Raw genomic sequence first — 72089 nt, 5'->3', positions numbered from 1 at the left:
CTCACAAGAATATTTGAATATTTAGCTATAATTTCATGTTGTTCTGATGGCAAAAACAAGTCTATATGACTTTATTTTTTTAGATCTAAGGGGAAACCCCTGAATACATTTACATATGTTCCAGTGGATGGCGATTCGTCTTGTCATGGTCTGTAACAATTCAAGGACAAAATACAAGCTGTTTAATTGTAAACAAACCACATATTCTGAAATAATGACTGTTGCCTGTAAAACAGACTTCAAAATTATCTTCATGTCACTCTGGACATCATACATCTGCTTTAAACTTGCTTGGTATTAGTTTAGGAGGAGACAGTTTCTTTTCCATAGAAGCACAATGCCACAATACGTACAAAAATGTGTGTCATTATTGTAAAAACAGGTTGACAGACTGATAGTTTACGGTAAGTATATCACATCTATGTACATGGCGTGCTATTGTGCCAGCAGCAAGGAACACATATAAAAGCATGTAAAAAGTGTAACTGAGATATAGAAAGAAGGTATATGTTATACATTTGAAGAAAAAACCATGGTACATATTTCTAATATATAAATATAGTATATATATGAATATAGTTCTAATATATAAAAGGAATGGGCTAACTTTCACATTTTATAAGAGAGGCTATGCAGTCAAAATAATGTCTATTTTAATACAAGATGATTATTCAACATAGTAGTCCATTCCTTTCTACATTAGAACTGTGTGGTATGTATTCTCAAATGTATTATTTATACCTTTTTTATATACCTCAATTATAATTTTTGTATGTATTCTTTGCTCCTGGCACAACAATTTGAAATGTACACAGATGTGAATCACTTACTATAAATCATCAACCTCTCAATCTGTGTGTACAATAATGACATACAACATGTTCATTTTTGGACATATCATTTGGTTATGCTTCTATGAAAAAGATGTTGATATCGGATAAACCAAAATCAAGTAAATTCTGTAACAAACTTCTTATAATCAACATAAATACATAGCAAAGATTAAAAAAATTGACGTGTCCCTAATTTTTGAGGCTTCTGATGATAACAAATTAATTTGTCGAAACCAGTAAAGCAAAATTACATTATATTTGCAGTTTATTATGGAAATTAAATCTGAAAAAGGAATATTATCTCATAGTTTATGGATATACTTTATAGTACCTGAAATAATACTGATTAGTAAATGGTGACTGTTGGTGAATAAATAATGTGCGAGACTTATGTATATAAATTGTCTTATTTTAGAATCCACGTGATTTGTTTTATGTTCAAAGAGCAATCCATTCATAGTATATGAGGTTCATTTCCTAAGAAAAATGTGACGGAATTTTAACTAAAAGTCAAATAAAATCACTTCTGGTGGGAAGCGACCTCCCTGGAGTCAAAATATTAAATTTAATACCTATATTTGACGTAATATGTGAGAATTACTGACACATTTTCATTGTTATTAGTCGGCAATAAACCGACAACCGGTCCCGGCGAGTTAGTTTTGCAAGCCCATTATTCGTTTAATAATGACAAACGACAGGACATGAGGAAGGTCAGATAGCTACAGTACCAGATGCCTTTCAATCCAGTCACATTATTAATGGGCCATGCCTCATCGTCAAATGGCTATCGTAGGCGCCTATTGTTCCAGTGGCGGAAGAGAATTTGACGGCTTCGGAGACCGGGACATAATATAGTATTCCTGAGTGCGCCACATGAAGATTAATAAAACGTCATCGAGATACTGGACAATAATGTTAACTCGTGCGAACTCGAATTCGGTATGTCCTGAAATTCGGCCTGTCCTGTGATCTTGAGGTAGCGTCTGTGATTACTAAACAATACGTCCTCGTTCCCGTGTTCGAACACAGCTATTGCTTAAATTTTGAACAAAAACCAGCAATGTATAACCCCCCAAATATGGAGCCCCTAATGACATTCCTTTTGACAGAAAAAAATATATACATTAATTATTCTGACCTTGACGATAGCTACTGCAACAAAATATTAACAATATTGAAAGTTTGACCAACAGAAATACTAGGGAAGTAACAACATCTATCCAACGGATAGAACTAATTGAAAGACTATCAGATGATCAATTAATCTACGAAGCATGAAACTCTAAATAAAGAATTCAAAATATATGCATTACGAAGGTTAAAACCCAGGCGAGATAAAGTGATCAGAGATAACATTTATCCAAGAAACGAGTTGTAGCCTCATCGAGTTGTAAGTTCGCTGTGGCTACAATGAAAAACTTCAATATAGATTTTAATTCGCTCTCTTGTAGACGTCGCGATAGAAGCACGCTTATTGACCAATAATAGATTGCTTCAGACCGATCTGGAATTTTAAAGTTTTTCGAGTATCTTCTTGACGTATAAGTCAAAGTTCTGAAGAAAGGTGATAGAACATTAACCGATCAGACAGACAACGAAGCAGATATTATACGCGAAGGAAAAGTAACTCGTGTGATACTTTATGAATTTTGGGACTTAGTCGTCGTGATCACTGATTGTCACGATCATTGAAGGACACAGTAATGTACCATGCGCCGACATTAACTCTACAAAGAGACTTGAGCAGGAATCATATTCACGCAATCATGAAGAATTCACAGGTACGGCGTCTTGTCGGAAGCTGCAGTCAATGTCAGAATTGCTGACGTAAATCTTAGCTTCAATTCATTGAATGACAGATCGGCGTGCTTTCCACTGCAGTCGTTAGATAATTCAGAAGTTCAGTAAACTGAGTTGTAACTTTAATACTTCGTATCGTCTACATATTTAATTGAAATTTATTGTGTAACTGTGAATAATTTTTTTCTTGCTAGAACGCCGGAGCTAAAGGTGATTGAGTGGCATTATTAACAGGGAACAGTAATTGAGCATTGTATTAAGATGCTTTCTGTACGTTATTTAGAAAATACATTACCTCTGAATTTACTACGTAGGAATTGTTGAATTGGCACCGTACCGACGCATTAACGACGCTATAATACTTCACAAATCAACGGGGCATAAAAACTACTGTTATCAAGTTTAGCATAAATTTACAGGCCCGTCGCGAACACGCGAAGGATATTTGATTTCATGTTTCAGATAAAGGGACTTGTTGAGGTACCGATTGGAGCAGTCGCTTTGTGTAGCAGTAAAAAAGACAGACATCCTTCGAACACCATTGCTTCAATTATAAACGAGGACCCTTTCTTGCCCATGGAGTGGGAAACGGCCCCTAAAGACGCAAGAATCAGCAATGATCAACGGCGAGAGAATGCAGAAAGCAAGGGAAGCACTGCATTAAAGACACATAACGTGTAGCCACACGACATGTGGCCCGTTACTGAAAAAAGGGTCATGATGATCCCTCCACGAGCAAAAGATTCCTGAGTAGCCCACCATTCGAATCTCAAGGAGGGGACTATCAACGGGGAGGTGAGCATGAGCAAAAGAATGAATAACGAACGAGAGGATAGTGGTCTACGGGTCGGAGCATGGAATGTCAGAAGCTTGAACGTGGTAGGGAAACTAGACAATCTGAAAAGGGAAATGCATAGGATCCGTGTAGATATCGTGGGGGTCAGTGAAGTGAAGTGGAAAGTAGGAAAGGTTTCTCATCAGATGAGTATTGGGTAATATCAACAACAGCAGAAAATGTTATAACAGTAGTAGGATTCGTTATGAGTACGAAGGTAGGGCAGAGAGTGTATTACTGTGAACAGTTCTTTGATAGGTTTGTTCTCATCTGAATCGACAGCAAACCGACAGCAACATTAACAACTATAGTTCAGATACATGTGCTGAGGTCGCAAGCTTAAGATGAAGAGATATAGAAAGTACTGCGGATTTTGAGCGAGTAACTGAGTACGAAAAGGGAGATTAACAACTAACAGTGGATTATGGTTGTAGGGGAAGGAATAGAAGAAAGTGTCACGAATCAAATGATATTGGTACCAGGAATGAGAGAGAAAAAGACTAACTGAGTTTTGTGATAAATCTCAGCTACTAACAGCGAATACTCTTTTTCAGGAAACGTAAAAGGGGGAGGTATACTTGGAAATGGCCGGGAGGTACAGGAAGATTTCAGTTATATTACATCATAGTTAGACAGAGAGATAACGAAATCAGATACGGAAGTACTGAGGAATGGAGAGATCCGCTTGAAGTTCTCTAAAGCTGTGGATGTTGCAATAAGGAATTAGCTCTCTAGGCAGCTCAGTTGAAGAGTAATGGACAATCTCTAAAAAGGTCAAATACTGAATTTGGAAAGAAACACAAAGGTACAAAGAACGTAACTGCGGAGAAACAATGGGTAACAGAAGAGGTACTTTACTTGATTGACGGAGGAATTAAGTGCAAACACGTTCAAGGAAATTCGAGAATACAGAAATACAAGTCGCTAAGAATAAATAAATAGCAAGTACATGGTGGATAAGAGAAATAGCTGTACGAAAAATGTGAAGAAATCGAAAAAGAGATGAGTGTCGGATGGACTGATTCAGCATATACAAAAACCAAAGCAACCTTTGCTGAAACTAAAAGCGGCCGTGGTAACAATAAGGGTGCAGCGGGAATTCCATTGTTAAAGACAGAGGAGAGGTGGAAAGAATACATTTAAAGCCTCTATAAAGGGGGAGATTTGTTTGATGTAGCAGAGCACCAGTATTTGAATCAAAATTTAAAAGAGCTTTCGAAGACATAAGATAAAATAAGACGGAAGGGATAGATAAATGTCCATCAGAATTTGTATTATCGTTGGGGAAAGTGACAACTACACAAATATTAACGTTGGTGTGCATAATGTATGGGAAGATTTCAGTTATATTACATCATAGTTAGACAGAGAGATAACGAAATCAGATACGGAAGTACTAAGGAATGGAGAGATCCGCTTGAAGTTCTCTAAGGCTGTGGAAGTTCCAATAAGGAATTAGCTCGGTAGGCAGCTCAGTTAAAGAGTAATGGACAATCTCTAATATCTCTATAGCATCTGACTTTCGGAAAAACATCCTCACAATTCCGAAGCCTGCAAGAACTGAGAAGTGCGAGAACTGTCACGCTGTAAGATTAACAGCTCTTGCATCCACACTGCTGACAAGAATGATATATAGCAGAATGGAAAAGAAAATTTAGCATGAGTTAGGTGACTTCCTGGTTGGCTTTAGGAAAGGTAAAAGCACCAGAGAGGCAGTTCTGACGTTATGATTGATAATGGAAGCAAGACTAAAGAAAAGTAAAGACTTGTTCAGAAGATCTGTCGACCTGGAAAAAGCGTTCGACATTTCAAATAGTGCAAGATTTTCGAAATTCTGGGGAAAGTAGGAGTAAGCTATAGGGCGGGTAATATGCAATATACAACACGCAACAGTGAACAGGGAATAATAAAAGTGGAAGGCAAAGAACGAAGATTTCGGTTTAAAGAGGGTGTAAGACAGGGATTTAGTGATTCACCCCTACTGTTCAGTCTGCTGATGAAGAAGTGATGGAAATAAAAGAAACATTCGGAAGCTGAATTGAAGTTCACGGTGAAAGAATATCAGTTATATTGTTCGCTGATGAAATTGCTATCCCGAGCGCAAGTGAAGAAATGGCTCATAGCACTATGACACTTAACATCTGAAGTCATCAGTTCCCTAGAACTTAAAACTTAGAACTACTTAAACCTAATTAACCTAAGGACATCACACACATCCATGCCCGAGGTAGGATTCCAACCTGCGACCGTAGCAGATGCTCAGCCACCGTGGCCGGCAATTACGTGATCTTTTGAATGGAATCAACAGAATACGGATTGAGAGTATATCGAGGAAAGACGAAAGGAATGAGAAGTAGCAGAAATTAGACAACATGAAACTTAATATTAGGATTAATCGAAAATCGGAACAGAAGAGAATCTAAGCATTTATGAAGTGGTGCTACCGACCAGTGTTGAAAATTAGAGGGATTGGTAAGGTAAGGAATGAGGAGAATCCGCGCAGAGTCGGAGAAGAATGGAATATGGGGAAAACACTGACAAGAAGAAGAGACAGGATGACAGTATAACGAATTTGTCATCTTCTTGCTCCAAAATCCTTAATTAAATGCAATGCAGTTGAAACACACTACTGCATTTCCCGCGGCCGTGGCCAAGGCTCACACTACTTAACAAACGTGCAACCATCAAGAACAGACTTCGTAACGATCATCGACTCTATCGATTTGCTTTTGATGATGGTAGTGTCAGTCGTGACTGGCGTCATGTAAGATATTTTCCAATGAATCAGTACTCCTCAGTGGATCAAGTTCCAGCAAAGACGCCCTTGTCGACTCCAAAATAAACCGTAAGTCTTCTCGGAGTGGCGGTTTTGGGATGCATGTGTTTGCGTGGATTGGAATGCTTCAAAGGATGGGTTTTCGACTGATGCTGCCCAATATACCTAATTATGACTTATATTATGGGCTTCTCAGTCCGATAAATATATCCCGATGGAGTAACTGTTCCCAGCGGGACGAGTCACCTACAGACATGTCAGTGATGGTGCAGGAGTAGTTAGCAGAACGGAACGAGATCTCTCTTCTCGGTAGGTCTTCCTCTGGAGAAGAGCGAAACTCCACTAATAAAGTATGGCCAGAGGCGAAACGGACTCTGAGACAAAACTGGTCTGACCTCGCACCTCTGATGATATCTGGAACGACACAATAGCATTCTGCGTGAAGGTGGCCAAAAGTTAGAGATTTATTACCCAGTTCAAAGAATACCTCCCTCGCAGACCGCAGGCAGTCATTAAAGATGAAGGCCTGGTACTGGACGTTAAGTGGTAAAGAAGCCACACGTTGTCACTCTATGAGGGGCGACAGTATCTTAATAAGAACCGTTAACTGTTCGTATTATTTATTTTGTCGTTTCTACTTGTTAAATAAGTCAAAGGAATAACGAAAAAGAAATTCAGTAACAAAGGCACTGTGCCCACTGATCATCACAGACTTCGTCCACATTTATGGTATATGCAGGATTTCACCAGAAAAGATAGTGACAGAAGTTAGGACTCCAGATGGCGAAGTGTTTAGCAAGAGAATAGCTTTTTTGGCGCTGTTCTGCCGAAGTATAATACACGTACTCACATGTCAGCGTAGTTGCCATGAGGCGGCTGGCGCAGTAGAGAGGCTACAGGGCGATAATCCGACGGTTGTGACGTCGAAACAATGTGCAGTAACTTTCCTTTATTTCAGTTTTTTCGTTACTCATACTGCAAATAAACCGAAATAAAGTTCATCATATTCTATTCATAAATATTTCCGAGAAAGTACTGTAATTACAATGCCCACGAGGAATATGCAAATAGCTTTCGAAGAAGGGTGGTAATTAAAGCGTACAGGACTGCGTAGTCCGTTAGTTCGGTCTGGCCTTCGAGCAGATAATGCCGCCCACGATGTCTATTTCTATCTTCAGGCGAAGAATTTCGCCGAAAAGCTTTAAAACTGGTCTTATCAAGAGAGAAGGAAAAAGAAATCACATGCATCAAAAGACAATCCATTGTATGTCACCAGCTACCATCGTCAAAATCTAGCGAAATGATGCGTTACGCGTGCCTTACTGACAAACTGTGCGATGAAAGAGAACCTTTATCGTATGTAAGCCTTATCTGTTTTTTTACAGGAACCTTAGAACAACTATATAATGGGAAATTGCGCTGATGACGTGTACGAGATGCTGAGAAAGTTATTGCTTACCCTGTTATACGACTGAAAACACCCCAGCATGTGTATACCACGAACAGTAAAATAAAAGAAGTACCTGCTTTTACATACAGATTCGTAATTCCAAGTTTTCCTTCGTTTCTACTTATCGTGTCTTATACGAAAATGTTATTAAATACAACGTACTGAGGAACATTTCGGTTTATTAGCAGTATGAGTAACGCAAAAATTGAAAATAAACCGAGTGTCCGTATAAGGACTCGATCGCACGACCCTCGGAATACCATTCTGTATTTCTTCCGCTGCGCCAAGCAGTGGTTGGAAACTACGTTAAAATAAATGCCTCAAGTCTCGCTTTAGCCCTATCAGAACTGCTATTTTTTTATCCTAAACGATGCCCATTTGGAGCTCTCAGTTCTGTCATTTCATTTTCGGCCAAGCCCTTGGATATAACCTACATGTAGTCGAAGCCGTTGATATCTAGTAGCACGGTCCCCTTGTAAACCAGATACGAAACAATCTTTGTCGCCAGACACGACATCGCCGGCTATGGCACTGAGCTACGAATGCATTTTGCTAAAACTGCCATTTAGATACTTCTTTCCTGTCTCCACTCAACATCACGATATACAGCATCCTCACTACGTATGCAGTGCTACGGAGGATGCAGTGCCGTTTTCTTGAGTGCTTTCAGAGCGTGCGTGATAAGTGTCAGAAATGTGTCAACCATTCTGCTGCTACACTCACATTTACAAGGTTGTTTACTTTACGAGCAGATTTACATACCCCGCAATGTGACTGGCTCCTGTGTAACCAGCCGGCCGCTGTGGCCGAGCGGTTCTAGGCGCTTCAGTCTGGAACCGCGCTACCGCTACTGTCGCAGGTTCGAATCCTGCCTCGGTCATGGATGTGTGTGATGTCCTTAGGTTAGTTACGTTTAAGTAGTTCTAAGCTCTATGGGAATGATTACCTCAGATGTTAAGTCCCATAGTACTCACAGCCATTTGAACCATTTTCCTGTGTAACTTGGCGGTTATTTGTGATTTCAGTTACGGCTAGTTTTAGTGCTGTCAAGTGTACTGCTACACATCGGCTCTATGGACTGCGCTTAATACTCGTCCTACTTTGAACTCTTCAAGCAGATGTCCTTGCTTTTAATTCCCATTCACTGGCACGTATTTCTAGTTTGTGTGGAGCTGGACGCGCAAATAATTTCTGACGGTGCTGTCGAAATTTTATATCATTTACTTGCATAGCTATAAGTTATGTGTAATATCAGTTCAGCGCTAGTCCTGTGACGCCTCCGTGGAACTCCAGTTGCCTTTTTCTACAGAGCACCTAATTTCCACCTGTCCTCGTAAGGAATGTTACGTAATGTATCTATTAACTTTGTCTCGTCCGGATTTAACACTCATTCTCCTCCATTTCTTTTTTTACGTCCGCCAACTGTCATAAAAAATGTACTGTAAACACGAGAGTGCCACTTTGCAACAATCACAATTTGTTTAACAAATTCAACGAAACTGCAAATCATCATGTGGGTTACCTGTGGCACAGTTAAGATGTTCTCCCGATACTGAAAATTTCGCGTGTATTCCTTCTCGCTGCACTGCCTGTTGCTCTCCTCTTGTACCGTTTAGAGGGGTAGCGAAAACGCGAACGTAAAACTAACGACGTGAATCTAAATGGAAAATTCGGAAATTATTACTAAGGCGCCGAATCCTTCCGGCTAACAAATGATCGGCTTGTATAATAGAGGGCACACACCGGCAGCTGGCAGACAATAGAGGGGATCAAATTTTAACCTGTAAGACGGCGACACGTCTACCACCCGATGAGAAGCGCCTTCGAGCGAGTGTCGCGGGCGTGATTAATGGTACGGAATCAGTAGCCGTAAAAAGCGGCGCGCCGTCATCGGACGTGACAACGTGCTGCTGCAGCGGCGGTGGGCGCCGGAAGCGACGAAGGCGGCGGCGGCGGCGGCGCCATCCATCACAATTTCCGGGCGACCGCGTCGCGACGCCGCCTGTCACCGGCACCGCCCGACGCCCGCCGCCCCACGGCCCTCGCTTCCGGAGAAACAGCGCCCAGCCGAGCAGTGCCGAACACCGTCCGCGGATCGCTCAAGATTCCATCCGGCGTGTCGCAGCCGGCCTGCTCCTGTGGCACTGGAAGCGCAACAGGGCCACATCGATTCGTCTTCTTTTGCAACAGCCGGCAGCATTGCTACCAGTATCTAGCAGTGCCCTATAAAACATTATGGAATTCTCTTGTATCAGATGATTTTCCCCGTCACTAGAAGTTACAGACAACTGTAGGACCAAATGCAAGTCATGAACATATGGCTACGCCAACGGCCATCTCGCACTGTTTAGAGTTCTATCCTATTAGGTTACACTCCTGTCCTACATATGTCATAAGTACACTACTGGCAATTAAAACTGCTACACCAAGAAGAAATGCAGATGATAAACGGATATTCATTGGACAAATATAGTATACTAGAACTGACATGTGATTACATTTTCACACAATTTGGATGCATAGATCAAGAACAACCACCTCTGGCCGTAATAACGGCATTGATACGCCTGGGCGTTGAGTCAAACAGCGCTTGAATGGCGTGTACAGGTACAGCTGCTAATGCAGCTTCAACACGATATCACAGTTCATCAAGAGTAGTGACTGGCGTCTTGTGACGAGCCAGTTGCTCGGCCACCGTTGACCAGACGTTTTCTGTTGGTGAGAGATCTGGAGAATGTGCTGGCCAGGGCAGAGCTCGAATGAAGGGTAGAGCCACGAGTCGTAATACATCTGAAATGTAGCGTCCACTGTTCAAAGTGCCGTCAATGCGAACAAGAGGTGACCGAGACGTGTAACCAGTGGCACCCCATACAATCACGCCGGGTGATACGCCAGTATGGCGATGAAGAATACACGCTTCCCATATGTTTTCCCCGCGATCTCGCCAAATACGGATGCCACCACTGTGATGCTGTAAACAGAACCTGGATTCATCCGAAAAAACGACGTTTTTCCATTCGTGCACCCAGGTTCGTCGTTGAGTACACCATCGTAGGCGCTCCTGTGTGTGATGCAGCGTCAAGTGTAACCACAGTCATGGTCTCCGAGCTGATAGTCCATGCTGCCGCAAACGTCGTCGAACTGTTCGTGTAGATGGTTGTTGTCCTGCAAACGTCCCCATCTGTTGACTCAGGGATCGAGACGTGGCTGCACGATCCATTACAGCCATGCGGATAAGATGCCTGTCACCTCGACTTCTAGTGATACGGGGCCGTTGGGATCTAGCACGGTGTTCCGTATTACCCACCTGAACCCACCGATTCCATATTCTGCTAACAGTCATTGGATGTCGACCAACGCGAGAAGCAATGAAGCAATACGATAAACCGCAATCGCGATACGCTACAATCCGACCTTTATCAGATTCGGAAACGTGATGGTACTCATTTCTCCACCTTGCACGAGGCATTACAACATCGTTTCACCAGGCGGCGCCGGTCAACTGCTGTTTATGTATGAGAGATCGGTTGGAAACTTTTCTCATGTCAGCGAGTTGTAGGTGTAGCCACCGGCGGCAAACTTGTGTGAATGCTCTGAAAAGCTAACCATTTGCATATCACAGCATCTTCTTCCTGTCGGTTAAATTTCGAATCTGTAGCACGTCATCTCCATGGTGTAGCTATTTTAATGGCCAGTAGTGTAATTTTTTTGAAGTTTTCTGTTCATTTGTTGCTTCTAGACGCATAAAGGACCACATCTCCTAAAATTTTTGAAGTACTTTTGATCAGAACACTTATATATTTAAACATTTTATAATCTTAGCGATCACCTTTCAGTTAATTTCTGTCCAGTATCTTCATATAGAGTGAACCTCTTCTAATGATTTTCTTCATTTCAAATTTTTTTCAAAGCAATGTCTTAATTTAATTTAGCTGTAGGTTCTTCGTGAAACACCGTGTATTGCACAAAACAGACGAAACATTTTTTTTCTACGAATAACAAAACTTTATTTCTGCAAGCCCTCGGTTTCGAACTGTAAGGCCATTATCCATTACACATCTGACTGTAACCAGGCGAAGCTGAACATATCAGTCGCTTCACGACTTAAACTGTAAATCTTACTATTTGACGTCCTCAGCTTTAGAGATAATCGATCTGCTGTATTAAAGCTGCAGATTCGGAAAAACCTTGATAGTCGTGACAGAAAATTTAACTTTATTGATTACTAGTTTCGGCTTATCTACAGGCCATCTTCAGATCATAACAAAATATATTGATTAGGGCACAGCTGCCGAACGGCGGGACACGTCGTCATAATTTGTGTGACCAGGATACTCTGTTGCACGCTCCTATGGAACAATGATGTAAATTAATCCAGAATAAGAGGTAGTCGTATGTAACACACACTGACAGACCCAGACCGTTTTCATATTGTGACAATGAGATCGTGCTTGCCACAATACCGGCACTCCCTGGTCTGCCTAGGCTTACGTCATGAGCGACACGAGCTATTTATGTTTATACATAGAGGTTACAAGACACTAAATTCTGGTGTGGGACAGGTATCTTATTCTATAGAGTCACTGCTTATCACGTTACTTTAGAATAACGTAATGTAGCAAGCACGAGCTCAGTGTCCATATGTGATAACTGACACAGGCACAGTGCGTTACATATGTCAGGCCACGCAAAGTGACCGCGCGATTAGAGGCGCCGTGCATCTACATCTGCGTGATCAATTTTTACATCTACGTGATTACTCTGCTATTCACAATAAAGTACCTGGCAGGGGGTTTCAATGAACCAACTTTAAGCTGTCTGTCTACCGTTCCACTCGCGAACGGCACATGGGAAAAACGAGCAGTTAAATTTTTCTGTGAGAGCCCTGATCTCTCTCATTTTATCGTGATAATCATTTCTCCCAGTAGGTGGGTGCCAACAGAGTGTTTCCGCAAGCAGAGGAGAAAACGGTTGATAGAAATGTCGTGAGAAGATCCCGTCGCAACGAAAGACACCTTTGTTTTAATGGTTGCCACTCCAAATCAGGTATCATGTCTGTGGCACTATCTCCCGTATTTCGCGATAGTGCAAAACGAGCTGCCCTTCTTTGAACATTTAGATGTCATCCGTCAGTCCCACCTGATGCGGATCCCACACCGCACAGCAGTACTTCAGAATAGGGCGGACAAGCGTGGTGTAAGCAGTCTCTTCAGTAGACCTGTTGCACCTCCTAAGTGTTCTGCCAATGAATCGCAGTGTTTGATTGGCTCAACGCACAACATTATCTATGCGATCGTTCCAATTTCGGTTATTTGTGAAACTTCCTGGCAGATTAAAACTGTGTGCCGGACCGAGACTCGACTTCGGGACCTTTGCCTTTCGCGGGCAAGTGCTCTACCAACTGAGCTACCCAAGCACGACTCACGCCCCGTCCTCACGTCCGAGGTACTTCCGCCAGTACCTCGTCTCCTACCTTCCAAACTTTACAGGAGCTCTCCTGCGAACCTTGCAGAAGTATCAGTCCTGAAAGAAAGGATATTGTGGAGACGTGGCTTAGCCACAGCCTGGGGGATGTTTCCAGAATGAGATTTTCACTCTGCAGCGGAGCGTGCGCAGATATGAAACTTCCTGGCAGATTAAAACTGTGTGCCGGACCGAGACTCGAACTCAGGACCTTTGCCTTTTGGTGGGGAAGCTTGCGTGCCACAACGATACAGATAGCCGTACCGTAGGTACAACCACAACGGAGGGGTATCTATTGAGAGGCCAGACCAACGTGTGGTTCCTGAAGAGGGCAGCAGCCTTCTCAGTAGTTTCAGGGGCAACAGTCTGGATGATTGACTGATCTGGCCTTGTAACACTAACCAAAATGGCCTTACTGTTCCAGTACTGCGAACGGCTGAAAGCAAGGGGAAACTACAGCCGTAATTTTTCCCGAGGGCATGCAGCTTTACTGTATGATTAAATGATGATGGCGTCCTGTTGGGTATAATATTCCGGAGGTAAAATAGTCCCCCATTCGGATCTCCGGGCGAGGACTACTCAAGAGGATGTTGTTATCAGGAGAAAGAAAACTTGCGTTCTACGGAACGGAGCGTGAAATGTCAAATCCCTTAATCGGACAGGTAGGTTAGAAAATTTAAAAAAGGGAAATGGATAGGTGAAAGTTAGATATAGTGGGAATTAGTGAAGTTCGGTGGCAGGAGGAACTAGACTTTTGGTCAGGTGAATACAGGGTTATAAATACAAAAATCAAGTAGGGGTAATGCAGGAGTAGGTTTAATAATGACTAAAAATGTAGGCGTACTGGTAAGGTACTACAAACAGCATAGTGAACGCATTATTGTGGGCAAGATAGACACAGAGCCCACGCTTACTACCGTAGTACAAATTTATATGCCAACTAGCTATGCAGATTACGAAGAAATTGAAGAAATGTATGATGAGATAAAAGAAATTATTCAGGTAGTCAAGGGAGACGAAAATGTAATAGTCATGAGTGACTGGAATTCGATAGTAAGAAAAGGGAGGGAAGGAAACGTAGTATGTGAATATGGATTGGGGTAAGAAACGAAAGAGGAAGCCGCCTGGTAGAATTTTGCACAGAGCATAACTTAATCATAGCTAACACTTGGTTCAAGAATCATAAAAGAAGGTTGTATACATGGAAGAACCATGGAGATACTAAAAGGTATCAGATAGATTATATAATGGTAAGACAGAGATTTAGGAAACAGGTTTTAAACTGTAAGACATGTCCAGTGGCAGATGTATACTCCGACCACAATCTGTTGGTTATGAACTGTAGATTAAAACTGAAAAAATTGCAAAAAGGTGGGAATTTAAGGAGATGGGACCTGGATAAACTGAAAGAATCAGAGGTTGTACAGAGTTTCAGGGAGAGCATAAGGGAACAATTGACAGGAATGGGGGAAAGAAATACAGTAGAAGAAGGATGGGTAGCTTTGGAGGATGAAATAGTGAGGAGGATCAAATAGGTAAAATGACGAGGGCTAGTAGAAACCCTTGGGTAACAGAAAAATCATTGAATTTAACTGATGAAAGGAGACAATATAAAAATGCAGTAAATGAAGTAGGCAAAAAGGAATACAAATATCTCAAAAATGATATCGACAGGAAGTGCAAAATGGCTAAGCAGGGATGGCTAGAGGACAAATGTAAGGATGTACAGGCTTATCTCACTAGGGGTAAGATAGATACTGCCTACAGGAAAATTAAAGAGACCTTTGGAGAAAGGAGAACCCATTCCATGAATATCAAGACCTTTGATGGAAACCCAGTTCTAAGCAAAGAAGGGAAAGCAGAAAGGTAGAAGGAGTATATAGAGGGTCTATACAAGGGCGATGTACTTGAGGATAATGGAAATGGAAGAGAATGTAGATGAAGATGAAATGGGAGATAAGATATTGCGGGAAGAGTTTGACAGAGCACTGAAAGACCTGCGTCGAAATAAGGCCCCCGGAGTAGACAACATTCCATTAGAACTACTGACAGCCTAGGGAGAGCCAGTCCTGACAAAACTCTACCATCTGGTGAGCAAGATGTATGAGACAGGCGAAATACCCTCAGACTTCAAGAGGAATATAATAATTCCAATCCCAAAGAAAGCAGGTGTTGACAGATGTGAAAATTAGCGAACTATCGGTTTAATAAGTCACAGCTGCAAAATACTAGCGCAAATTCTTTACAGACGAATGGAGAAACTGTTAGAAGCCGACCTCGGGGAAGATCAGTTTGGTTTCTGTAGAAATGTTGGAACACGTGAGGCAATACTGACCCTACGACTTATCTTAGAAGAAAGACTAAGGAAAGACAAACCTACATTCCTTTCATTTGTTGTCTTAGAGAAAGCTTTTGACAATGTTGATTGGAATACTCTCTTTCAAATTCTGAAGGTGGCAGGGGTAAAATACAGAGCGCGAAAGGCTATTTACACTTTGTACAGAAACCAGATGGTAGTTATAAGAGTCGAGGGGTATGAAAACCAAGCAGTGGTTGTGAAGGGAGTGAGACACGGTTGTAGCCTATCCCTGATGTTACTCAATCTGTATATAGAGCAAGCAATAAAGGAAACAAAAGAAAAGTTTGGAATAGGTATTAATATCCATGGAGAAGAAATAAAAACTTTGAGGTTCGCCGATGACATTGTAATTCTGTCAGAGACAGCAAAGGACTAGGAAGAGCACTTGAACAGAATGGACAGTGCCTTGGGAGGAGCGTACAAGATGTACATCAACAAAAGCAAAACGCGGATAATGGAATGTAGTCGAATTAAGTCGGGTGATGCTGAGGGAATAGATTAGGAAATGAGACACATAAAGTAGTAAAGGAGTTTTGCTATTTGGGGAGCGAAATAACTGATGATGGTCAAGTAGAGAGGATATAAAATGTAGACTGGCAATAGCAAGGAAAGCGTTTCTGAAGAAGAAAAATTTGTTGACATCGAGTATTGATTTAAGTGTCAGGAAGTAGTTTCTGAAGGTATTTGTATGGAGTGTAGCCATGTATGGAAGTGAAACGTGGACGATAAATAGCTTAGTCAAGAAGAGAATAGAAGCTTTCAAAATGTGGTGCTAAAGAAGAATGCTGAAGATTAGATGAGTAGATCACATAACTAATGGTGAGGTACTGAATAGAATTGGGGAGAAGAGGAGCTTGTGGCACAACTTGACTGGAAAAGGGATCGGTTGGTAGGATATGTTCTAAGACATCGAGAGATCACCAATTTAGTATTGGAGGGCAGCGTGGAGGTTAAAAATGGTAGAGGGAGACCAAGAGATGAATACACTAAGCTGATTCAGAAGGATGTAGACTGCAGTAGGTACTGGGAGTTGAAGAAGCTTGCACAGGATAGCGTAGCAAGGAGAGCTGCATCAAACCAGTCTCAGGACTGAAGACCACAACAACATATCTCTCACTTACTGTCGATACTGTCTCTCTGAAATCATTCCACATCTTTACCACGTCTACATAATCAGTTCAGAAGAAATGAAGACTGTCTCTTAGAAAGGCGTTAAGGGCATATTTATCAGTTTCTTAAGTAGATACACTTTTTATGTTTCTCTTTGATGGTTGTAGGTGTTACGGTATACAGCCTAACAGTAACTTGCCGTGTTGTCGCTTATCCCTGTATTCGACACTATACTCACTATTTGTCCGGGATTATTTGTTGATAAGATGTCAAGTATCTTTTCTCAAACATCTACGCTTCGAGTGGGCTCTTAGACTAATTGTTCAAACTAATTTTCGGAGAAAGCATTCAGTACAATTTCGGAAGACGTTTTATGCCTGCCGCCGGCTTTAAACGTATAATTTTTCTAGCATATCGAGAATAGATTGGAGTCCCCACCAACTACACTCCTGGAAATTGAAATAAGAACACCGTGAATTCATTGTCCCAGGAAGGGGAAACTTTATTGACACATTCCTGGGGTCAGATACATCACATGATCACACTGACAGAACCACAGGCACATAGACACAGGCAACAGAGCATGCACAATGTCGGCACTAGTACAGTGTATATCCAACTTTCGCAGCAATGCAGGCTGCTATTCTCCCATGGAGACGATCGTAGAGATGCTGGATGTAGTCCTGTGGAACTGCTTGCCATGCCATTTCCACCTGGCGCCTCAGTTGGACCAGCGTTCGTGCTGGACGTGCAGACCGCGTGAGACGACGCTTCATCCAGTCCCAAACATGCTCAATGGGGGACAGATCCGGAGATCTTGCTGGCCAGGGTAGTTGACTTACACCTTCTAGAGCACGTTGGGTGGCACGGGATACATGCGAACGTGCATTGTCCTGTTGGAACAGCAAGTTCCCTTGCCGGTCTAGGAATGGTAGAACGATGGGTTCGATGACGGTTTGGATGTACCGTGCACTATTCAGTGTCCCCTCGACGATCACCAGTGGTGTACGGCCAGTGTAGGAGATCGCTCCCCACACCATGATGCCTGGTGTTGGCCCTGTGTGCCTCGGTCGTATGCAGTCCTGATTGTGGCGCTCACCTGCACGGCGCCAAACACGCATACGACCATCATTGGCACCAAGGCAGAAGCGACTCTCATCGCTGAAGACGACACGTCTCCATTCGTCCCTCCATTCACGCCTGTCGCGACACCACTGGAGGCGGGCTGCACGATGTTGGGGCGTGAGCGGAAGACGGCCTAACGGTGTGCGGGACCGTAGCCCAGCTTCATGGAGACGGTTGCGAATGGTCCTCGCCGATACCCCAGGAGCAACAGTGTCCCTAATTTGCTGGGAAGTGGCGGTGCGGTCCCCTACGGCACTGCGTAGAATCCTACGGTCTTGGCGTGCATCCGTGCGTCGCTGCGGTCCGGTCCCAGGTCGACGGGCACGTGCACCTTCCGCCGACCACTGGCGACAACATCAATGTACTGTGGAGACCTCACGCCCCACGTGTTGAGCAATTCGGCGGTACGTCCACCCAGCCTCCCGCATGCCCACTATACGCCCTCGCTCAAAGTCCGTCAACTGCACATACGGTTCACGTCCACGCTGTCGCGGCATGCTACCAGTGTTAAAGACTGCGATGGAGCTCCGTATGCCACGGCAAACTGGCTGACACTGACGGCGGCGGTGCACAGATGCTGCGCAGCTAGCGCCATTCGACGGCCAACACCGCGGTTCCTGGTGTGTCCGCTGTGCCGTGCGTGTGATCATTGCTTGTACAGTCCTCTCGCAGTGTCCGGAGCAAGTATGGTGGGTCTGACACACCGGTGTCAATGTGTTCTTTTTTCAATTTCCAGGAGTGTAAAATTGCATGAGTTTGGGACCTATTTGAAATGAGACTCAAGTTTTCTTTGAACTGTTCAACAACGATATATTCTGAGTCGGTAAAAGATTCAATGAATAGTATAGTCCGGTTGTCAAGTATAACCGCTACCCATACTATTTCGCGGGAACTATCTACTTCAATTTCACTGCATGGTAATCTACTTCTTACAGCAGTAAATATTCCACCACCAAGTGTATTTAATCTATCCTCTCTGAACAGTGTTAGACAGTTTGAAAAAATTTCAACTTAACTTATATCCTGTAGCTATTTGAGTTTCAGTATTTTCTGTTAGGGCCTGGAGCTCTGGTTCTTTCCCAACACAGCTACGACAATTTTAACTACAATACTGATCGTTTCTACAACTACCTTACTGTGTTTTACCTGCACCCTTTTAGACAGATGCCTTTTCTGTGGTTTCCTGAGACCCTCTAACCTAAAAAACCGCCCAGTCCCTTCCATACAGCCCTCGCTACTCGTGTAAGCACTTCCTATGTATAGTGGACTCTTGACCTATTAAGCGCAACCCAGAAACCCACCATCCGATGGAGCAAGTCAAGGAATCTGCAGCCTACACGCTCACAGAACCGTTTGAGCCTCAGATTCAGACTCTCCGCTAGGTTCGGCACCAAAGGACCACAGTCGGTTCTATCGACGATGCTGCAGATGGGGAGCAGCGCCTTAACATCGCAAGCAAGACTGGCAGTTTCCGATAGCCGCCCGAATCCAGAGGGAATCTCCTCCAATTCAAAGCGACACACGTCATTGGTACTGACATGAGCCTTTACCTGCAGTTGGCTGCACTCTGCACTCTTCATGGCATCCAGAAGCACCCTTTCCCCATTAGGAATGCCTCCCCCCGGTATGCGCAAGGACTGCACACTGACGTCCTTCACCTCCTTGGCAGCCATGTTCCTAAGTGGTCCCATTACGTGCCTGACGTTGGCGCTTCCAACTACCGGCAAACCCACCTTCTGTGAATCCCCAGACCTTGTGGGCCGACTGCATCTGGCTCAGAGACTTCGTCAGCCACAAATAACGCCCAAAACGAACTGGGAAGGGCCCACACTGTCTGAAGGACTTTGGAATGATCTCCCACTCGACCATGACTGAGGGGTCAACCTCAGTGAAGCCAGTACTCATGGCGGCCACAGCAATGGACCGACCAGTGGCCACGTCGGATAGACCCAACGAGCCTCGCATCTTAGCGTCCGACTCCCCACAGTAATGCCCCTTGACAGTAGCTTCAAGCTGGACGATGGAAGCTGGACGATGGAGCTGTGAGCGAAGGGTCACAAACTCAGCTCGAATCTGTACACATCAATCACGGTTCCTGTCCATTACTGAAGTCGCTCCAGTTGGAAGCTTGTAAAAATATATAACAAACGAACGGTTTACTCGCCTTATTAGCAGCAGCTCGAGTTGTTCTCTCACTGAAGGTCTAACCAACACTCAGGAATCACGCGGCTCCCCTGCTGGAGGTTCGAAACCTCCCTCCAGCATGAGTGTGGTGTATTGTCCTTAGCGTAAGTTAGTTTAAGTTAGCGTACGTAGTGTGTAAGTATAGCGACCGATGATCTCAGCAGTTTAGTTCCTTAGGAATTCACACACATTTGAACATACGTCAGCGTCTTGTTCTAGGGTAACTTACGTCACTGTTATATTGTTTTGTGTAATAAAAGATACTGTTTACACAAATTATGGCGATGTGTCGCAGTTTGGCAGTTCTCCAGTAATCAGTGTATTTTCTTAGGATGTGATGGTAAACCGAAACTAGTAATCAATAAAATTAAAAATGCGAATTTGACTGTTGAGAGGTTTTATGAAATCACTGGGTTAAACGATAAAACTTATCTACGGTGACAATTTTCACTATGCAACAGGTACATATGTATTGTACAAATTCGTAACATTCATTAGGATATCATTTACTCTGACTGTTTCTAAACATACACTGTCATTAAGCTATGACCACATGAATCTTGACTTCAGATTGGTGGCCACAAAGTATCAAAATTACTATCACCTTCAATCCTGTGTGAAGGTTATCCTTTTGGGTAACCAAAAAGAGATAAGTAACTAAATCGACAGTACTCATTAATTAGTAACAGTGGGTAAACACACATCTGCTCTTTCTTTACTTTCTGTTGGAGTACTATATACATAATTTGCCTTTTTTTCATAGGACTTCTCTTGCGTATTTGTGCTTCTGGTCTTAGATAATGTCCAGGATAAGATGATTATAGATTCGTTAATGTTCACTGTGGATATAAGAGTACGTTATAGCACCCCCGTTCCTTTCCGGGTAGTAGACTACTTTCAGAATTACCGTGTTGTTAATGGTTTGATATTAATTTGAGATAAGACATTCAATTCGAAGTGAAAACATTACCAGTCAGATTCTACCATAGCTCGATGGTTATTGTGCGAGTTACTTTGCGAAATAACAATCGGCACAAATGAAAAAATATTACTGAGTAATATGGACACTAGCTAGTGAAATTTTGGCCTGAAATAATAAATTGATTTTGTCTGTGTTTGGAAATTACTGTAAACGAACGATCGCCAATGATCGAAATCAATTAAAACTCTTGACTTCGGAATTAAATCACGTTGTTATTGTAGCATGTAGGCAGGTGTGGACAGTTGCAAACGCACTAACTCTTGCTCGTTATCAAACACAATGATCACCCAGAAAAATTTCAGTCATGGACAAAAGCTGACTTGCTGCTACTTCATGAAATTATTACTAGTTCTTTAAACTACCAGTTAAGTAAAAACTGAACTGAGTTTCTCACTCTAATGCTAATTGTTGTTAAACTCATTGCAAAGGGTAAACTTTTAGTAGAGAATAATTTTAGTATTTAAATTGAGTGTTCTACAATAATAACTGGTTTTTAAAATAATTACGGAGTTCACTGCTTTGATTTATTGTTACATAAAGTACTTCTCATTCAAAATTCTCTGGAAATGAAGTATTTTTAAATATATTACTCTGTCAAATTATCTGTTGATAATTAGCAAGTCCAAAAAATCAACTTTTTGTTACATAAATTCCTTCTCACAAAATATTATCTGAACATGAAATATGGTTAAGTACACTGCTTTGTCTAATTATTTATCAATAATCAGGACTTAATAAGCAGGTTTAAAGAACTAACTTTTTTGTTAACTTTCATTTAAAATATTAATCAGTTTGATAAGCTTCGGTCTTCTTATCATTTACTTCATTATCATTTAGTTCATTAATGACACATTCGGTTGATTATATATACGGAGAGGGTTCTGTCAGGTAGTTGTTACTCAGCGTTACACATCTTAGCTCACGTTAGTTGCTAAAGTATTTGTTATTGGATGATTCTCAACTAACACTGGCAAGCCTTTTACAATTCTAAATGATAAACTGGCCGGGTCCTACTTCATAGCGGTGCGGTCGGTGCGCCGAGGTCATACCACGACAATGTACGGCCACAAGCTCTTCCACAACAAACTTTGGACCTCGAGCGCTCTTATCAAACACTGGTTAACCTTGATGCTCTGCGCTGTGCCCAATTCCTTCTCCACATTATGCCTAGCCATATCCTACGTGAAATCCTGCAGTCACACAGGTCTTGCGTTCTTTCGCAGCCGCACAGCGACAGCACCACAATAACAATCACCTCTTTGGTTTATGTAACTATTTTCCCTGACTTGGTCAGCACGTCTACTACAATCCTTTACCATGCCCTTGGTTGGTTATTTTGCACACAGGAAATTCATAAAATATATATACATCACAATAATTTACACAACATATTTATACACTTCATTAAAGGTACGTGGCTAATAAAGCACGAAAAAAAATTATATGTAGGCACTGTGTTGTTGGGTTACAAGGTGAGAGCTGAGCTGTTTAGCATATCACTAAGATATTCAAAGTCCGATCACCAATGAGCTACACGGAAGGGGAGCTTCCTATAAGGCCACACAAATTTGAGAAAAGCTGAGAAAAGCACAGTCACGCAACAGATGTACCTTATTGAAATAAGACTATTAGTGGTGGACCAATTAAGCATGAAATTATGTGTACCACACCACACAGTGATACGTAGTATATCTATCAAAAAAACCAAAAAACGAAAACTAGTGATTACTATAATTATAAGGTTTATTACCATGAAGCATAAAGTATTTGAATTACCGTCTGAAATTAGTATGTACACATTTAGCAAGAGGAGAAGTTATAGTAATTATGTAGTATTATAGGCACAAGTGGGTGGACATATCAAAGCATAAAGTGAACCATATTGCTGATAAATGACTGCGAAAATGGTTGGTGGTTAAAGAACGAACATTTAAGGAAAGAACCCATAAAAATAAGTACTAATACCAGTACAATCTCCGAAGTGCATGATGGAAGCAACTAGCTGGCTGCCAACACTGAAATTGCACAATTAAATCCAGATGGAAGTTAAAGGGACTTGTGTCCCCCTAGGCTTGGTGATTGCATCGCTGGGTCATTCTTACCACTCTTAAATAGTGTAAGTGCAGGTGAGGATGGCAATAACGGCTGGTTCAGCTTGCCCTTTGTACTCTGCTGTTTTCATCCTTCTGAGAGACACCTTGGTCACAAGCGGATAATCTCTTCAATGTCTTTTCAGCAAGTCTTCCACTGGCAACCTATGCCCCCAGTTAATTGCTGAATGTCTTCGAATCCCTGTTTCCCTGTGCAATTTTTACCCTCCACAGCTCCCTCTAGTAACATGGGAGTTATTCTCCGATGTCTTAACAGATGTCCTACCATACTGTCTCTTCTTCTTGTCAGTGTTTTCCATATATTCCTTTCCTCGCTGATTCTGTGGAGAACCTCTTCACTCCATACCTTATCGGTCCACCTAATTTTCAATATTCTTTTGAAGAAATACATCTAAAATTCTTCTATTTTTCTTTTTTTCTGGTTATCCGCAAGTCCCTGTTTAACTACCATACAGTGCTGTGCACCAAACATATTTTTTTAGAAATATCTTCCTCAAATTAATACCTATGTTTAATGCTAGTAGTCTTCTCTAGGCCACGAATGCCTTTTTCCCAGTGCTAGTCTGCTTGTTATGCCCCCCCCCCCCCCTGGTCCGTGAGTCAGTGGTGGTTTTACTGCCTACCTTTCATAACTCCTTAACTCATTTATTCATAATGACAAATAGTGATGTTAAGTTTCTCACTGTTTTCATTTCTGCTATTTCTCATTACTTTGTCTTTCTTCGATTTACTTTCAATTCGTTTATTGTACTCATTAGACTTTCCATTTCATTCAGCAAATCCTGTATTTCTTCTTCACATTCACAGAGGATAGCAATGGAGTCTTCGAATGTTTTCATTGGTACCCTTTCACCTTGAATTTTATTTCCACTCTTGAAACTTCCTTTTATTTTCGACATTGTTTCTTCGACGTATAGACTGAACAGTAGGGTGAAAGACTATTTCCCTGTCTTTTAACACGAGCACTTCGTTTTTTGTTTCCCACTCTTATTGTTCCCTCTTGGTTATTGTACATGTACTTGTATATTACCCACGTTTGGCTATAGCTTACCCTTATTTTTTTTCAGAATCTCCAAGATTTTGCACCATTTCACGTTGTCAGACGCTTTCCCTGGTAGATAAACCCTATGAACTTGATTTTTCATTTGTCTTGCTTCAATTATCAACTGCAATGTCAGAATTGTCGCTCCGGTGTCTTCACTTCCCTAAAGCAGAATCCTCCGAATTAACTCGCTGAAACCAGGCTGTTGCTGCCAGTGGAGGAACCCGCCAGTAGACCTCGCGAGTTCTGGCAATTAATAGTTTTCTAAATTTGTTCAACAAGCTACTATTATAGTAGATTTTGTCGTGGTTGAACAATGATGGGTTGGCATGGTGAGGGAGCCCTGAAGACCTCTCCACTTCAAGACAGGTTACTATCGCCGCAAAAGCGAAGCGCTACATGTAGACACGCAAATGGAAAATGTGTATTCTACAGAATAATTGTTATGAGCCAACGAAAGTCGGCCTTACTAGGATTGGAAATGAACATTCTTTCATGGAGCGACCACAGAGAAATGGCAGGTCGGCATTTACCTGTTCTGATGGCTACTCGTAGCTTATCTTTTCAAAACGATTCCTTCTGGTGTCTTGCAAAATAGTATTTTTGTTAGGTGGACTGCCTCAAGCCACCTTCTGTGCTGAGATGGGGCACAGCGAAGTCTGGATTCGCTACCTGGTCAGGCAGAAAGCTTAAAAGAAGTCCTGCATTTCCTACCTGCTCGGGCAGACTGCTTCTGGCTCTGAACAAGTTTCTGACTCTCTCTGGCCTTCTTAAGTAAATTTCTATGTTGTGTGAGCCAGCAAGAAGGACCTCTTGAAGAATGCAGAAAGTAACAGATTCCCACACTGCAAAAAAGGAAAAGAAGATAATAATTAATTAGCTTTAAACTAAATGGCAGAACTGAATACTGTCTGAATTTATGATGCATTGTTAAAGATCAACTACATTAACCGTTGGGAAGTGCGCATTACGTTACAAAACACATCCTAATACAGTTTGTGGATAAACTTCCATGTAACAACACGAATTGTCAAAATGCCAGCTCGTGCATGATAATATGCATATGCAACTGAAAATAGTGCACAAGTTAAACATGTATGAACACATCTGTTCAGACAACGCAGTTATATAAACATTCACAATCCATTCGCAATACGTTTACCTGTCAAAAGATGAAGAACAGCTACTGTAATTTGAGAAGATAGTTCTAGACTCAGAGTAACCAGTCAGAGATGGAGATAAATATTTGAACCTTTAGAAGTTAACTCTGCCAGAACAAGAGGGAAAGTTACTACCTAAGGACAACAGATACGCTCCAAACACGATTCTGACTTCCCAAGTATTAGACTGTCTAATAGTAGATCTGTAATTAGCCCTCTAGTAAGATGTAGCTACAAAAATACAGTGTACAGAGGAAATGCTGCAGGCACAGCCGCAACACCAACTACAATATAGCAAGAACAATGACTTATTGATCATGAAAAATCGTCAGATAGTAAAAATTGTATTATGATATCCGTGCGACAGCAAATTATTGAACAACTTTAAAACATTGCTGAAAATAATGTTACAACTAACAGCTACCGACAGCAGTAATGGTTTGCCCAGAGTTGACATACGTCCGTTTACAAAGTCAGGTCATATACGGATAAAGGCAATAAAGCCGAAACTGACTTGTATTCCAAAATAAAATATCATTCTCCAATTCTCTACATAAAAATCTTCAAATTAGTAATGAAAGTATTAATGTGATTATGATTGAAGCAGATAAATGAGAGATTATAGTTCTATTAAATAAAACAGAGTCTACGAGGGAAATTAAAAGGTGGTAGTGCATTATAGGTCGGGAGACCCCGTGTGGAATTGTACGGGAACGTGGCTTACGTTTTTATAGTTGACACCACTTCACCAGTTTGTGCGTCTTTGTAATGAGAACTGAAAGAATTTTTTCAGTCATTATGGCACCTGGTGCTACAAGAAGATCCAAAAGCTAAATATAATGATCAAGCTAAACAATTAGAAAATATGCTCAAATGTATTTTCAGAATACGATTGTGAGATTACTCTACATACATCCCCAGTACCTACATTTACTACTCCCCTAGTAAGGAGCTTCTTCTGGTACAATTACTTCATCTCTCCTTCCATAATGGTGCTTCGGAAGGAAGACTATGAAAGTTAATCTATGTTTCAGCTCTACGTTATAGGATTTTTCTCGTAACGGCCTCGAGCCGATTACACAATCTCGTGACGAAACACTATTATCTTCTTCCGATCTTGTCTGCCTCGTCTTTTTATACAGCCAGATAAGGGCTCAGATAGATGATAAATGGTCTAGAGTCAGTAAACCGTAGTTTTGTATGCCACTTCTTTTGTAGATAAATTACATTTTCCTAAGATTCTCCCTATGAGTCAGTCTGGTATCTCTTCTTCTTGGCGATTTGTCACCAATAAAGTAATTACAGAATGATTTAATTCTTCGTCTGTATAGGCGCAGTATGTTACATTTATTTACATTCAGTGTCAACTGCCAGTCCCTTCACCAATCACACCATTCATCAACTATTTACAGATGATCAGCCAGTTCGCTACAGACGTCTGCAGTTTCTAACTCTTATAGACAATCGTGTCATCTGCCAACAGCCTCATTATGCCACAAACGTTATTCACTTGACCACTTTTACCTACTGTAAATAGCGGCGGTCCTGTCACACCTCTTTCGGGCACTCCTGAAATTACTTTTATATCTAAAGAACCTGTTCAGTTAAGACCAACGTGTAGAATGATTCAAATGGCTCTGAGCACTATGGGACTTAACATCTGAGGTCATCAGTCCCCTAGAACTTAGAACTACTTAAACCTAGCTAACCTAAGTACATCACACACATCCATGCCCGAAGCAGGAATCGAACCTGCAACCGTAGCGGTCGCGCGATTCCAGACTGCAGAGCCTAAAACCGCTCGGCCACCGCGGCCGGCCCGACGTGTAGAGTTCTGTACGCAAGGAAGTCGGGATCTAGTCACAAACCTGGTCAGATACTCAGTATGCTTGTACGTTTCTCGCTAAATAACAGTTCACGGTATGAAACGCCTTCTTGAAGTTAAGGAACACGGCCTCAATTTGTGCACCGATGTCTACGGCGATCTGCGTTTCACGCATGAACAGACCGTTACGACTATTTCTATTTTCCGCCTTCATGTTTGCTATTGTAGAGAAGGCATTTGTCCTGTAAAAACGTCATAATATGAGAACACGAAATATATTCTATAACTGTATAACAGATTGAAGCCAACGATGTAGACCTACACTTATGTTCATTTCTCCGAAGACGGAGATGACCTGCGCTTTCTTTACGGTCACAAAGTCCCCTTCGTTGCTCCAGTAACCTTCAATAAACTACTCCCAGAAAGGTACAAAGTTCTTTGCAATAATAGCCGTAGAATCTTACCGGTAACTCCTCTCATCCATACTCCCTTTTATTATTAAGTGTCTTTGGCTTACCACAAATCAATGTGCCAATCCTGCCAATGTCATATGCAATACTGATACCAGTGCACAATACTGCCAGGATAGTCAGTATCACCATGAAGAAAAAGCTGCACTTTATAGGGAAATAAAGTATTAAGAAAGGATTGGTAACAGTAATGAATGGAAAAGATGTCAAAATTGCAGCACATACCAAACAAGTCTCGTTTGATGTATGCAGCCTGTTCTTATGCACTCATGTGTAGCGTTGTATAAAAGTATTTTCACAGTCATTCTTTGTATATAAAATTAACTCTGAATAATAACAAAGCATATTCAATACAACAAAATATTCCTTAAATTAAATTTTTTTCTAATTTTAGGAAAACTACTATAATCAACTGCTGTGTCAATGGGCTCACCATTACATCTCTTGTCAGAAGAAATGTTAATGGACAAGTGAAAACGTATTTTCTTCAGACCGAAGCACTCAAAAGCATAAGTTTTCACTAGAAAACTCCAGTTCTTCGTAAATGTGAATCAGTGACATAGTAACTGCAATGAACGATGTACATAAATCCAACTATATTGATAACATTGTCAATAAAATAACTGAAGAAGTAATCCAGATTCCTATGTACCCTGTGAACAAAACCTGTAGACCGTAAGATATGGAACAATTTTCCTTTTATTAGTTAGATTTCATTGAGGATAAATAACATTCTCAAGACAAACCATTTTTCTGTGCTTCTCGCGTGTTTCTATGTGTCACAGACCTCAGGGAGTTGTTTCTTCAATTGAAACGATAAACACGTGCCATCATCGAAAGTGTGGTTAATAAGGAAGGAAGAAGGATTGGGTTTAACGTCATTGGAGACGGAGCACAAGATCGAACTGTGTCACGTATTTGGAAGAAGATTGACCCTGCCGTTTCAGAGGAACCATCCTGACATTTGCCTGGAGCGATTTAGGGAATAACGAAAAACCTAAATCTGGATGGCCGGAAACGGGTCTGTACCGTCGTCCTCCCGGATGCGAGTCCACTGTGCTAACCACTGCGCCACCTCTCCCGGTGTGTGGTTAACAAGGTCATAACACTGGGCATGCTACCTGTACTAGATCCAGAGAACGTCTCGGAAACTGTAGACAAGGAATTCATTTTCTTCCTTCGCTGAAAATAGCTTAGACCAGAAACCCAACTATGTAACGAACACACAAGTTATACATATAGAGCGAAATGTTGCAAAGTTGATTCTTCTAGAATACTAGAAATGAGACAACAGATATGTGTTAGCATTTTACTATTTAACAAGCAGACTCAATTTAGTTATTCACTCGTTCTTGAAAAATTTGAAGCTTCTACATATGAACGAGGCGGATAACAGTCTAAGACTGTTGGGGCTGTTATTCGTAAATAGATAACTCCACAAATGCCAATTTACATAACCGACATGTTGAATCTTGTGCACATGTCACTAATGTAGTGTAAGTCCCGTAAGAGTTTTTGTTGTGAGGTTGTGCAATGCTGTTGTATTTTTTTAACTAAAATTTTCAATAGAGTTAACTCATACTGTTTAAGTCGATCAGTGATAGATTAAAGGACAATGACGTGTTGTCTAGGGAAGCGTGCTCCCTTTGTAATTAGCTGTGTACTGGAAACCGGCTTACAACCCGATACCTAGGCCCTACTAAAGTAAATGTTTTGTCGAATAAAGCCAAAGAAGTGGTCTATATTATAGAAGCTAACGCAGGCCATTCTGCTGTTTGTGAACAGTGTCTCAGGGTGGTAATTTCACCTTATGTCTTAAATGATTTACTGGATGTATCGCTATCTGAGTTTTTCCATACGGTTTTTAGCCTAAGCTCTAAGCTTCCTCTAGTGTTATGGAACTCAGTTCCTGATATCTCAACATATGTTCTTTTATCTGAACCCTTCTTCTTGGCACTGATTTCCAATTACTTCTTCTTTGCACAGTCTACAGAGAACCTCCCCATTACTTAACAGTCCATCAAATACTCAAAATCCTTCCATTGCATCAGATATCAAACACTTCGATTCTCCTTTTTTTCGGGGTGTCCACAGCCCATGATTCTTTACCATAGGATACTGTGCCGCAAAAGTACATTCTTGGATATTTCTCCCTCATGTAGAAGCTTTTGCCTGATACTAGCAGAAGTCTTTTGTCCGGTGATGTCTTTTTCTTTTCCTGTGTGATACCGCTTTCGTCCATCGTGTGTTACTTCCCTTCCAAAGCAGCACAATTCCTTCACTTCATTCCCTTAATGACCACCAATTATGGTGGTATTTTTGTTACTAATCTCGTTTCTGCTACACTTCATTGCTTTCGTCTTTCTTCGTTTACTCTCAAGTCATATTCTGTGCTCAGTACACAGTTTATTCCATTTACTATGTCCTGTAAATCTTCCTCACTCTCTAAGGATACCAATGCCATCAACGAATCTCATCGTAAATATTCTTTCAACCTGAATTTTAATCCCACTCCCGAACCTTTCTCTTATTTCCATTCTTGTGCCTTAGATGTATATATTGAGGTGAAGAAGCGAAAGACTGCTTCCTTGTCTTTCACTCATTTAATCCGAGCACATACCTCTCATTTTTCCATTCTTAGTGATCTCTCTTGGTTCTTGCACAAGTTGTAAAATACCCCTCGTTCCAAAGTGCGTAATTCTATTCTTCTCAGAACTTCGAACATCTTGCACCATTTTACATTGTCGAAGCTTTTTTAGGAAGACAAATCCAGCGTAGGTGTCTTGGTTTTTCTTTAGTTTTGCGTCCATAAGAACTTCATCTCTGATGCCTTAACCTTTCCAAAAAAATTATGTTTCGCTATCTAAAAACTCACAGATTTTCTTTCCCATACTTCTGTATATCAGCAAGAAAATGTTAAGCTTAGTGTATGATAATTCTTGCAACTGAGTACGCTAACTGTTTTTAGGATTCTGAGGATGATACTATACCGAAAGTCGGTGCGATATCTCCATTCACATAGATTCTAAACACCAGACTAAATAACTGTTGACACTTTCCGTAACGAGTTTCGAAACTCCGAAGGAATATCATATATTTCTTCTGTATTATTTGAGCTTAAGTCTTCCTAAGCTCAGTTAAGCTCTAACAGTGGATAATCTATTTCGTCCAGAGAGACTCTTACTTCTTCTTATATAACGTCATCATTCTCCACCTTCGTGGAGGCCATCAGTGGATTCTTTCGAAGCATATGCTCTCTCCTCTACGTTTAAAAGCAAAATTTCTCCTGCACTCTTAGTTTTGACACCTTTGTTTTTTATTTCATAGAAGATTACACTGTATTCAGTTTTCTGTATTCTGAATATGTTCTTCGACGATTCCTTCTTCGATTTTTTCTGAAGCCTTTTCCTCTTGACTTCCCTGCAGTTTCAGTTTATTTCATTCCTATGTGATTTGTTAAGCTGTAAGTATTAGCATTGGGTATGTTCTGCCCTTATTAAACGAACACCACCTGGCACTTTCAGGGTCTCCCATATGTAAGTAAACCGCTCAATTGTGCACCAAAAATTGCATTTGCAAAGGCAACCAAACTATCTTAATGGTTATAATTTATGATTCATAAAATGATCGCACTCCCCCCTCTCCATCCCCTTCCGCCACTCACCACACTTCTAGGCCAATTGGGTGATGAGAACGGTACCCTGTTAGTTGAATTACTATAATTTAGCACGCCACGGTCGCCTAAAACGTTTCTCCCGCAACTCCAAAAGAGCAGTGGCTTACGTCCACCACCCATATGGTCATGGTTGCCATCATCATGAGATGGACCCATCATTTGTATATCAGGCAATCACCATAAAGTACCAGAAGTAGCAGTGGCGGAGACAAAAATAAATAATATAATGGCTTCCCAAACACTTTGACATTACAGGAAATTACGCATTAGCCATTATGCAGTCTTAGCACGCTTCAATCTTTGAATGGTTTCAGTGCTGCAAGATTTGTGGAGAGTATTGTGATAATGGATCTGAATGAGATGAAGGCAATATCCTTAAATACAAATCCTTCAAATTTATCACAGATGCGTTGAGTCACTGCGTAGGTTCCATTTCACTTCACTGTCCCATTTGAATTATCTTTTTCAGACTTTGCAGACTCCCTACCCCATTAAAGCTTCTGTAATTCCTCACCCTGACTTGTGCAATGTTCCCCCTTCATTGTTTATTCAGGATTTTCGTTGTGGTTGTCTCTCCCTTGGTAGTCCCCACCTAGATAATCTTTGCCGATGGAGAGAAGAATACGATATTTTTTCAACTACAGGCCTCATATCCTGTGGTAACACGTTGTGTGCCTTTAACACAGCGGTTTCAATTGGCTTCATCGTCCTCACGACCGTTGTTGATACTTCCACCTTTAATGGCAGTTTTTAGCTCAAGGGCAAAAAATGCCCTGAACTTACATCCACCATTCTGTTCACTTTGACAAGGTTGTTGTCAGTAGAAGGTCAAGGCTTCATATCGAGAGACATCGGTCGCCAAAGTTAATGTTATTTTATTCAAAATTCGGACAGTGAGAGTTCAAAACTGGGATACCATTTAGGTTACTAGTCGGAGACACTACCACTACGCCGCTGTAGAAACTTCCTCACCTAGAACTTTACCTTTGATAATTCCCTGTTTTCAACAGTCCATTAATGCGACACTATCTCTTTTTTACTTTAGAACTGAGCATCTACAGCATGGTCGGCAACGGAGTGCAGGTCACACATGGCCAGTGTATTGCTCACGTGCGGGCCGAGGCTCGTGCTGTCTCGGCACTACTTGCTACGTGGCGGTTTTTATCTGTCTTCTCAGTACAGCGTTACATTATATTTCTCCCAGTTTTTGTTATGGCTTCTATTAGTCGGCACGACTTTTTCCAGTGCGTCAGACTCGGGGTGCGCTATATATGTTTCCTATTTGTTCGTGCTGTGCAGTAGCTGCTTGCGCAGATAGAGGCTGTCTAGCGATCTATTGTCGCAGTGCTTTAAAGTAGAATGAGAATCACAGAGGAGAAGAATGGGAACTCTCAATATGTATTACGTAGTCCCATAATCGACGAATACCGCAGATTTGCTACGAAACAGCATTACAACGACATGTGGAAAGAAGATGAAGAGCTACTTACTGATGAAAGAGCTAAACATTATAACAATCATCAGACGATTTATAAGGGGAGGCACCTTATGCTAAATATGCAGACACAAAAGGTGTGATAGACTGGAGGTGTAAACAGAAAATTAGCAGAAGCCGCACATATTATTACATGGTCAGTTGCAACAGTTTTTGATGGAACTGAACGAAGAAAATGAATACGTTATACATTACTGCGAAGTACGTTGCTTACGTCAAACGATATACCTAGAATAGGTTTTCTATTTAAGGTCCACTGTTGTTGAGTTTATAAAGGAGAAAGGAAAACAAGAACGAAAATTAGAAGATCCGGGGCGGTAGGCACACCTTGGAATTTCTCCTCTTTCTTCCTCTTCCTTCTCAGATACTGGGGTGTCGCAGAGAACTAAGAACGCACTTGGGTGGGAGAGACTCACACGCATGCACCAGCACCTTGCGTGATTGTCGTTAGATTTTGTATCATACACACATACTCCCAGTCTGTACTGCATCACTTACACATACCTGAAACAGTCCCTCTCTCCTTTCTAATAATACTTGCAGTACCTTACAATGTCCTTCATCAAACAATTAACTTTACAATGTCCTTCATCAAATAATTAACTATCGTAAAGTCCGGAATACCTAAAAGTCCTGCTTTCCGTTAAACCCACACTACCTGTATTGGCTCTTGTTTGCACACAAACCAAAGTTGGGTGTGAAACAGGAATAAGTAAACCTCATGATATTATTATAAATCATTAGTGAAACATTAGTTAATTCAATAACTGCTTTAATGTTGGATACTTCTTGAAATAAGCTTGAGTAGAAACAAAATCCTTTACACTTACATCTGGGTAACAGTGTTGCACCTGCCTTATTTGAATATAATCAGTCGAATATTTGGCAGGGAAATGATGACCAAACTACTCTCTGGAGAGATGACAGTACTATCACCTTTATCGAACGAAATATATGGAGTCTGATTCCAGAGTATCAGTTTTCCGTCCTTATATTTGCGATAGAACCTCGAATGGAGACGTAGATGTTGCCGTAGACTGGCAGAAACCACAACCGACGCGATTCTATCAACGTGTTCCTGATATTTTAGCAGATAATGTGTATAAACATTGTCGACTCATGAATTATACGCCACGTATTACACAGGTCGTAAATAATGATTGTCGTATCTATGCACACATGCGAGACCCTTAAAAATCACAGAGCAGCTGTCGTCTTAATGTAAATTGAATGAAAAGAGGCATACTTTCCTGAGTGTTAGCTGTCACTAGTTGAAGCAGATACGTGCTACTGGCATTTACAGCGACACGCTGAAAGTTGTGTGTGTGCAAATAGATAGTCTGTTTAGATATGACTGATAGTGGATCTGACATAATTGCAATTTCATCATAGTGAAAATATATTTGCATGCTACCTAATTTTTAATATTGCATCTGACTAACAGATCTCCAATCTGGAAAGCAAAACAGATAGACCATAGGATCATTGCATATAATAGTAGCTATCGAAATGGATTACAAAGTCCTATCAAAAGAAATAAATCAAAATCAATTTCCGGCTAATAATATTTGCACATAAGATAACAGTGCGCAACGTAATACACTCTCTCAATTACTAAAGAAATAGTTAATCGCTAACACCCATCAGTAGCGGCTACGAATAAAACCGTGAATAACGACTGAATTATTCCACAATCGGTCTAAGAAAAATAAATACCGGATATCATTTCTAACTGTGCGAAACACTCCCCTACTTCTGCTGTAACTGTGTTGCACCTGATGATGTGTGAAACGTTGCACCACCGATGTGGAACACGAAGATAATTTCCATTTGCACGCAGTCCTGCTACTAGACCGTCATTCACTGAAAAAATCGACGGAAAGAAAAGTAGAGTGAACTACTTTCTAATAAGCTGTCGTGCTATGGTTGAGCTCCATCCTATGTAGCACGTGTCAGAATAGATATTCAGGGTCAAAGGAACACTCATGAACGAAGCGAAGTTCATGTAGGTACCTTTTGATAATGAGTCTATCTTACGAAATTCCGTGTACCATATCAGAAATATAAATAGAGCAATTCAGGAGTAACAGTTGAATCAAAGTTTCATGAGTAGCGGATAACAATGAAACGCATACCTCCTAATTTTTTATTCCACTGAATCACACAATAGGACCGCACATATAATGAAATCCAAAATTACAGTTCACGCGTTGAAGAAATACACACAAGGAATCTCGATAGGCAGTCGTCTACCTAAATTTAGGAGTTACCTTCGCAACTGAAGTGAGTCAGGAACAAGACCTGTTCACCCAGAATTAGTCAGCTGAAAATATTCGAGAAATCCTTATATATTGTGAGAGAGCATTATTTTCCCGTCGACATTACACTTCATCTCCACATGAGCTGCTGAGAGAAAGGACTCTTTACAGTTGCCTCTAATGAGTACGTGATGCTCAATACTACGGATAACAGAAACAACGCCGTTTCTGAAATGGCGTAGCTATAAATAATGTCTCATTTGAAAGACTCCGTAGCCCTTTACACAATGCATGGTTGTGCCACGGCCTCAGTAATTTCACATAAATTTACACAAAGGAACAGCGCTAGAAACTTTACTCACTGACTTGCTACACATATTCACGAAGCATTATACAGAACTATCGAGCTGTCATTACTTCTGCCGTTTTATGCAGCCAAACGCACGAGATTTTCATAATCTCTCGCTCGCTGCACGCTACAATTTGTTCTACTTGAAAAATGAATCTCACCTTTTCTGTAGGGAATTTAATCTCGTTGTACTTTATACTGTGATTCATTTTTGCTGGAGGGCGTGGTTTCCGAGTTATTCAAGAACAACGTACAAAAATGACCTTCAAACGCACTTCCACCCCCACACTCATCCATCACTAGTCAGTATTAACAGTATGTTGTTCCTGACACTCCATCCTACCAATGTTGTGTGAAACTCATGAGATGATAGAAGGCCGCATGGGCTCAGAAGAGGCACCAAGACGACAACAAACTTAAATAATTAATTTTATGAATCATCTGGGAGGAGGTTCTTCATTGGAAAAAACACTGCAAAAGAAGGGCAATTTTACCAAATATCCACGACACGAGAGGATACTATCCGCTGTCAGCTCCCCGACAAAACTGTATAAACTTTTGTTCAACTTCATCTGACAGTGTTTGCGAAAGCATCTTCCTTCGTTACTATGCCACCGGTACGCTGCTACAGTGATATTATCTGTAGCCAAAACGACTGTTAGTGTGTGAGCGAGAACTGAAAGCTCTTTACGTGGAATTGAAGTTCCTTGTGTTTATGATGTCAGTTTGACACAAAGGACGTGACGAAATTTATGCAAACAGGCTTAAATGATACTAAAATTGTGAGAACAACGCTATTTTTTCGGCACTTAAGTCAGTCATCACCATAAGAATTTTCCACCATATCCAAGAGCTCTGCAGTTGTGCTAACACAATTAGGTACATAAATACCGCTTGTCTAGGCTGGAGACTGTCCAGCCACATTAATATGGCCACCTGTGAAACGCCTGAATAACCATATTTTGCAGCGTGGATCGCTGAGCGACGTGCAGAAACAGATTCATTGACGTTGTGGAAGATCCCGACAGAGATTTGAAGCCACGGCGACTCCAATTCCGCGGCGAGGTGCTCTGGATTCTCCGGTGAGAGTTCGTGGAGCGCCCGATCGAACTAGTCCCACAGCTCCTCGATTGGGACTATATCCTGGGAGTCTGAAGATCGGTGGAGTACGATAAACTCATCCTGGTGTTCGCCGAACAACATCGTACATTGAGAGCTGTGTGAGACGTTGCATTGTCCTGCTGATCGCGCCGAGGAAAACGAAACTGTACGTAGGGTTGGGTTGTTTTGGGGAAGGAGACCAGACAGCGAGGTCATCGGTCTCATCGGATTAGGGAACGACGGGGAAGGAAGTCCGCCGTGCCCTTTAAAAGGTACCATCCATGCATTTGCCTGGAGCGATTTAGGGAAATCACGGAAAACCTAAATCAGGATGGCCGGACGCGGGACAAACTGTATGTAGTGTTGAATATGGCCCACATTGGTAGATGTGCAATTCCGTTGATCCCCTGTGCCTTCCGGGATGGCGACATCACGCAGGGAATGCCAGGAAAACACTAGCAGCTAATAACGTTCCCTTCTCCATCCTGGACCCTTCAGACAATTCTTCCAGGGAGCAGCAAGCTGTCCAAAGCAGCATAAAGTGTGATTTATCTGAAAAGGCCACCTGTCACCACTCAGTGGTCGTCTCGTTACGGTATTGACGTGCAAATTCCTACCTTGGTCGCCGATGAAAGGTAGTCAACAAGATGCATGAACCAGACGCCTACTGCGGAGGCTCGCAAGCAATACAGAGGTTCATAGGGCGACACCTATGCATGAAGTCAGGGTAGCAGTTGGATACCTGTGAAGGGTCTTTGTAGCTAGTAAAGCCCTATCGAAGTTCAATTACTTATTAACCATTTTTACAGTCATCTTGTTTCCCATCAGCCTCGCAGCCTTGACCTCATTCAGCTGCGTGATGGATTCCCGCTCACAACATCGGAACCAGCTCCTAATCTGCAGGGCCAGGCGAAGAGTGAGTGACTTCACGCCACGGCGCGCTGCTGGCGCGGCTATGGTCCATCATGAATGGTTTTGTATTAGCTGCTGGAGTGTGCTCGATCCCACTTCGAATGTTACGTTGACCCTCGGTGACCCATCGATGACGTGGTGTTGTCGGAATTCGTGTGGTTAGTCGATCTCTTTCCTACCGGCCAGGTAGGTTTCAACTGCCGGAGGCGCCTAAGTGCTTAACTGGAACGTGGGAAACACATGGCCCCGCTGCCGGTTTTCGCACTGAAGTTCAGTGCTGTTAGCGCTCCGTGATTTGGTGTTGTCGGAAGACAGACAAATGACTCTGAGCACGATGGGACTTAACTTCTGAGGTCATCAGTCCCCTATAACTTAGAACTACTTAAACCTCACTAACCTAAGGACATCACACACATTCATGCTCGAGGCAGGATTCGAACCTGCGACCGTAGCGGTCGCGAGGTTCAAGACTTTAGCGCCTAGAACGGCTCACCCACTCCGACCGGCTTTGGAAGACAGTCAATTCTCGATCAACACTGGCAGGTGGCGATCACTATGAAGTTCATCAGGAGAAAACTGTCATCTTCAGCTGGTTTCTAGACTGCTCTATAGTATCTAAGAAATAGATTCTGCAGTATCGTAATCATCGAACTGAGTGCCGTTACTGTAAATTCCATAGATACCAATGATCAACTCCTTGAGAGCTTGAGATCTCATTTAAAGGAAGCTAATATGAGGCTCTTAGGATGTATAGTGTGTAATGACTTGGGCCCAGATTTTAATTACCTAAAAAAAACAGTGAAATATGCTAGCATTTATGACATAAAACTTACTTGTATATGACATTAAAAAATAAAATATGTCTTGATAGAAGTTTATTTAAAGCATTCTTGTTTGTTTATTTAATTTTTTATTCACCATAGAGTAATACCAAATTCACTTCTCAAAATATTGTAAGTATAGTTCTTTCTTTCTGTAGCATTTGTCGCCAATTTGCAACTACACTACTGGCCATTAAAATTGCTACACCACGAAGACGACGTGCTACAAACAGAAATTTAACCGACAGGAAGAAGATGCTATGATATGCTAATGATTAGCTTTTCAGAGCATTCACACAAGGTAGGCTCCGGTGCCGACACCTACAATGTGCTGGCATGAGGCAAGTTACCAATCAAATTCTCATACACAAACAGAAGTTGACCGGCGTTGCCTGGTGAAACAATGTTGTGATGCCTCGTGTAAGGAGGAGAAATGCGTACCATCACGTTTCCAACTTTGATAAAGGTCGGATTGTAGCCTATCGCGATTGCGATTCATCGTATCGCGACACTGCTGTTCGCGTTGGTCGAAATCCAATGAGTGTTACCAGAATATGGAATCGGCGGGTTCAGGAAGGTAATACGGAACGCCGTGCTGGATCCCAACGGCCTCGTACCACTAGCAGTCGAGATGACAGGCATCTTATCCGCATGGCTGTAACGGATCGTACAGCCACGTTTCAATCCCTGAGTCAACAGATGGGGACGTTTGCAAGACAACAACCATCAGCATGAACAGTGCGACGACGTTTGCAACAGCATGGACTATCAGCTCGGAGACCATGGCTGCGGTTACACTTGACGCTGCATCACAGGCAGGAGAGCCTGTGATGGTGTACTCAACGATAAACCTGGGTGCACGAATGGCATAACGTCATTTTTTCGGATGAAACCACGCTGTTTACAGCATCATAATGGTCGCATCCGTTTTTGGCGACATCGCGGTGAACGCGCATCGGAAGCGTGTATTCGTCATCGCCATACTGGCGTATCACCCGGCGTGATGGTATGGGGTCCCATTGGTTACGCGTGTCGTTCACCTCTTGTTCGCATTGACGGCACTTTGAACAGTGGACGTCACATTTCAGATGTGTTACGACCCGTGGCTCTACCCTTCATTCGATTTTTGCGAAACCCTACATTTCGGCAGGATAATGCACGACCGCATCTTGCAAGATCCTGTACGGGCCTTTCTGGATACAGAAAATGTTCGACTGATGCCCTGGCCAGCACATTCTCCAGATCTCTCACCAATTGAAAACATGTGGTCAATGATGGTGGATACGCCAGTCACTACTCCTGATGAACTGTGGTATCGTGTTGAAGCTGCATGGGCAGCTGTACCTGTACACGCCATCCGAGCTCTGTTTGACTCAATGCCCAGGGGTATCAAGGCCGTTATTGCTGCCAGAGGTGGTTGTTATGGGTACTGATTTCTCACGATCTATGCACCAAAATTACGTGAAAATGTAATCACACGTCAGTTCTAGTATAATATATCTGTCCAATGAAAACCCGTTTATCATCTGCTTTTCTTCTTGGTGTAGCAATTTTAATGGCCTGTGGTGTATTTTATGAATGTATGAATGTTTTATTTTCTACACACAAAGTATAGTGAAAAGATCATCTATCGAAACAGTAAAAGAATGTTTTTATTTCTACACAGTATTTAAAGCGTTTCACATTATTTAATACCGTATGTCAATCTTCAGTATCTGCAAAGTTGCACTGGATCACAAGGTGAATTTTCAGGTTTTCCATTGTCAAAGATCTACGGTTGTCGCTGATGATAGTTTTGTACCTGGAAAACTCCTCTCCTCTTCACAGGACGTCACTGGAGCGTATTTGAAGGCAGCCAGGTAACTGGAGTTCAGCTTTGTTTCAGTATCTTCAAATGTTGCGGCATTCCATGAAAGACTGTCTCTAATTTTGCCCAGTGTAGAATATCCAGGATTCCATTGTAGAACACTTTGCAGTTTGGTTTTTCCTTTGTCAGCCACATGACCACGAGCTTGACCCAACTCACTCTGCACATGTTGCACAATACTCAGGGCCTCACATAGCTGAGTGCCAACAGCTTCCAGTCGGTTGACGGCTTTTGATATCACTTAAAAATTGGCGTTTATGTGCCAAGTTTCGAGAGAACGTAGCTGTAAAAATGTCTTTCAAAATTTTAGTAGCACTTGATTCATCGCTATCAAGCTCACAGAAGATTGTCTTTATTTGCGTGTAGTTGGCGCGGTAATACTCAGCAGCATTGAAAGGTATGTGCTGAGATTCGATCAGGATAGAGCCAGTGAAAAATGTCGATAGTTCCTAACCGCAAGGTTGGACGAGTAGTACATCTTCGAGTAGTAAGATCTTTGACAGCTAACAGAGCTAGGTGCACGCGGTAAAAGTGACGGCATCAAAGTAAGAATTGGCGCTACGTATATAATAAGCTATATATTGAGCGAAACTCGGCACATACCTGGGGAAACTAGAAAGAATACTTAATAAAATAGGGTTTCTTCGGTTAAATAATGTCTAAAAGCTAGATAGAAATCCCATTCTTGATGCAATCAGCGTTTTGAGAAACTTTCTCGTAAATCCGTGCTATTGAAGTTTTTTTTTTAGTTTTTCACATGTGCCTTAAAAATTTGAACAATAAATATTTCCTAGATAAAATTAGAGCTTCATCTCACACCTTATGTCGTTCTCCGCATCCTGTGCTTGCATTTAAGCAAAAGGTACATTAAAGTAATGTTCCCATGATTAAAGCTAATAATTTCATTTATCGGAGTAAAATAATCTATATCCCTTTGCGCAGTTGGCAAATTATTCAGATCAGGACAGAATCTTTATTAAGTAGCAAACAGGGCCAATATAAGTAAAGTTATCTAGAATGACAATTTTATGCCATTGCACTACGGCTGAGTTGAATATATGTTTTGTTATCGGCTAAATGAGAAGGAGTGCACGAGCTAAGTCCACAGACCCAGTCAAATGCAGGTTGGTGACTTTCATTTATTTTTACCACTAAACTTTCATGCAGTCAGATGTGTATTTTGAGAATTGATTTTCCATCAATATTTTCATGGAGTCAGATAAAGTTAAGTTCAGTTAAATACGCAGTCAGATGCAAGTTTTATTAAAGACTAAAGCAGTCACATGCAGTTCAGTCTAGTTCAAATAGAGAATTTTTACTAACAGCACTTTCAGCATTAAGCAAAGAACCCCATCGTGTAAGAACAGGTTTAGGTGGGAGGGGCGTTGAAGGTGCTTGTTCCTTGAATTTCTGCACCTGTAGCGGAGCCTTCACATAGATTTTCTTGTCACAGGAAATTAATTTGTCCACGTCAGGGTAATCTGATCGCACCTCTTCAGCAACTCTGTGCAACGCATGTGCAAGGCAAGAGGCACACACCGTACTCGGGTAGAGAATCTGAAGCTGTTTGGCTGCTTTAGCCATATATGAAGTACCATCCGTTAGAAGCAGCAAAACGTTGTCTCTTTTCACATCATCCGGCCACAGTAGCTTCAGAGAGTTGTCAAACGAAATAGCAACTGTCGAATTGTTTACTCTATCGAGAGATTCACACATTAGTAGGAACATATCTCCAGGGCCATCAACTTTTAGAAGACCAACAACAACGTTTGCAATACATCGCCTACTAATATTCGTAGTCTCATCTATCGACAGCTAGATCTTTTGTTCAGCAATAGTAATTCGTATTTTGTTGAGCACATCATTGTAGCATAGGGATAAATAGCAGTGTAGACTCATCCGGAACTGGATGTGTTGTGTGCTTCTCCAAGAACCGTCTGAAGCGTGGATTCTTCAGCTTTTCCAGTGGGATGTTGCAGGACACCATCATCTCACACAAATCCTTGCAGAATGATTGCATGGTTCACGATTGACCTGTCTGTTCAAATAATAGCGTTTTCCTGCCGTTATTTTCAACACTTCGTTTCACACAGCTGCTGTGTTTAGTGGTATTACAGTGTTGTTGCACGTTAAAGTGCTTTTCTGCTCTAACTTTAACTTCACACAGTTTACAAAATAATATTTTCCCATCAGTAGTAAAGAACTTCTCTCCAAATTTTCGAACATGTCCTCGCAATTTCACGCTGTCGGAGCACTTTTCTTTAGGCATGTTGAACAAGGCAAAGGCTGTATTCAAACTGGTGACTGGGAACACCTGTGCGACTGCGATAATTATTGCGGCAGAAGCCGCCTTTTTTGGCTCTGAGAGCGTATTGTCGACTCTGCGCAACAATGTTTTATGTTCTCGAAACGACTGTTGTGGTACACCGATTTTCTGCTACAGTCCTGAGAAATAAAGCTGTGTACTAATTTATCTGTTTATCTTTCATAACAGCACGTTAAATATCGGCTCCTGAGCAACATATTCATTTTCTTATTCGTTTGTTCCGTAAGATACGAGAAAAACGGTACATGCATATATGGCCAAAGTTGACGGAAATATGACCTATTATATTAAAAGTTAGCCGCAATATGACCTATTACTAAACTTTCTTGAAATGTGACTTTATTTGTACAATCAAAGTACATTTTTCGACACAAAAATGCCTAGATTTGTGTATAAATTGTCCTAAAATTCACCCTATAGCTGAGAAAAAAATATGACTTCTCATTAAAATGACTGCATTTGTCCTTATTCTGCTACATTCACTTAACAGGCTGTTAAATGATATGAAGTTGCTGTCATACTATTACTTATGAAATAGAAATAGCTTCTTCCAACATTTCTCATGGTCTAACGAATACATGTGTCAGGTTTCTATTGTTTTTGTGTCTCATGCTTTTTGCTGCAGAGCTCATCCTCTCTCTCTCTCTCTCTCTCTCTCTCTCTCTCTCGCTCTCTCTCTTGGCTTGGCGCTGTAACGTGCCAAGGCCTTATCCACTTGCGACATACCGTTTATTTTCTGGTTCTTTATCTGCCTCTAGCATGACTGCCCTTTGCTTGTAGCCAGATGAATGAGTTCTAGTACAATATTATAATTTTCAACTCGTTTCTGTACCGTGAAACATCCTTCCTCTTTGACAAAATTAATGTTTTTACTACTTAATTGGTACCTGTCTTGTATTTTTTAAAAATGGTTTACAACACTTATCTTTGTTGCTTCGAAATCAAAGTATTGAATCTTATTTAGCTTAGTTAAGCTGCTTTATAATATTTCCCTGCTTCACTAGGTTATTAGCATTTTCTTTTCCTGTTGCTTATTACTGGTACATATCCATTCTGCCGGTTTCTGGTGACTGGTTACCTCATTTGAATATCTTATGCCTTATACAAAAGTAAGCTACATATATAAATACTACTAAGACTATTCTTGTCGCTGATAAATTGTAAATGATTGTGTTTTGCCTATGTTCCTTTGATATTGTTTCACGTGTAGCAATATTTGACAGACTGAAATTTATCCTTTTTCTGAAGTTGTTAGTTCGGCTATTGTCTGTAGGGAAGCTGAAACTAAGAAATCGTTAATAAAAGTTAGTTTTTGATTAGGTAAGATATGTGGTGGTTCCTCTGGCCAATGTAACATTGGTCCAGACACATTTATCAATGTTGTGCTCATGGTGGTAGTTTGAAGTTGAAATTGCCTTCCTGCTATCTCACAACTGTTATATTAATGAACAATTCATTGCTTCGTAATTCTAGTTTCATTATCGTTGTTAATTTACAGTTTACATAGCAAGTGCTAATTACTGTTTCTGCTGCAAATATGAAGTAAAGCCGACGATCTCTGATTTTCTGAAATTTTGTCTGAGGTGCTAAGACCTTTTACCCACAGACGCCTGCTTCCATTTTTCCAAAAAACAACTGTGTTTCAAATGATGCGTTGGTCATCTGTATCACCACTGATAGGCAAACAATATCATTTACTCTAACACGGTCTTTGAAATCTGCTACAGACATGACGACACGAGCATCATTCCACCTAGGAACTAACAATTATACTTCATGAATCTGTATTTGTATCAATTTCCCAACTGTACTCCATTTAATTATATATATATATATATATATATATATATATATATATATATATAGGGTGAGTCACCTAACATTACCGAGCGAGGTGACGTAATGGTTAAACACTGGACTCGCATTCGGGAGGACGACGGTTCAATCCCGCGTCCGGCCATCCTGATTTAGGTTTTCCGTGATTTCCCTAAATCGCTCCAGGCAAATGCCGGAATGGTTCCTTCGAAAGGGCACGGCCGACTTCCTTCCCAGTCCTTCCCTAATCCGATGAGACCGATGACCTCGCTGTCTGGTCTCCTTCCCAAACAACCCAACCCCCCCAACCTAACATTACCGCTGGATATATTTCGTAAACCACATCAAATACTGACGAATCGAATCCACAGACCGAACGTGAGGAGAGGGGCTAGTGTAAACAAATATGTAATCAGTGCCGTTTGTTGCAATGTAAAATGTTAATTACATCCGGAGATATTGTATCCTAAAGTTGACGCTTGAGTACCACTCCTCCGCTGTTCGATCGTGTGTATCGGAGAGCACCGAATTACGTAGGGATCCAAAGGGAACGGTGCTGGACCTTAGGTACAGGACCTTAGGTACTGGAACAGCACATTACGTCCACATGCTAACACCTTTTTATTGGTCTTTTTCACTGACGCACATGCACATTACCATGAGGGGTGAGGTACTCGTACACATGTGGTTTCCGTTTTCAATTACGGAGTGAAATAGAGTGTGTCCCGACATGTCAGGCCAATAGATGTTCAATGTGGTGGCCATCATTTGCTGCACTCAATTGCAATCTCTGGCGTAATGAATGTCGTATACGCCGCAGTACATCTGGTGTAATGTCGCCGCAGGCTGCCACAATACGTTGTTTCCTATCCTCTGGGATTGTAGGCACATCGCGGTACACATTCTCCTTTAACGTACCACACAAAAAGAAGTCCAGAGGTGTAAGATCAGGAGAACGGGCTGGCCAATTTATGCGTCCTCCACGTCCACGTCCGTCGAACATCCTGTCAAGGGTCAGCGGAATGTGCAGGTGCACCATCATGCTGATACCACATACGTCGACGCGTTTCCAATGGGACATTTTCGAGCAACGTTGGCAGATCATTCTGTAGAAACGCGATGTATGTTCCAGCTGTTTGGGCCCCTGCAATTAAGTGAGGACCAATGAGGTGGTCGCCAATGATTCCGCACCATACATTTACAGTCCACGGTTGGTGTCGCTCTACCTGTCTGAGCCAGCGAGGATTGTCCACGGACCAGTAACGCATGTTCCGTAGATTCACTGCCCCGTGGTTTGTGAAACCCGCTTCATCGGTGAACAGGTAGAACTGCAACGCATTCTCTGTTAATGCCCATTGACAGAATTGCATTCGATGATTAAAGTCATCACCATGTAATTGCTGATGCAGCGACACATGAAACGGGTGAAAACGGTGATGATGCAGTATGCGCATGACACTGCTTTGACTCAGTGCACCGTCTCTCGCAATGTCATGTGTACTCATGTGTGGGATCATGGCAACAGCAGCTAACACACCAACTGCACCCGCTTCTCCTGTGACCGGCCTGTTACGGACCCGTTTGCGTGTTACGACCATACCTGCTGCATACAGTTGGCGGTAGATGTTTTGCAATGTGCGGCACGTCGGATGCTCTCTGTCCGGGTACCGTTCTGCATACACCCTGCAGGCTTCAGCTGCATTTCGTCGACACTCGCCATAGATGAGTATCATCTCCGCCTTTTCAGAGTTCGAATACACCATGGTCACAGTTCCTACAACACTACACTATCACAGACGTCTGGTAACACGGTGTACTAAAGTTGGTCTGCGTGCGGAGACGAATGCAGAATAACAATAGCGGCAAGCGCTACATGCGGACACTGCGACAACTAGACCAAACCACAACAGTGCACTACAGCCACACTCGTAAACACGGTCGTCATCGTAAACATGTCCCTGTAGATGCTGCTCGCCGACCGTGGCCCATGTTTGTTACAACACGCAACTGAACGTCGGAGGTTTCAAGCGTCAACTTTAGGTTACAATATCTCCGGATGTAATTAACATTTTACAATGTAACAAACGGCACTGATTACGTATTTGTTTATACGTTCAGATGTGCTAACAAAACTAACAGGGTTCCATTAAAAAACGTAGGTTTGTGTTAAAAAACATACTTCCGTGCATTTTTGTATGGTTTGTATTAAACAGTTACACTAGCCCCTCTCCTCACGTTCGGTCTGTGGAATCGGTTCGTCAGTATTTGATGTAGTTTACGAAATACATCCAGCGGTGACGTTAGGTGACTCACCCTGTATATATTACAAGACAAGGAAATCATAAAGGGAGAAGGAAATTTTAATCCCCCACAAGTCACTTGGTTGAAATAGGAAAGGAGTTCTTTTGTTTCACACTGCAACAAAATTTCAACCTCTGTCCGTAATTTCTTCGCAATCTGAATATTTTGCACCTTTTCTGAGCGTTTCAAGTAGTGTTCTGCTAGTGTAGCTAGCAATACTAACCAAGACTTTCAAATCTTCATCCATCATGCCCATACTTGCTACTTCCTCTAGAGCAGGTTCTAATTTATCTAAATTTTCACACTGCAACAAAATTTCATTCCCTGTCTGTAACATTTCTTCACAATCTGACCATTTTCCTTCTATTCTGAGATTTTCAAGTAGTGTTTTCTTGGTGTAGCTAGCAATACAAACAAAGACTTTCAAATCTTCATCCATCACGCGATTGTTTGCCACATCCCCTAGAGGAGGTTCTAATTTATCTAAAATGTCATATATTTGGTGTTTTGTGCCGTAATTTACTTTTGATGGAAAATCATTTAAGGTAAATTCACTATGTTTAGTAGATTTGAGCTTCAGCGAAATTATTATTTTGAGGTTCCTCTCAGATTACAAGATTTGCTTGACTGAAACATTGTATGTGTAGCCACTTAGCCTTATATAAGCTTAAAATCTTTCTTCTAAAGCATCAGTGTGTAATTTTGCTGTAAGTATGTACAACTAGGTGTATGTGTTAAAAATATATCCGCATAATTGAACTGTTGTTGCAAGTGTGTGAGAGAAAGCAGTATATGTTTCTTTGGGTAGTTTTCTGTGAGTATGCAATACATGCCAGAAATCAACATGTTTTCAAATTTTCAAGAACAGAAGTATGGAGTCAGTGGGTCTAGTGATTGAAATAGCATTATCATCTGATGTGTATTTGCCGTTCATGGGATACTGCACATTATAAACCGTCCACCATTTAAAGATTAATTTTAAGAAACGAATAGTGCCATCAGAAATCTCAGTACTTTGAATTCTCTAAACTTCTAGTGCTGCTACATTTTTAGAATCAAAAACACTAAGAGCAAAGGAAACATTCTGTCTCTCAATAGAACTTCGATATACTGTCTCCCTCGCTACCTTTGGGGGAATTTTCAACAGTTTATGTTTCTCAGAATAAAACAGGTTCCTCAAATCTGAAAATTTTGCTTCACTGGCATTATAATCACATGCAGCATCACTGTGTAGAGAGGCATTAAAGAAAGCAAATGTTTCCTTAATATTTTGCATTATGAATGACTCATTTCCTGCATTCAACCAGTTATTTCTGATATTTTTAAGCAAGTGCACACTGTCAAACAGAGAAAAGAGAAATTTGGACGGAGCCATTCAATTTGTAATACATGGCTATAAGTGCCACCACACAGAAGCAGATACATTTTCCTATTAGTACTATGCTTATCTGTTACCAGACATATTATGTCATATACAAGCTCACGCATTATCTTTAATATGTCAATTCTCATTTTTAGTAGTGTATCAGAATTAACGTTTTTTACAGGAAAGAGAGCTATTACTTCATTGTAATCAGAATGTAAAGATGATGCCATGAAACCTGCATTGTACCGGCTCTTTTAGATTCTGAAGTACTCTTAGCAACACCAAGTATCTTTCCTGCCTAACAACATAATTTTGAATTAACGTAAACTTCATCTAGCATCACTGTAATTACCTTGTCAATTTCTTGAAGAAATTTATTTATTTCCCTCGAAAAAAACTGTGATGGACCAATAAAAGATTAATTTAAACCCATTTTGATAGTAACCGTCTTGAATAGGCAGGATGAGCCAATGTTGACACATTTGTTTTCAAGTGATGCTAGGCAACAGGAAACGAAAAGCAAATGGCTGGTGCCCATATCAAAAGCACAAGGGAATACCTAATTTTTTTTATTGCAGGTTGTAATTGCTTCGAAAGAATTCTGTTTGAGGGGCTATATCATTATCAAAATAACTAAAAGCTTTCAGTTCTTGTTTGAGAACAGTGGCTAAAATTGTAACCTTGTTCATGGTACCAATAGAGCTATCTGTGAAACCACTTAGGTGACTCACCAGACGGTCGAATTTCATCTATTTGTCACATTTTAAATTCCCTTGCTCCCCAGACTTAAATATCCATTTCATAATTTCTGTAGGCAAACACACATTTTTTGTGCAATACCTTTAATTCCAATGAACTTGATATCTTGATGCACACTGAAACTAATGGCATATCAATGACTGAATTATCCTTTAATTTAATAACAGACACGTAGTCATCCTTTAGTAAATGTATAAATGGATAAACATTCGTTTCCTGCAGTTAGCTTCTAAAATGCTGAAAGCCAGATATATTATCATTTTTGCGCCAATTACTGAAACTACATCCATCACGTTCCAGTAGCTGTTGAACACATTCTTCAGGACTCTTCCTTTCCTTAGGAAGTTATATTGTGTGATAAGAGGATTGATTAGGAAAGATAGTTGGAATTGCATCATTTGTTAGTTTTGGTATTTTTTGTGGCACATGTATGGGTTCACTTTTTTTCCACAGGAGAAATATGTTCCTTAACTACAAACTAAGATCAGTATGCTTAATGCATACAACAGTTTTATCGTTCCCTTCAACATTATCTCTATGAATTAGTTTAATCCATTTGTTCCTCAATACTGTTTCTTTGGGAAAGTTAAATGTTGAAGTATCGTATGTTTTGCCATAATTGGATTTACATCCTGGTACACAACAGCTACTATCCATCGTAGTCGCTATTAAATTATGACGAACTTACTACAGAATGTAGAAAATAAATATTAGCATAGCACTTATGACGACATTCACAGCATATACCATAAATAATAGGTAGTAAGAAATGCTTGAGCTAATAATCTCTTGAACACCACATATACAATGTTACACACACACTACGAAAACACAAGCACACTGGTTTGTTTTCCCCACGATTGCCGCCATATAATCAACTATCGATATCTGCCTTAAGGTCGGATTTATTGTAGGTGGTATTGCCTCAGGCGTAACCAGATGCATGTCCAGAATGGCTCGTGGTCAGAACACCTGTCTCCCAGTCGTTGCCTGTTTTCGTGAACATCTTACACCACGTATACGATAAAATAAAGCAGTATAGTTACTTCTTACATACATGACATGTATTAGGCCCTCTGGAATGTCCATTTGTGCTTTCTGTAGTGCCATCAGCACTTGATATCGATTTAATAACGTTTAACTTAATTGCTCATTAGTAGCGTAATGCATTATTTCATGTAAATTTTCGATCTCGATTCATGTGTCGTTTATTCTATTTGCTAAAGTTTGTAACGATATAGCTATTAACACTTTTCCATCTAGGATGCATAACCAGGTTTGTATTTTTTCTAGAACACTATTTAAGACATTCCTGGTATTGAAAGCATTTTGTTGTTAAGTTTCGTACCATTTTAGTAACACTGAGTATTCCTCGTTCTATACGTATTGTGTGCCAATCTACTTTTGCTTTTGTGTCTTCTGCTCACTTTTGTACAATTCCAATTGTTCTGTTTAAATACTTTATATCCTTTTTATGCCCTGTTCTAAACACAATTTTTAACAGTTTTCCTCCTGCATCTAATCAACGAAGTATTTTATGTATTAATGTATGCGACAAATTTTCTGTTATCTGCTGCAACTAAGTCCTCTGTTTCTCATACGAGACGTTTAATTCGTGATAATCGTTCTGCATATCTCCTAATAATGTACATCATTCCCTACTTCCTAAATGCTAAATGTAAGCGCGACTGTCCTTCTGTCACTTGTTAGTAGAACATCTGAATCCCATTGTATACTGGTTGATTCCGTATCACATCTCCTCTGCAACAGTATAGTAGCACTATTTTCAGAAAAAGTTTTCTGGTCAGTTTCTGCACCTGAGGTAGTAGAGGGAAGTACCATCAATTCCCTCCCGCCATTATACAAGTGAATAAATGCAGAACATGACAAGTAAATAAAATTAAGACGAACCTAAGTTACAAAGAAATATGATATGTGTATTGTTTTCCAGAACTTACGCTATTTATTTCTAGATCCAAGGGCATAAGATAATGCTTCCTTTGTATTTCTGCTTTTTCCGTAATTGTTGAAGGAATCCGTGGCAATGAATCATCAGCACCTTTATACGGTTTGACTCTCTTTACATGTACTATAGGAGTTCCAGTTGGCAACTGCATTTTGATACTGACTGGCGAAATCATTGGGATAACTCGATAAGGCCCATAGTATTTCGTTAAAGAATTTTTTCGTTTTCCTCTTTGGGCTACACAGAATAGATAGTAACAGCCACTATATTATCATGTATTGTGGCAGTTTGCTCGCCCATTGCCCAATACGTTCTTGTTTATCTGAAGCTCTTGTGTTGGCGTACTTTACGCTTTGTCAAATTTATATCAACTTCTTTACCCAATTCTTCACTGGTTCATTCTGTGGATCCAGTTTAGGGTGAACTACATAACTGTTAGCAGGTGCTTCTTATTGAATCGCCTGAAGCATCGTAGGCACATGTTGTTGGATATCCACAACGTTTGTGTGTTCAACTTTCACTTTTAACTCAAGGTGACTGTTCTTTAACACCTGTCTTATTCTCCAGATTTTTCTCTGGCAGACTTCTTTTTCTTTCCTTGCCCTAAATTTGCTCTCAAACAATACGCTTCGCTGATTTTTGGCGCACCCACGGTAGTTTGAATGATTGCACAGGAAGCGTTTGCTGAAGGTCTCCAGTAGCTTTACAACCGACCTCGGAAGAGTGTTCTACCTATTGGTGATTACTTTGAATGACAGTAAATGAATGCTGTTTATAACTCCTAATTCCTTTATTTTCTGATGGCATTCACCAACTTTTCAGATCCACCTTGTAGCTGTTTCGTTAGCTCTGATACAATATTACTACCTTGGCCAGTAATAATGGTTTCCATCACAACAAATTCTAATAACCTGTTGTTAGCCATTGCCTGTGCTGCTGTACTTGCCTTCTGATCTGAGATGGCTGCCATAACTCGGTATCATGAAAAATAGTCTAACGCCATAACAACCTATTTATTACCTGCTCATATTCTATTAAAAGGTCCCATGGTGTCTAGCCCTAAGAAAGAGAACGGTTTGTTGGCTTCCGAGAATTGTTGTAACTTAATTTTCTGATGACTCAAACCTGCTCATTGTGCACATGGGATGCAGTTCGTTACATATTGTTCTACATCACTGTGACACGTTCTCCACCAAAATCATCCAGACAGATGTCTGTCAGTTGTCCATTTCCCTCCATGACCCTATAATATGTGGTCATGTGCTCGCTGAAATTCTTCCAGTCTCAGTGCTGCAGGAAGTACAGTGTGAGGTCTGCACTTTGTGAATCTGCATAGCAACCCTTCTTGCATTTCAGCAGCTTGCACCTTTATCCAGTCTGTCTGGCTTTCACTTACTACTTTCACAAATGTTATGTTTCTTCTTAGAACATCTGCATTTGTGTGCTTGATTCCAGGATCATGAATAGAACTCACTTAATATTAATGTCCATCTTGCTAATCGACTCCAAGGTTCTTTTAAACTATTACCCATTTTAATGATGTATGTTATTAAATACTTTGAATGTATATTGTATAATGTAGCAAAGAAAAAAGAGATTCTGTATATAACTGCTAACTTTTTTTCATAAAATTTTTGAAAACAGTATCAGCGATCTTATATAATATAATTACATATATATAACAGTCTTGATCGCAAATATTTTTTATTGGAGTGACTGGTTTCAATCTTTAAGGGTCATCTTCACACTCCAGAATGGGAGGTGGACTTCCATGCAGCAAGCTGCGCCGACCCGTGACGTTGAATTGAACTGCTGACAGTTCAGCGTCGTGTTTCAGCACAGCGGTAAAAGAAAGTTTCGATCAAGACTGTTTTTAATTATGTATATTTAATTATATACACTCCTGGAAATTGAAATAAGAACACCGTGAATTCATTGTCCCAGGAAGGGGAAACTTTATTGACACATTCCTGGGGTCAGATACATCACATGATCACACTGACGGAACCACAGGCACATAGACACAGGCAACAGAGCATCCACAATGTCGGCACTAGTACAGTGTATATCCACCTTTCGCAGCAATGCAGGCTGCTATTCTCCCATGGAGACGATCGTAGAGATGCTGGATGTAGTCCTGTGGAACGGCTTGCCATGCCATTTCCACCTGGCGCCTCAGTTGGACCAGCGTTCGTGCTGGACGTGCAGACCGCGTGAGACGACGCTTCATCCAGTCCCAAACATGCTCAATGGGGGACAGATCCGGAGATCTTGCTGGCCAGGGTAGTTGACTTACACCTTCTAGAGCACGTTGGGTGGCACGGGATACATGCGGACGTGCATTGTCCTGTTGGGACAGCAAGATCCCTTGCCGGTCTAGGAATGGTAGACCGATGGGTTCGATGACGGTTTGGATGTACCCTGCACTATTCAGTGTCCCCTCGACGATCACCAGTGGTGTACGGCCAGTGTAGGAGATCGCTCCCCACACCATGATGCCGGGTGTTGGCCCTGTGTGCCTCGGTCGTATGCAGTCCTGATTGTGGCGCTCACCTGCACGGCGCCAAACACGCATACGACCATCATTGGCACCAAGGCAGAAGCGACTCTCATCGCTGAAGACGACACGTCTCCATTCGTCCCTCCATTCACGCCTGTCGCGACACCACTGGAGGCGGGCTGCACGATGTTGGGGCGTGAGCGGAAGACGGCCTAACGGTGTGCGGGACCGTAGCCCAGCCTCATGGAGGCGGTTGCGAATGGTCCTCGCCAATACCCCAGGAGCAACAGTGTCCCTAATTTGCTGAGAAGTGACGGTGCGGTCCCCTACGGCACTGCGTAGGATCCTACGGTCTTGGCGTGCATCCGTGCGTCGCTGCGGTCCGGTCCCAGGTCGACGGGCACGTGCACCTTCCGCCGACCACTGGCGACAACATCGATGTACTGTGGAGACCTCACGCCCCACGTGTTGAGCAATTCGGCGGTACGTCCACCCGGCCTCCCGCATGCCCACTATACGCCCTCGCTCAAAGTCCGTCAACTGCACATACGGTTCACGTCCACGCTGTCGCGGCATGGTACCAGTGTTAAAGACTGCGATGGAGCTCCGTATGCCACGGCAAACTGGCTGACACTGACGGCGGCGGTGCACAAATGCTGCGCAGCTAGCGCCATTCGACGGCCAACACCGCGGTTCCTGGTGTGTCCGCTGTGCCGTGCGTGTGATCATTGCTTGTACAGCCCTCTCGCAGTGTCCGGAGCAAGTATAGTGGGTCTGACACACCGGTGTCAATGTGTTCTATTTTCCATTTCCAGGAGTGTATATTTAATTCTTATAATTTCAGCCTTGTTCAACTGCCTGGTGGCATATGCCACTGGATGTTCTTTCCCATCAACATTCTTACCTAACACACAGCCCTAAGCATTCGTGGATATATCACATGCAAGTACGAACTCCTACTCAAAGTCAGGGAAGATTAATACAGGATCTCATTCTCAAATGCTTGTTGACACCGTGATGTCCACTGGAAACGAAAACCTTTTCGTAGCAGTTTAGTTAATGGTCATGTAATTTCAGTGAACCCCTTCACAAAAACAAAAATTTCTTAGTAGCTTGTGGTGTCAGAAAGTAATATATGGCGGAAACAAGTCGCACTTCGTCTTGACTGCTAATACGCACAATATAAATTACTTATGTCTGAGCAAGATGTCATTTCTCCACACTTAGTGTGAGATGTCCTGCCCTCCATCTCCTAAACACTTTATCCAGACATTTAACGTGATCCTGTACTGTTGCTGATCAGAAGACCCCATGCTTGAGGTATACCATACAGATGTTTGGTTTTAAACCACCAAGTACACCATCTAATAAGCCGGAGCATTTTTCAATCCAAACGGCATTTTTGGTATTGGCAATGACCTGAATTTTGATGTGAAAGCAGTTTGGATCCGTCTTCAGGAAACAATTCTAGTTGATCATAATCACTTCGAAGATCAGTCATTGAGAAATATTCACATTTCCTTAGGTTGCCTAACGTATCCGTAATGTTCAGTATTGGCTATGAATCCATTGCGGTTCGTGCGTTCAAGTAACGATAGTCTTCGCAAAATCTATACTTTCTGGTACTATCAACTGATTTTTTGGGTACAAGCACGATATTTGCCGACCAAGGGCTATCGCTATGCTCGATATTGCCCTCACGCAATTACTGATCTATAAATTCATCTACTAGTGGCTGTAGGTGATTCGATATTGTGTATGGATTTCTTTAAAGTGATGGATTATGAGCTGTTAGTGTGCCTTGCTCTGCAAAAAGTTTTGCTGGTTGTGGACCAACTGAATGGAATAAGTCTGGCTATTCTAACATCAAAACTTCCATGGATTTTCGTTCATACATTCCAACTGACAAACCTTGTCATGTAGTACAGACAAATTAACAGTTTGTTTGGTACTGTGATCACGCTATAACTGTCATCTATTGCACATCTTTAGGTGGTTCACAGACTGTTCTGGATCGTCTGGGACACAGATTCGCTACAGTATCACATTCATGAAATCGAGTGCTATTAGTGTGAACCTCATAGACTCCAATGATCAACACGTTGAGAGACGGTGAGCTCGAGTGTTTGAAGGAAGCTAAAGAGGTTCCTTCTTATTCTGCCACATTTGCTTAACGTTCTCTTAACTACCGCCTAGGTCCTATGATACCAGTTCTTATGAAATAGGTACAGTTTATTCCTACGAGCTAACGAATATGTGTGGCACTTTAGTAGTCGGATGCAGCTGGTTCTGGGGCGTTTTGTTAGTGCAGGCTGCATTGGTTCAAGGACAAACTTCACCTATTTCTGTGTTAATTGATTTATGACCCACTAGAGAATGATTTATGACCTCATGGCTATAATTTGTCCTACTGAGAACTCCCATACCCTACCCCTCTCCCTTCCCTTCCTCCTCCCCCACCACTCTCCCTCCCCCTCGTTGATACAATCGCACTTTTCATATCAAATTACTGCACCCTATTACTAATGTTCCACTGGTTTATCGGCCCTGTGCTATTTTGTACTGAACTCATCCTCTATCTCTCATACCAGTATTGTAACATACTGAGGCCTCACCGACTTGCGATATATCGCCTATTTCCTGGTTGTGTCTCTGGCGTGACTGCAGTTTGCTTGCTGAAAGGTGAATGAGTTTTAGTAAAATTTTCTGAGTTTCAGCCCCTTGCTACTCTGTGCTGTAACAGCAACAACATTTGGTGAATGTTGATAGTCCTTTGGTTCTTCTGGATGATGGGCAGCCAGTTGCTTAACAGCTGCATGTCTATTCACCTGTACACTTTTCCACAGTCTTCGTTCACCCCTGTAATACATGGCCCACGGTGCAACGTATCTTGGCGCCAGTTTTGGATAGCCTTATTTCGTCATGCACGGTATATTTTAGCCATAGTGGCACAAGAACAGTTTACAAACCTACCAGTTTTGGAAATGCTGCCAACATTGTCCACAAAAGCAAGTTATTGTGGGTGTCAGACAAATCACTCCTTTTCTGCATTAACACAACGACTGCATTGTTTTCCACATCTTTTGGCATGCTGTCTGTCCTGCCACCTGCCATCTGTGACTGATTATTGCGTATATTGCTGTGTATAGTAGCAAAGGAAAATATTTTTCCCATGAGATTCAAATTTAAACGAAAAATGAATCTGAAACATAAGTCTATTGCCTTCTCATTGATTTGTCAAGATTTTTATTGTGTTAAGGAAAACAAAATATTTTACCTAAGAAAAACCATAATGAAGAAATTGACGGAACATTACACAAAGAATGTAATTCATATAAGATAATTTGAGCTAAAATAATTTAAAATATTTCAATATTTATGGATTGTCTTACAAGGGAACCTCCTCATCGCACCCCCCTCAGATTTAGTTATAAGTTGGCACAGTGGATAGGCCTTGAAAAACTAAACGCAGATCAATCGAGAAAAGAGGAAGAAGTTGTGTGGAACTACGAAAAAAATATGCAAAATATACAAACTGAGTAGTCCATGTGCAGGGTAGGCAACATCAAGGACAGTGTGAGCTCACGGGTGCCGTGGTCCCGTGGTTAGCGTGAGCACCTGCATTGGTTCAAGTCTTCTCTCGAGTGAAAAGTTTAATTTTTTATTTTCAGACAATTATCAAAGTCCAGGCACTCACCCATAATCAACTTCGCTCTCCAAAATTCCATGACATGTTCAGATTTGCGTGGACATATGCAGGATTTGACGGTCTACACACGGAAACATTTGAAAACTTAAAAAACATATGTTTTGACAGAGCACAGGGAAAACTGTGCGACTGTGAAACTGTTGCATTCATTTATTGCAGTTTATGTGACAAACTCTTATGTTTTCATCACTTTTTTGGGAGTGATTATCACATTCACAAGAAAACCTAAATCGGGCAAGGTAGAAGAATCTTTTTACACATTCGCCAAGTGTGCAAGTTAGGTGGGCCGACAACACATTCCTGTCATGTGACGCACATGCTGTCACCAGTGTCGTATAGAATATATCAGACGCGTTTTCCTGTGGAGGAATCGGTTGACCTACGACCTTGCGATCAAATGTTTTCGGTTCCTATTGGAGAGGCACGTCCTTTCGTCTACTAATCGCACGGTTTTGCGATGCGGTCGCAAAACACAGACACTAAACTTATTACAGTGAACAGAGACGTCAATGAATGAACGGACAGATCGTAACTTTGCGAAAATAAAGAAAGTAAAATTTTCACTCGAGGGAAGACTCGAACCAAGGACCTTTCATTCCGCAGCTGCTCACGCTAACCACGGGACCACGGCGCTCCTCAGCTCACATTGTCCTTGATGTTATCTATGTTGCGCTTGGACTACTCAGTTTGTATATTTTGCTTATTTTTTCATAGTTCCACATAACTTCTTCCTGTTTTCTCGATTGATCTGTGTTCAGTTTTTTAAGGCCTATCCACTGTGTCAATTTATAACTAAATCTGAGGGGGGTGCGATGGGGAGGTTCCCTTGTTAGTAAATGTTGTCATTTACAGTGATCTAGTGGGGATGAAGAGAAGCATATAACAGCAATCTCATCAACAAGATTAACTGTAACGAATATGTACAAACATCAGAAAAGGTTTTGCATCATCTCGATTCCGAGAGTTCCGGAACCTGTAGAAAAAATTGAAATAGAGATCAAGATAAACACCATTTCCGCCATTTTTATTGCTCTTGAAAACCACACAGTGCATGTTGTAGAAGTGGTGGTCCAGATTTCTGTACTCACCGGTACCTCTAATACCCAGATGAATTTACTGTCGCATTGATGCATGCCTGTATTCGTCATGGCATAGTATCCACAAGTTCAGTAAGGTACTTTTGGTCCAGATTGTCCTACTCCTCAAAGGCCATTCGGCGTAGAGCCCTTAGAGTGGTAGAAGGGTCACATCGGCCACAAACACACCGTTTCAATCTATCCCAGGCATGTTCCATAGGGTTCATGTCTGGAGAACATGCTGGTCACTCTAGTCGAGCGATCTAGTTATCCCGAAAGAAGTCATTCACAAGATGTGCATGTTGGGGACCCGAATTGTCGTCCATGAAGACGAATGCCACGCCAATATGCTGCCGGTATGTTTGCACTATCGGTTGGAGGATGCCATTCACGTATCGTACAGCGGTTACGGCGCCTTCCATGACCACCAGCGTCATACGTCGGTCCCACTTAATGAAATCCCAAAACAGCAGGGAATCTCCACCTCACTAGACAGTGTGTCTAAGGCGTTCATCCTGACAATGTTGCCTCTATATACGTCTCCGATAATTATCTGGTTGAAGGCATATGCGACTCTCATCAGTGAAGAGAGCGTGACCGGTCAATTTGACATGTTGTTGGGCTTATCTGTTCTGCGCTACGTGGTTGCAAAATGGACCTCATCATGCACGTCGGGAGTGAAGGTGCTCACCGTGCAGCTTATTGCGTACGGATTGAGTCGTAATGCGACGTCCTGTAGCTGCGCGAAAAGCATTATTCAACATGGCGGCGTTGCTGTCGGGCTTCTTCCGAGTCATAATCCGTAGGTAGTGGTCATCCACTGTAGTAGTAGCCCTTGGGCGGCCTGAGCGAGGCATGTCATCGACAGTTCCTGTGTCTCTGTATCTCCTCCATGTCTGGAAACCATCGCTTTCGTTCACTTGGAGACGCCAGGACACTTCTCTTGTTGAGAGCCCTTCCTGTCACAAGGCAACAATGCGGACGCGATCAAACGGCGGTTTTGACCAGCTAGGCATGATTGAATTACAGACTACCCGAGCCATGTACCTCCTACCTGGGGGAATGACTGTAACTGATCGGCTGTCGGAACCCCTCCGTTTAGTAATCGCTGCTCATACATGGTTGTCTACACCTTTGGGCGGGTTTAGTGACACCTCTGAACAGTCAAAGGGAATGTGTCTGTGATACAATATCCACAGTCAACGTCTATCTTCAAGGGTTCTGGGAACCGGGTGATGCAAAACTTTTTTGATGTGTGTATTTCCCACATTCATATAACTAACAGATTTTGTCTAGTGGTTAAAATTGAGCGAGGTGGCTCATTCGGGAAGGAGATGGCTCAAACACACTTCTGGCCATCCTGATTTGGGTTTCCCATGATTTCTCTAAATCGCTAAAGGCAAATGACGGGGTGGTTCCTCTGAAAGGGCACGACCGATTTCCTTCCCCATCCTTGACACAATCCAAGCTTGTGCTTCATTTCTTATGACCTCGATGTCGACGGGACGTTAAAACCTCATCTCCGGTCTTCCTGTTACTGGTTGATGACTGACAGCATTACTACAGATTACAAATATAAGACATTTATGTGAAGACACTGTACGACGACTGGCGCCTAAAAAGCCTCTGTACCAAATGAAAAGATGACCATATTCTTGAATGAAAGACGAAGTAGCGATATAAACTTGAACATGGAAATTATTTTGCAGAGACCGAATTTGTTTCGTTTAGGCAGAGCAGAAAAAGCTGTTTTGTAATAGAGTTGTTTTGTCTCAAAGCGGCTTTTTGGAGAGAGTGGTAGTGAACGGATATTGCATCCACAAAGTCTACGTCTGTATCCTCGGAAAAGTGCGGCGGAAATCCAAGCAGTCACAGCGCGATTTAGTTAATTAATAGCTCCCACAGAGGAACAGACGGCGCCACAACCTAAGTGGACACACAGCGCATTTCGAGCGTGAAATAGCCTCTCGGCGAATTTTTGGGGCGGGTTGTTCTTGCCAATAGCCATTAGGGCAATAGTCGCGCCGGGGGGGCTGCTGGAGTGGCCATCACTGCTGCTGTTCGCCCGTCCCCCGGCCGGCCGGGCCCACACCGCTTTGTGCTGCCAGAAAGCGCTGCGAGAGGCTACGGCTGCACCAGCGGGCTTTCGTTAGCCGCAGCCCCATTTTTCCTCCACCAGGTAAACCCGCCTTGTAAACCAAACGGGATATAATACGCTCTCAAGAAGAAGCCTCTCCTATAAACTGCACACGAAAATGGGCGATGAGGGCATTTCCTTTTAAGCTACATACTTCGTTAGCATGTGAAACTTATTACAAAATTGATAAGAACTTCTTCGTTTGAAGTAAAATTAGAAATCTGTCCATTATATTGTCGTGAGAAAAGTCATAGGATAGCGACATGCACATTTACGGATGACGGTAGTGCGCATACCCTAGGTATGAAAGGGCAGTGCATTGGTGAAGCTGCCATTTGTACTCAGGTGATTCAGCTAAAAAGGTTTCCGACGTTATCATAGACGCACGATGGAAATTAATAACTTTGAATGCGAAATGGTGGTCGGAACTAGAGATGTGGGGCATTCCATTTCGGAGATCGTTAGGCTATTCAGTATTCCGAGATCTACTGTGTGAAGAGTGTACCAAGACTACAAAATTTCAAGTGTTACTTCTCACCATGAACAACGCAGTGTCAGACGGCCTTCACTTAACGACCGAGGCAGCGACATTTGAGTACAGTTGTTACTGCTAACACACAAGCAACACTGCGTCAAATCACCGCAGAGATCAATTGGACGTACGACGAACGTATCCGTTATCAAAGTGCTGAAAAATTTTTCTTTAATTGGCCGTGGTGGCAAACGACTTATGCGAGGGCCTTTGCAAACAGCACATCACCTACAGCGCTTTTCCTCGACACGTGACGATATTGGTTGGACCCTAAACGACTGGGAAACCGTGGCCTGGTCAGCTGACTCCCGATTTCATTTGGTAAGATCTAATGGTAGAGTTCGAGTGTGGCGCAGACCCCAATCTATGTCAACAAGGCACTCGGTAAGCTGGTGGTGGCTCCATAATGATGCCGGCGTGCTTACATGGGATGGTCTGGGTCCTCTATTCCAGCTGAAGCGATCAGTGACTAGCAATGGTAGTTCAAATGGTTCAAATGGCTCTGAGGACTACGTGACTTCACTTCTAAGGCCATCAGTCCCCTAGAACTTATAACTACTTAAAACTAACTAACCTAAGGACATCACACACATGCATGTCCGAGGCAGGATTCGAACCTGCGACAGTAGCTGTCGCTCGGTTCCAGACAGCAGCGCCTACAACCGCTCGGCCACGTCGGCCGGCACAATGGTAGTGTCCGTCTATCTGTAGGCCATTTGCAACCGTTCAACGATGAAACTTCTGAGGATGACAAAGCGCCATATCATCGGATCACTATTGTTCACGCTTATTTTGAAGAACTTTCTAGATTAGAGAATGATCCGACCGCCCATCAAACGTTTATGGATGGAACATGAACGAGAGATCAGTTCGAGCAGAAAGTCCTGCACCGGTAAACATTTTCGCAATTGAGGACGGCTATACAGTGTGGTCAGAAAATGTCTGAAATGCTTTTCCGAGTCATTTAGAATTGAAGTTAGCCAATCAGGTAGTCGCGCGCATAAATTCAAGTTTCAGCTAACGAGACAAAGCACTCGTTGGGCTACACCGTCCCTGGTAGGCCGCTTGAGTGTGAGCGCGCGACGCCCCGATGGGCTACATTCTATGCTAAGTAACTCGGAAACGGAGCAACGTATCGAATTTTTTTCTTAACATTTATGCCTCAGTACAACCTGCCCTGTAACATCCCTAAAAGCATTTCACACATTTTCTGACCACCCTGAAGAGGCAGCATACCTCAGTATTTCTGAAGAGTACTTCCAACGACTTGTTGAGTCCATACCACGTCGAGTTGATGCATTACGCCGGGCAAAAGGAGGTTCGATACAACGCTATAACGTATCCTATGACTTCCGTCATCTCAGTCTATGATCAGTTACCTTCCGTGTATTCTATTTGTGGCACACCGATTGACTTTCGCGTATTTATGGCTGTTTCGGCTACAATGCTTCTTTCTGAGGCGTTTAAGATGAGTGTAGCTTTGGCCAATGGCTAGAGACGGCGTGGTCGCCTCACATGTCTCGCCGGTTTGGAAGAAAAATGGACTGCTTTGGAGTGACATGCGTTGTGCACACGTATTATATGGCATGCTTTTGTTTGAGGCTGCATTGTCCGAGAACGATGAAGAGCGATAGCTAAAAACTCATTTTTACTCATGCAGTGACTCAGACAATGGAATGTAATATCTCTACGCCGATTCCAAAATACAAGGTAATGTATTTATTTTATGACTTAGCGGAATATGCTTGAACAGTATGGTTGCTTAGGCTATGGTATCGGACGAGTAGCAGGATGAGACTTGCGGTAACGGTCAGTCTGGGTCAAATTCGACAATGTTTCCTTGTTCTTTCCGGTACTTGATTCGCCAAATTGTTTGTGCGTCTTACACTGTTTTCAAATATGAGCTGAATGTGTGGATATGCTAAGGGCTGTAAATGGTCCATGTAGTTTTTTTCGCTGTGGTGTATCTTAAATTTGTATGCTTTAAACACAGTGATAATCAATAGTTAACGCAGATGTTGTACCTTTATTTCAAATACATATTATTTGTGCATTCAGTCACATGACGTGAACTTTTGTGACACAATAGACGTGAGTAACTTTAAGGCCTTCCACGAATGTCTGTGTGGAAACAACTAACAATCTTATCAGCAGGGCAACCACAGCTAGAATAATTATACACACTGAAGGGAACATTCAAAGCAATTAAAATATACTGAGGTGTTGAAAAGCTGATAGAACTGATTGAGAGTCAGATTTTTCGTGTTAGATGTTTTATTGCAGTCGCTCAGAGACTGGTACTACTGGTCTCATACTGCAGGTGCATCCTCAGGCGTATTTAAGGCCTAATGTTCCGTGTTATCTAAGTGGCTTAACCCGAGTCTCAAGCTGTGCCAGTAACGTTCCTCATTTCACCTTGGAACACCCACAAAAGCATTTAGATGACATGACACATTAAATAAATGCATGGTACGAAACTCTCATTCCATTTTACCAGTATTACAGTACCTCATTATATTTTAGTTTGTTTGAGTGTTTTTTTTTTTTTTTAGTATGGAAGTAACTAAGCAAAATAATTCCTTAACTACATTTAAGTAACGTTTCACTCAGCGTAATTTCTGCTCCTAACGAATATTCAGAAATTCACTATTTGCGTTAATAAGTTGCTTTCAGATCAGAGAATGTTAGTTAGGCTCCAGAGTTCCGCGACAGCAACTCTTTCGTCGTCTCGTTACTGTGGTCTGAGACAACGTAACATTACAGGTCACTGCCAATAGGATCTCATATCAGGTGCCTAGAGACATTCCGTTGTGTTAAGTTTGTGTGTTAGAAGGATCTTTATAATCAGGGTCATTCAAGGTGAAACTTAAGTGTCCACTGCTACTAACGAAAACAAATCCAATTTAATAGACATGACACTGAGAGATCCCTGCTTGGACCTTCTCATAGAAATAAACTCAGTTTGATTGGAAAATGTAATGACAATCGTAAAAGTAAACTCAGAACAGAAAATACATAGCAAACTCAAGGAAAGCAAAACCAATGGTCATTTATTAATGTTAGGACTTGTAAAGGCAACATTTACTGTTTAATTCCCTAAATCAATATCCCATGTTGTGTGGGTGTGTGTGAGAGAGAAAGATATTTGCACAATTTCAGTATTGCAGCAATCTATAGCGTCTGCTGGCCACAAATGTAAGGGTGCTCCATAGACTGCAACAGCTAGTCAAAACTTCAGGTTTTGGGCAAGCAGAGTTGAGTAACGTTGGCAGTAAGAGGGGAGCTTCTTTTAAGATACTTTGGAGGACTGCTGGGTGGAACAAAGAATATTGGGTGATGTGCTGTTCTAAAACACTCTGGCAGCAGACTTGATGGTGAGTGGACGTGTTATAAAAAAAATGGTTCAAATGGCTCTGAGCGCAAGGGAACTCAACATCTTAGGTCATCAGTCCCCTAGAACTTAGAACTACTTAAACCTACCTAACCTAAGGACATCACACACATCCGTGCTCGAGGCAGGATTCGAACCTGCGATCGCAGCAGTCCCGCGGTTCCTGACTGCATCGCCCAGAACCGCACGGCCACCGCGGCTGGCGGACGTGTTACATAGCTCCGCTAAGAAAGGGTGGCATGGTTGGTGAGTTCCCCTTAAGTGAGTGACAACGATACTTTTATTTCAGCGTTAGCAAATCAGGATAAGTTTTAAATTAAGACGCGTATGTGAAATATTTAAGAATCTTTTGAATATTTTAAGATATAGTGCGTAGCTTTGTAATGATATATATCGGAGTCGTGTTGCACAAGAGCACGATGGAATGGTAAGACAGAGCTGGGAAAGCTTAAGGTCAGGATATATCTTAAATTAAAATACATGTGTGAGATAATATTCGTGTTTTGAGATTGAATAGAATAACACGTTTGACTTATAGAGTCACTGTGCGCCAGCGCCACAGCGGCGAGAACAACGTATGTGTAATGTGTTTCCATGTTTGTGAAATTGTTATGTGTTCTGGAAATTTGTGTATCGTGAAAGGAGGGAATAGTAACCACGATCCCGAGATTAACTTTGAATTGTAGGTTAACACGTGGACTTGGTGGCCACGTGGTAGGCAATGTGTAGATCCACAGTTTGCTTAATACAGCGAATTAGTTAGGATGCTAGGCAGTTTCTTCTTGTTATTTAAGTTGTGAATTAATATACTGTAGAGCGATTTTAATAATCTTCATGTGGGTAATGTTTATGAAGGTTCCAAGTAACACGTTGGTTCGATCTTATAGTCTAGGGAATGCAACGTGCATTACGTGAAATAGCCTGTCTTATTTCTCTCGTCCCTCAACCCAGGTAATAAATTTTCAATATGAATTTTTGAATTTATTACTTTTCTTGTTTTCCGCCTCCCCTCCTCCACAATACAAATGTAAAAATTTTGAAAACATTTTCTTAGTAGTTTGCAAAATTTTTCAGTAAAAATTACTTTTCCCTCATCTATCAATAGACAAATAGGGAATTTCACTCCATCTATGGAATCTCAGCCTCTACCTACTGCTTTCAGTATGTTGAGAATGTTGTTAGCACGTAACATCACTTCTTGCAGAATGAACTTCGACGTTTTTTCTCTCTTATCATTATGCAGTTAATTATAGCTTCCATAATTGCTGGTAGTTTCATTTCTTTATCTACTGACAGTCTGAAAATAAACACTGGCTTAACGAAACCGGTTGTTGTATTGTAAGAAATGCTGAAGTGGCTCTGTCGAGTAATTTAAAAGTCCAAAGGAACTCAATAAATCATGCAATCTGCTTCGACAGTATGTCAGTCTTTTAAATTACTGATGTCTGTCCGTCCACTACACTGTCGTTACTTCCTGCTGGAAAATTTTCCTGTATAACACACTGATCACTACGTAAAGTCATTAACCACTGTCTAAGATGGAACGTCATGTCTATTGAGTGTCGGAAAATCTGGCACACATTTCATTTAGTTTCAGCCTGTAAATTTTTACGTACGCTTCTAGATATTACTGAACTGATAGTTACTGAAAGTCTCTTTCACGGAAGATATCGGTTACACATTTGCAGGGAATCGTATGAGAATTATTTCGGTACCTGTGTGCTCAGCGCCGACCTTTAACCTTCTGGATATGATGTATGGACATTCTGTTAACAGTACACCGTAGCGGCGAGCTCTGACCATACCCGCGGAACTCCCCAGGAACGCAATCATATTAATTGGCCGTTAATCTCGAGGACTAACAACTGGTCCGAGTCGAGTATTCCGCGCTATCCGTTCAGATGTGCGGGAGTCCGTAGGCGTTACCTGCTACGTACCGTTAACTGCTACCCACTGAGAACGCGGAGGCGCCCGAGCGCTGACCGACACGGTATATCAAGCCAGCGCCTGCTCCTATTACGCGGCGTTACTGCTAATTACCGCTTTAATAATTGCTGCTCGCGAGCGGATTTATCGCCCTGCAACAGACCGCAGATTTACGGCGACTTTTATAAGCTAGATCTGCCGCCCTAAAAATGCCGCCCGCAGCTGGGAGCTTTTAATTTTCTGATATTAAGCGTTCATTTGCGCCGTAACTGTCACAACGGGTGCAAACATTTTCACTTCCACATTGCGGTAATGTCTCCCTTATCAGGTGCTTCAGGCACCGCAGTTTTATTTTACTACTATGTTCTCAGATGAGGCAGCGAGAAGCACGTACACCAGATCAACTACTGTCGTCCCGCTAATGATGTAGTCGAAATGTATCACACGGAGTGTTTCAGATATATTTATCGATTTCACAAGGCTTCATATTCTACATGAGCGAAGACAGAAGCTTGGGTAAGTTTTAACGTTTGCATAAGAATATAAAGTTATGTCTTTCAAAGTAACTATCCAGTTGTAGAAGGTGAAATCGATAACTTCACCGACGAAATCTAAAACCGCAACACTAAGAAGGAGCTGTGCGACACAAACTAAAGTTGGTAGTCGTTTTTCTGTATCTGAAAGACGAAGCCTGTTCAGATTTCGTGCCAGTCCCGTAAAAGTGGCGTTAGCAGGGTCACTATTAGGATACAAATCTGATTTGCTTTAAATACATGCTGTAACGATCGTGAGCGTTAGGTACCTCTGAGATTGGATGTACTGAGTTGACGTTAATAAAGAATGCCATGAAGACCCCATTATTAACAACTCACTAAGTTTGAACCAGGTCGTGAAATAGGGCTACGAGAAGCTAGTTGTTCCGCCTGCGATACTGCAGAAAGACTTGGCAAGTATGTAACCACGGTACATGGTGAATGGAATTTTCCTTCTCAGATTCCTTTATTAAGAAGTCACGACAGGTTTCGCATAAGTGGACATGCATCTTCAGTTGACAAGTTTCTCTTAGCGCACTGTTGGTTTAATCTTGAATGTGGGAATTGACTTGTAGCATTTACTTTGCCGCTCAGTGACTTTAAAAAAGAAAAATAACCTTATAAATTGAGGATGCATCTTCACAGATGCAAAACCAACCGTAACTTTCTATAAAAGTATTTTAACAGCCAGTGTGCATGATTTTGTACACCCTGTGCAACTTTGGCAGCGGTTGTCCGACCTCTAAAATAATATGTAGGCTCTGTACACGATTGCTGGCAGAATGTAACGTCATAAGGAAACCGGGCTCCGGATAGCCAATTGTTCCTACCCAGAGGAAAGACCATCATGTTCGGCGTGTCGATAATGCGCATCATACTGCATCTGCAACAGCAATTTGAGTAGCAGTTGGAATCACAGTGACACAACGAACTGTTACTAATAGGTTATTTCAAGGACAGCTCCGAGCCAGACGCACTATAGCGTGCAGTCCAGTGACCCCAAACCACCTCTACTTGCGACTTCAGTGGCTTCAAGCGAGAGCTCATTGGAGGGCAGGTACAGGTGTCTTGTGTTTTATTATAAAAGCTCGTTCTGCCTGGGTGCCAGCGATGACAGTGCGTTGGTTAGAATGAGGCCAGTTGAGGGTCTGCAACCAACCTGTCTGCGTGACAGACAGACTGTACCTACACCTGGAGTTATGATCTGGGGTGCATTTTCGTGTGACAGTAGGAGCACTCTCGTGGTGATCCCATGTACCCTGAATGAAAATTTATATGTCAGTCTCGTGATTTGACCTGTTGTGCTGCCATTCATGAACAGCATTCCATGGCGTGTTTCCCAGCAGGATAACTGTAACACTCCGGTTTATTTTACTTACTTATCCCGCTCGATCGGGATCTGATAGCAGCCCATATAGATAATAATTAATGTGACCGTGTACCTAATGGGCTGGCAATCGGATTGGACTGCTACGGAGATGTTACATTCCATTTTGTCCTTCTCAATGCTGTAATAAAGAAATGTCTGGTGCCAAGAAGAACGACAACACAGCTTCATTAATCAACGAACTATATTCATCACAAAAACTTCAAAAGGGAGGAGACAGCCACTGCCTTCGTCGTACAGAATTAATAACGGCTAATCTCAGCACAGGCCTCTTCGTTGTTCATTATCGTCACACGCAAATTTTAATCACTGTAAACCAACACTGCAATCCAACACTGCAATCCAAATAATGCCGGCGCGGTAGACGCGAAAATACAAATATCGGCACCGAAATATCACTGAATCACACTAGTAATTGTACTTGTTCACTTTCCCGTACATTTCTAACACAAAAGGGGTTAAACCGCGGCGATGGCCACTCCCTTTGTCGGTACGGCCTTGCATTACGGCCACCGGCCGCCCAACGGCCCGGCCCGCAGCCTGGGTCCCACTCTACTGACTCAACACTCGCTCTCGCTCTCGCAACCCGACACACACTATCGATTGTTTGTCCTGTCGACCTGTGCTGTCGCAAAAATTATAATAAGGGCCTACGGACCCCTTACATAACGCTCCCCTAAACTCGGCTGTTGTTACCCAAAATGCTTTACATCTACATCTACATCTACATGATTATTTTGCAATTCACATTTAAGTGCTTGGCAGAGGGTTCATCGAACCAGAATCATACTATCTCTCTACCATTCCACTCCCGAAAACCGCGAGGGAAAAACGAACACCTAAACCTTTCTGTTCTAGCTCTGATTCCTCTTATTTTATTCTGATGATCATTCCTACCTATGTAGGTTGGGCTCAACAAAATATTTTCGCATTCGGAAGAGGAAGTTGGTGACTGAAATTTCATAAATAGATCTCGCTGCGACGAAAAACGTCTTTGCTTTAATGACTTCCATCCCAACTCGCGTATCATATCTGCCACACTCTCTCCCCTATTACGTGACGATACAAAATTTGCACCCATCTTTGCACCCTTTCGATGTCCTCCGTCAATCCCACCTGGTAAGGATCCCACATCGCGCAGCAATATTCTAACAGAGGACGAACGAGTGTAGTGTAAGCTGTCTCTTTAGTGGACTTGTTGAATCTAAGTGTCCTGCCAATGAAACGCAACCTTCGGTTCGCCTTCCCCACAATATTATCCATGTGGTCTTTCTAACTGAAGTTGTTCGTAATTTTAACACCCAGGTACTCAGGTACTTAGTTGAATTGACAGCCTTGAGAATTGTACTATTTGTCGACTAATCGAATTCTAACGGATTTCTTTTGGAACTCATGTGGATCACCTCACACTTTTCGTTATTTAGAGTCAACTGCCACCTGCAACACCATACAGCAATCTTTTCTAAATCGCTTTGCAACTGATACTGGTCTTCGGATGACCTTACTAGACGGTAAATTACAGCATCATCTGCGGACAACCTAAGAGAACTGCTCATATTATCACCCAGGTCATTTATGTAGATAACGAACAGCAGAGGTCCCAGGACGCTTCCCTGGGGAACACCTGATATCGCTTCAGTTTTACACGGTGTAACATGTTGCCTCGGCCTGCTCTACCATCAGATCTATCACAAATCGAGCACATGTGGCACATCATCGGATGACAACTCCAGCGTCATCCACAAACAGCATTATCAGTCCTTTTATTGACCGACCAACTGCAACAGGCATGGAACTCCATCGCACAGACATTCGGCATCTGTTCAACACAGTGCATCCACGTTTGTATGCTTGCATTAAACATTCTGTCGCTTATACGGGTTATTAATGTACTAGCATTTCACATTTGCAGTGGCTTTTCTCGCGCTTCCATTATCCTGTGAACTTGCAACGTTAATCACTTAAGCATGTGGCCTAGAAAAAGGTATTTCGGAAATTTCGTTACTCTACATTTATTACTTTTTGGTGTTGCGATTTTTTTCCGTCAGTGTATGATGAACACAGCGGAAAGTACGTATATCAGATCAAGTACGGACAGTGCCGCAAGTGGTGTAATGTAGAACTAGGCTACTTCGTGATATTTTCAGCACATAGTGCAACATAACTTCATACAAATAGGTATCGCAGAATATAATTTACACTGATATGGATTTTTACCACATTTATACTGTAATTTTGATGGATAAAGTTTTTAAGTACATTGATTATTCGGAATGTGGAATATTAATTATCACAATGTTACCTCCCAGCCCGCGACAACATTCTGACATGAATTCTGAGACAGGAAAAGTAGAATTTAATTCATCTGTCAGAAACATAGGCTGTTGTAGTGTTTGTTTATAACACACCGTAATGACTTCGTTACAAATCTGCACAATTATAGGATGATTATTGTATCCAGATACAGAAAAACATTTGCACATAGTTTATCAGTTTGGTAAGATTTATATTTCTAATTTTCTTTAAATCCGAGTGATTATGGGCCTATCCTCATTGAAATAAAATAAGAACGAGAAAAGTAAATTGAATTAAGGAAGGTAGTTAAATAAAACTTTTACACATTTATTTATGCACCTTTTGAGTGGAACCTCATGAGAAAAGAACCGGTCACACCAGTTACATTTAACGTAGTATTTTGTAAGCAAGCCAATTAGTTCAAATTGTTAGATACGTACGTGCAAATTAAGTGATACGAGTAAAAAATAACTTGATGACACAGTCAATACAATATTCCGAACTACTCTATGTTATAATTAGATACAAAGTTGTAATGTGAAATTAAACTTTGTCTTTTTTACTAAACCGGTCACGAAAACTGACAACGGCAGCAAGAGCGGTGAGCTGACCACATGCCCCTCCATATCCGCAAACGGTGACGCCTAACGGCTGGGAATGACACGGCTACCGGTCGGTGCCGTTGGGCCTTCAATGAATGTTTGAACGGTGATTGCTCGTTTTTTATGTCTCAGAATGTGCCCTATAAACCGATCCCTTCCTTTAGTCACGTAACGCAACAAATTCATTGTCTCCTAAATTATATTGAGTACCTCCTGATTGTTTATGTTATTAACCTATGTTTTTCAGCTTCCTTCTATAGCACCACATTTCAAAAGCTTTTATTCTGTTCTTGTTTGAACTGTTTATCGTACAGCTTTCACTCTGTAAACAAATACCTTCATGAAAGATATCGTAATAGTTAAATTTGCATTCCATGTTAAAAAATTTCTTTTCTGGAAAACGCCATTCTTTCCATTGACAGACTATATTGCATAACCTGTCTGCTTCGGCTATCGATTATTGTACTGCCCAGATAGCGAAACTCACCTGCTACTTTTAGTGTCTCATTTCCTAATCTAATTCCCTCAGAACCGCGGGATTTAAGTCGTCCACAGTCCATCATTTTTTTACTTTCACCGAATGTTCATCTTATAACTTCCTTTCAAGACCTGTCCATTCCGTTCAACTGCTCTTCCAAGTCCTTTGCTGTCTGTGACAGAATCACGATTTCATTGGCAAACCAGGAAGCTTTTATTGCTTCTCTCAGAACTCCCATTCTTTCACCAAATTTCTCCGTTGGTTCCCTTTATTTTTGTCCAACGTATGTACTGAATAATATGGGATAGGCTACAACACTGTCTCACTCCCTTTTCATTCATTGCTTCTCTTTCATGTCCCTTGGCTCTTACAACTGCCGTCTGGTTTCTGTACAAGTTGCGAGCCGGTGTGGCCGAGCGGTTCTTGGCGCTTCAGACTGGAACCACGTGACCACCACGATCGCTGGTTCGAATCGTGCCTCGGGCATGGATGTGTGTGATGTCCGTAGGTTAGTTTAGTTTAAGTAGTTCTAAGTTCTAGGGGACTGATGACCTCAGATGTTACGTCCCATAGTGCTCAGAGCCATTTGAACCATTTTTTTACAAGTTGTAAATAAACTTTCCTTGGCGTATTTTACCCGTGTTACATTTAGAATTTAAAAGAGGGTATTCCAAACGATATAATCTAAAGATTTATCTAAATCTGCAACGGCTATAAAAGTAGGTTTGGCTTTCATTAACCTATCTGCTAAGATTAGCTCGTCTATTTCCAACATTTCTCCGGAATTCACATTAGTCGTCACCGAGAGCAGATTCCTCTATAAATAATTTGTTTCAACATTTTTCAACCATGGTTTATTAAACTGACAGTTCCTCACTATCTGAATGTGTTAATACCTGCTTTCATTGGAAAAGGAGTTATTATTTTCTTCTTGAAGACTGAGGGTATTTCGCCTATCTCACAAATCTTACATGCCTGATGGA

The sequence above is a fragment of the Schistocerca americana genome, chromosome 1 (genome assembly GCF_021461395.2).
Source record: "Schistocerca americana isolate TAMUIC-IGC-003095 chromosome 1, iqSchAmer2.1, whole genome shotgun sequence".
NCBI lineage: Eukaryota > Metazoa > Arthropoda > Insecta > Orthoptera > Acrididae > Schistocerca > Schistocerca americana.
The sequence above is the reverse complement of the archived record's forward strand: the minus strand, read 5'-3'. Positions refer to the sequence as shown.